We start from the raw sequence: 72,089 nt of genomic DNA, 5'->3' as shown, positions 1-72,089 counted from the left end.
GTATAAGGGTGTCTTCCGCAGGGTGTATCGGTTCGGTGTCTTATGTATTTCGTATTTGTCACTCAGAAATGTCTCTGTGCCAAAGGAGAAATGGGACAAATCATTTTTTAAAAATCGCTCCAGGAACGTTCCAAACTTCAACTAGCTATAAAAAATTAAATTTATTATTATATAATTATTGCATTTTTTCTCTTTTATTAAGAATTTTCTGATATTCCAAATTTTGTCATATGGCATTTTTAATATAAAATATAAAATATTTAATAATATTTAATATAAAATAATATTCGACGCTGACTGGCAAAAAAGATTTATTCGTATATCTGTATTGTTAATATTGTTATGCGATAGCTTTATGCTCACCAAAATAAGCAAGTATAAGAAAGAAAGAAGCGTCAGAGTCAGAGGATCACCACTACCCTGTTCGATCATCGATGTCAAGCGACAAGGCGCCGCCCGCCGGTATACTACTTGGATGGGTGACCGGTTGAGAGAGCGGATTTCTTCGGACAAAGCGTGACGGCTATACGCACATATACGGCTTAATATATTTTTTTGTTCCGGTAATAAAATATTTTATTTTTCACATATCAACAAATAGTTTTTGCGTCAGTAAGAAAATTTTGTTTGCTAATACGAAACATTTTTTTAGTGTAAAATGTATTTGAAACATCTCTAAAGTGTTTCCGCAATATTTCGTAGATATATTTGAGAAATACTTCATAACATTGCCGAAATCTTTCAGCATGGTCGCATTTGAAATAATTGCGGACATTGAAACATTGCCGAAATGATGTAGAAACGGTCGTGAAAAATTTCTGAAATATTAATGAAAGATGTAATATTTCAAATGGAATTTTGCAGAAATGCCTTTGAAATATTACATGCCGAGTGGGTATATATGAACATATATAATAATATTATATAATCATATAGGGTTATATATACTTCCATATGAATCTTATATGGATCCATATATGAGTGCATATATGAAATTTAATAATAGCTTCTCCAGAAGTATAAACGTTTTGTCTGGAGTGCCGCAGGGCTCACATCTTGGCCCTCTTTTATTTGTGTTATTTATTAATGACATAGCTGCTTTTATTAAATTCTGCTTCTTCTTATTGTATGCTGATGACCTTAAATTATACCGTCGGATTAATGGACCTGCTGATGCACTTTTATTACAACATGACTTATTTGAACTTGAGGCCTGGTGTAGGAGGAACTGTCTTCGACTTAACGTCTCTAAATGTTTTGTCATTCATTTTACTCATATATATATATATATATATATATATATATAGACGTAACTCATATTTATATAATTATACCCTTTGTTGTGCACTGGGGGTAGAAAATACCCCAGCGTATTTTCAAACGCGTTTTTCTAATACGTACAATGCGAATCGGGACCTGTGCTGCCATCTACCTGTAGTCTAGGGATAACACTTCAAGATCCTATACATAGTTTTGCCCGCCCGGCTTTAGTCTGCTCTTGGCAGTGGTGAGAAGTTGACGTTCCGAAATTCTGGGGTGGTAATAAATATACTTTTTTCAACTCCGCTATAAACTAATATTTTTCCTTGAAAGTGTAGCATTTCAAGAAAGTAATCCCGCAAAAATTATTAAAAAATATTAAAAATTAAATTTTTTATGCATTTTAGTGAAAAAAGTCCATTTTTCGGTTCTTTTAGTTAACATATCTTTTATAATTTTTTTATGTTGCAAAATATTAATGAAACCTATTAGACCTTATTTTGGAAGCTTTGAACTTTAATAGCCAGCAATTTTGTTTGAGTCAAAATAACGAATTGTACGTCTGTAATAAACGTTTTAAGTGACTGGGGTATGATATACCCCCTGTGCATAATACGTAATTTCGAAGAGGTGTGCACAACAAAGGATACTCTTGATGGTTTACCTCTTTCAGCAGTGCGCGAAGCTCGAGATCTCAGGGTCTTATTTAGTGCGGACTTATCATTTAATACACATATACAATCAATAGTTTCATCTGCTTATAGAACGCTTGGATTCATCCTCCGATGGAGTAGATTTTTTAAGAATATAACCACTTTAAAACTATTATACTGTACGTTAGTTCGCCCCAAGTTGGAGTACTGTTCCATAGTTTGGTCTCCGTATTTTAAATGCCATCAGCTATTGATTGAACGTGTGCAGCACAAATTCCTGCGTATGGCTGCTTATCGGCTAGGTAATCCCATGTCAATTACTTGCCATGACTACTGCACTATACTAGATAGATTAAATCTGCTATCGTTAGAAAGTAGGAGACTAACCTTTGACCTTACATTTATTTTTAAGCTTCTCAATCACTCTACTGATTGTCCGGATTTGTTGGAACGTATATATTTTAACATCCCGACTAGAGAATTAAGACAGTACTCCATCTTCCACATTGGGTACCACCGTACTTTGTATAGCGCAAATTCTTGTGTTAATAGGCTAATAATATCTGCACGTAATTTCTCCAATAGGGTTGACTTTTTCGGTGGCTCTGTATCAACTTTTAAACAAAAACTTTCTCGTCTACTCTTATAACCTGAATGTTCTCTATTTTATGTTGTAAAATTTTTAACTTTATTTTATTGTTTTTGTTTTTCTTTTCTCTTTGTACGCTAAAGGGTTTATTACCCGTTAATAAAGTTTATTATTATTATTATTATTATATGATCTATTGTTCATATCTAGTTATATTCCCGCGGAAAACAGTTAAATATGAACTTTATATGGACCTTAATAAAATCTCCATTTAAATTTTATTTGATTTAAATTAATGCTGAATAACTGCATTAATATGGCTCATATTTGTTCTATATATAAAACTTAATTAAGAATATAAGAAGAAATGCCGATATACATTTCGATTAAAAATCTCGAACATATGAATACATGTCGTATATTCTTAATCGACGTGTATACTCGTACGTATGTTTCGTAGTATACAAAGTATATATACGTACTTCTTACAATATCATTTCATCATCAAAATATTCGTATTTAATTTGGCTTAATAAGGATTTAATTAGCTAATATATTCAATTTAAATATTAATCTTATTGAAACCATATATGAAATTAATAACTTGTACATTTTATTCAAATTTCATTAAATTCAAATAAAACTTTTATATGTTCTTAATATGTTGAATTCAAATAAGATCTTTATATGTTCTTAATAAGTTCTAAATCTAATTTAAATTTAATTAAATTCAAATAAGACCTTTATACGTTCTTAATGAGGCTATTAAGGCACAGCGCGCGCGCACCTGGGGCTGGATCCTTGAATTTATTCGCAAGAAAAACGTATGCGGAAATTCTGCTCTTATAAAAAAGTTGCAAGTTGATTAACTAAAAGCCATGCAATCAACTTGCAACTTTTCTGTAAGAGTAGAATTTGCGCATACCTTTCTCTTGCGAATAAATTTAAAAATCCAGCCCCTGTTGTAGCTTGCCGAAATTTTGCGGTTTCAATCAACAGGCAATGTTTTTCAAACGTTTTGTAATATGTGTTTAAAACTGATTTTCAAATATTTTTCAAACGTTTAAAAAACATTGTCTGCTAATTAGGATAATAATGGGATTAGAGAATATGGTATCAACAGAGAATGAGTTATAAGATAAAAAAAACGTTTATAAATTACAATTATTGTGTTTATATTGGTTTGCTTTAAATCCAGTGGTACAAAAAGAAGATAAGTAAACTTCTGATAAAATTAACGAAATGCGCAACACTTGCGCAGTAATCGAATACATAAAAACAAATATTAATCGCTAGCAACAAAAAGATTGATGCAGTTGCACAAAATATTAATCACCATAAAAACCAAGAATACAATTTGCTAGCTCAAAAGAATAAAAATAGAGACATTTTTTATATACTTAATCAAACTGAACCCTTATGGAAAAATACACTCAACTTTTGGTGTTAACCGTCAAAAAAACACCATAGAAAAACTCTTAAAGTTGGGTGTGATTTCGGACCAATTGAAGGTTAACCATCATTTGAAGGTTAATCTTCAATTGGCGGTCCGAAATCACACCCAACTTTAAGAGTTTTTCTTCGGATGATGGTTAACCTTCAAGTGATAGTCAACCTTCAATTAATGATTAATCCTTAAAAAATGACGGTATAAACCCTAAAAATATAAACCCTCAAATGAAAGTAACAAATATGGCGTCCCAATGAGAATCTCTTAAGGAGGGTGGTTAGTCAAATCAATTTGATAAGAATTAGTTCAATGGAGAATATTCGTCTATGGGAATCTGTCGTCCATATATGCCAAAGTTGAAGATAATCGTCTGCATGGTTGTCGAGTAATTAATTATTGAAGTTATACTCTTGTCTCTCTCTTATACACGGGCGACACAGCAAAAATGTTACCGTTACCTGTAATGTAACTCTCGAAAGCATATTAAAAATGATAAGAATTTAGTGAAAATAGGTGCAAATAACTCTTTACATATTTAGGAAAAACTTTCTCGAAGACTGAAATGATTCGTCTTTATAGTTATCAAGAAATTGTAAAAATAAAAAAAACAGGACCACATTTATTATTTCCACATTTTAATGTGGATAATAACGTATTTGGGTTTCAATTGTACAAACAACTCTTTTTAAACCTTAAGAAACAGCAATTAAATGCATTCCACATATTTATTTGCTAAAATTCGTTTATTTCACGCGACGAAAATCTAACCTATATGCTTTCCCCCTGCCGCGCCGCCTGCCTCGCACCGAGAACTAACCAACCTCCTTAAGGACTCCGCTCGCTGAACCGGATTCCTCGCCTCGATCCTCCCTCTCGGACGCTAGCTGCCGCAGCTCTCCCTTTCCTGGCGGTGAGCTCTCCCTGGTGATCCGACTCTCGCTCGGTTAGTCTCCAGAACACGCGCCGCAACAATCAATCCGTCAAGAAAGAAATAACGGACTCGACACGTTCGAAGAAACGCAAGCAAGTGCGGCCATGACACCTAACGAGTGAGGAAGGAGGCGGGGGCTCTTTGAGAGTGGCGACTCGCGCGTCGCGCCATCTAATGTGAAACGATCGGGCGTTGTAAAACGCGAAAAGAATTCGAGCGCAATATCTGAACAAATTATTTAATTTTTAATAAGTCCAATTATTAATATTTATTTTCATAATTGAACTTATTTTTTATTTTGATAAATGTAAATACAAATATCTTATTGTATTAATATTTAATATTAATAATTTAATTAGTTGCTTAATTTAACTTCTTGTTTAATAAATGAGCGGATGTAGTACTGAAAATGTACCTATTATATAATATTTTAATTTTCAAAATTGTCAAATTACAAACAGGAATTTTGTTGTGACTTTTACAGTTATAAAGTAACTATTTAATGGAAATGGAAGCCTAAAAAAATTAATATTGTAACGCAATTATTATAATGCTCAAATTATAAAATATTTGCATTATCCATGTCTGCCAATACAATATAATTTTTATTCATATTGCATTCTATATAATGGCAATGTTATTATATATTTGACAGGCAAATCAAAATAGCTTTGAATCGATATCGAAATGATGAAATATCCATGTCTTAACAGAAAATACATAATTTGCCTGTTTTTCGATACATATATATTTAAAATGATTAAAAACCCACATAGCATGCATATCAAAAAGACGTCCCGAAGATATCCCGAGAAGATATCCTATCTCCTAAATATATCTTCGGGATATCTTCTGGACGTCTTTTTGATATGCATGCTATGTGGGAAGCCAATGACCTACATAACTAAAACTGAAATTATAAAATATATGTACGATGTAGACAGTATAAAATAATTAACATAATTAAACATGCAGATTTGTGGTTGATAATGACAAAATTCAATAATAAACCTATAACCTAACAGACTACAACGCAAGACTAACATAACTCGCAGGTTTATTAAAATCTTATGAATCACAATTTTTGATTAAATATGAATATATGATGGGTCAATGGGAACACTTTCAATTAAATAAAAATTTAATTTGGGTGTTAATTAAAATTTTATTTGTTTCAAATACAAATAAAATTTGAACTTAGGATGGTTAGATGCTTATTAAATATTAATATGATCCATATATGCGCCTGGACAAGTTAAATCCAATAGCAAGATCTTATTTAAATTTAATTTCGATCCAAATTTGGAACATATTTAAATTTAATTACTTTTATATTCAATATTTGGTTTTTATTTGAGATTAATTTCGTTCATATAAATGACTAATATAAACCATATTTAAAACATATTTAACTCTTTTCCGCGGGTTTGGAATTATATATGTCCATATATAATTTTATATATGGACCCATATGTACTTTCATATATAGAGACAAAATTCATATATAATCATATATAATTATATATATTTATATATAATTATATATAATTATATATAATTATATATAATCTTTTTTTCCCGGGTTACTATCGTAAGAAGTAACGCTCGCGTAAACGTAATAACAATAAATGTGTAAATGCATAATATTTTTAGGCTATATTTATATATTACATTGGCTGCATTCTGATATTCACTGTCAGTACTGAATATCTATATTTTTCTATATTTTATGTTACGTATACTATAGATTTTCAGTACTGACAGTTGCTGACAGTAAATATCGGGATGCAGCCTATATGTTGTCTATATAAGCATGTGCATTAACTAATAAGTGCGTATATGTAATAGTGAAAGCATAATTTTTCTGTTATATGTACTTATACGTATATTATATTATTAATAAATACATATTGTGTGACTAGTAAGTGTATGTGTCACAGTAAATGTGTGAATGCATAATTTTTCTGCTATACTTATATATTATATTATCAATATATATATGCACACATTGATTAGTAAGTATACATGTCACAGTAAATGTATCAATTCAGTAAATGTTTATACTTACTAGTTACTAGTCAATGTATGCACATACATATTGATAATATAATATATATGTATAGCAGAAAAATTATACATTTACATATTTACTGTAACATATACACTTACTAGTCAATGTGTGCACTTAAATATTGATAATACAATATATAAGTATAACCGAAAAATTGGGGAGACGGCTGGTCTAGTGAGTAGAGCGCCAGATTCGTAATCCGGAGAACCGGGTTCGAATCCCGGGGTAGGCCGATGAGAATTTTTCTCAGCAAAACGCTGCCCCCCCATCTGGCGGATAGATCCCAAATGGATACAGTATCCTTAGATGGAAAACTGGGCTCCGTCTTTCGGAAGAGACGTTAAACCGTTGGTCCAAAGGAGGAAATAGGAATGGAGGAATAGATAATAGGATGGAATAGTGAATAGGGTTGGGTACGTCCCTTCAAAACGCCCTTTAAGGCCCCTCGGGGTAAATAAAGTATATATCTTTATCCTTTATCCTTTAAGTATAACCGAAAAATTATGTATTTACATATTTACTGTTACATATACATTTACTAGTCAATGTATGCACATACATATTGGATGTGTTTTCTATTGCTGAACTGACTGCACTAGTTCAGAGTCTATCTTTTTTACTCCACATTGGAAGGAAAAAGATAAACTCTGAGCTAGTCCAGCCAGTTTAGCAATAGAAAACTGACCCATTTATAATATAATGTATATGTATAGCAGACAAATTATGCAGTCATACATTTACTGTAACATACATACTGATAATATATAATAATATGTATAATATATAGTAGACAAATTAGGCATTCACACATTTACTGTAACATATATAATGCATAATTTTTTTCCTCTACTTATATATTATGTTGTCAATATGTATGTGCATACATTGATTAGTAACTGTATGCATTTACGAAATTAATACATTTACTGTAACACATCTATCTATTTATCTGTCTATCCTCCCTTTCCTCACCCTCTACTGCATTCTCTGTTCTTCTAATCTCAACACACATTTCTTACCCCCCCCCCCCCCTCTCTCTCTCTCTCACTACTTACTTACATTTCATTATGAAGGATTGAAACATCCTTAGAATTTAATCGATTAAAATGATGATCGGTTGAAATGGATTTTGCATATCTCTATCCACACACACACACTCTCTGCTTTGCAAAATTAACGGGGAATAAAAAGTTATTAACAATATTATTAACAAAAAACGCGATTTTTTATATTTTTTCTCAAATATCTCGAAAACTAAGCAAGATAGGGTAACTAACTATACGTACCTTTTTTGTAGAGCTTAAATTATCTACAATAATGATCTGAACAACATTTATCGTCAAGTCAGTCGTTTAGCTTGCACGCGCTGTCAAACTCCGAGACTCGGATCCCGAAAACCCTCGATTTCGTCGTTTTTTTTAATGTTGTGCCGATGATTTTTTTTCCGTCATTTAAAATAGAATTAAAAATCCCCCAAAAATCACACATTATCTGAGAACTACAAAGAATACTTTTCATGGTGCAACCGATTTTTTAGACCATTTTTCTTTAGTTTGTAGCAAAAGTATGTAAGCAAAAAATTTTGACTTTTTGGAATAGTCTTAGTTTTTCGCTGTTTTCAGGCCTTAAAATTCATTTGAGACGAATTTTATCATATGCATCTTGTTGCGGACAAAATTTGCAATAAAAAAGGACCCTTGTATTTTTTTCGTACGACGAACGCTGATTTTTTTATTGACGCACAAAATTAAGCGTTATCCGACTTGTGAGCAATATTGGATAACTTTGCGCGTCACTTTGTAGTTCTCAGATAATGTGTGATTTTTTGGGGATTTTTAATTTTATTTTAAATGACGGGTAAAAATCACTGGCGCAACATAAAAAAATGACGAAATTGAAGGTTTTCGGGATCCGAGTCTCGGAGTTTGACAGCGCGTGCAAGCTAAACGACTGACTTGACGATAAATGTTGTTCAGATCATTATTGTAGATAATTTAAGCGGAGTTTGACGGCGCGTGCAAGCTAAACGACTGACTTGACGATAAATGTTGTTCAAATCATTATTGTAGACAATTTTATGCTCTACAAAAAAGGTATGTATAGTTAGTTACCCTATCTTACTTAGTTTTCGAGATATTTGAAATAAAAATCGCGTTTTTTGTTGATAATATTGTTAATAACTTTTTATTCCCCATTAATTTTGCGAAGCAAAATAAATCTCACTTATAGCACCTCAAATCAAAACGATTCATGATGGTTGCAACCTGGGAAAATTAATTGAAAGGTTTGATGTCTAATATGACTGGCCTAATCGTATTGTCTAAAATCCTAGTTAATAATATGCTATTATTTGATTCGGACGCGACTATCTTCAGATAGGAAAGCATTTATGACGCCATGCATATGTATATGTGTGTATGGACATACGTACGTATGTATGTGTGTGTACATATATGTGTATTACCGACAATACGAATTATTACTTACTTTGTTGATCCCGCCTTGCCGCCCTCGTACCGGCCCTTTATGCGCCGGTAGCGATGCAGTCGCTATCGCGTCTCACGACACGTAATAATGGGACGCTTTTTAAAATATGAATATCTTTTTATTGGCTTTGTAGATAGTTTTATAGATAGATAAGCGTTCTCAGCGTGGTATGATGGCACGCGTTAGGAAGCGCAGATAATGACACTCAGGAGCCTATTCTGTTAAAAAAAAATAGTAGAAATAACAAGGGTCTGCCTCGGGACATTTTAGCAGTCAGATGTCCTACCGCACTGCTCCACACAACTTCGATATCGAGTGTTACCTCACGGGTATATATGTCACGCTGAAATCTTTTTTTCGTTAATTACTTTTGAACGGCTGGCCAGTGCTAATATTTTACGTACATACTCAGAGGTTGCCCCCTAATAGAAATGAGAAGCCTATTCTGTAAATGATAACGATATCGTTACGTGCTTTGCGCAGCATTTCTATGGTATATTATATCTGCGCAAAGCACGTAATGATGTTAACGTTTACAGAATAGACCTCTCAGTTTATTAGGAGGCAATCTCTGAGTATGTACGTAAAATATTAGCACTGGCCAGCCGTTCAAAAGTAATTAACAAAAAAAAAAGATTTCAACGTGACATATATACCGTGAGATAACACTCAATATCGAAATTGTGTGTAGCAGTGCGGTAGGACATCTGACTGCTAAAATACTTCCCAGAGTCCGACCCTTGTTACTTCTACTATTTTTTTCTTTAAATTTTTTTTGCTTTTTACTAGGAAGTAATAATTATTTAATTATTTTCAGAAAAAAAGGGGCATGTACACAATAATTTTATTTATAAATAGTCGACGGGTCGGTTTGATTCTTTTTTCTTTTGATTCGTATCAACCAAAACACGCGTTCCTTTATTATGTCTTCAATTGTTATATAAAAAAATCAATAAATGTTGACTATTTACAAATTGAATCATTTTTTATATTTTATGAATTATTTTTGCCCTTTTATTCTGAAAATAATTAAATAATTATTATTTTATAATAAAAAACAAAAAACATACCTCATACACGCATGCATGCATGCACGCATGTCGCATACACGTACGTACACACGCATGCATGGATGCATGCATACACGCATACACGCACGCATATACACGCATACACGCAGTGAGTATAGGGGACGGCAATCGCTGCTCGTCAAGCGATCGAGCTCGAGCCTCGAGCCTTGCTATGTTTTTTTCTACTCCACTTACACACAGAGAGACGCTCCGTCTATCCGTGTGACGACGCGCCAAGCGAGAGGGAGCTTGTCATCTTCCCTTCTTCTCACTCACTCATGCGGCGATTCATATTTATAGTACTTATAGGATTCATACTTATAGTACTTTTACAACAAAGATATGTAAATTGATGCTGTAAACTGTTTGCAGCTATAATGTGTAAATGATTGAGCATTTGCACACACAGTATTACATGTTATTTGTGCAAACGCTCGTCACGAGTTTACGTATATATTTCAGTTTGCATAAATATGACAGGTTTTGCTATCTGGGATATTATAAAAGTGGCCTGGTTAATTTTAATTAAGTGCCAGAGGTGTCAATCGTGGGCTGGCTAGATTTAATTAGTTTCAGAGGCGTTAATCGTGGGCTGGCTAATTTTAATTCTGTTAAAATGTCAGAAGCGTCTATTCTGACGGTACTGACAAAATAAAATGCCAGAAGCATCAGTTCTGACGGTACTGACAAAATAGAATGTCACAAGCGTCAGTTCTAACGGTACTGACAAAATAAAATGTCACAAGCGTCAGTTCTGACGGTACTGACAAAATAAAATGTCACAAGCGTCTATTCTGATGATACTGACAAAATAAAATGCCAGAAGCGTTAGTTCTGACGGTACTGACAAAATAAAATACCAGAAGCGTCTATTCTGATGGTACTGACAAAATAAAATGCCAGAAGCGTCTATTCTAATGGTACTGACAAAATAAAATGTCAAAAGCGTCAATTCTGGCGGTACTGACATTCTATTTTCTCAATATTCAAAACATATGGTTTTATAACATTTCTTGAAAAAAAATGTACTGTAAATATATTTGTGGCGGTCAGCTGTCCGCCACGAGCGCGCGACGGTACGCATGCAACGCGGGCAGTACGACGAGAGGCGCGCGGCGCGGGCGGCAGCGCGGGCTCGCGCGGCGAGAGGGTTCGGATCGCGCCCGCTACGCGGAGCATCGCCGGTATCCTCTCGCGTAAAGAAGATTCGACATCGACCCCTATATCTAGGGCAACTCAGCGGGGCTTCTCCAGCATTCAAGCTCACCAGTCAGGGCGTGCTTACTACCAGGGCCCCTGACATAACTCTTTTTGATACGGAGTGTGCTCCTCATCCGGGGCCTTCGTTTATACCTGCTTCGCAGGGCATTAACTTTCTGCGGTAAGAGTCGACAGACACCCTGCCGCGGAAAGGCGAGTCCAATCTCGGTCCTGATTCCTGCACCCGAGGCCAAGACGGAGGGTCCGTTCCCGATCTCCAAGGTGTAGACTTTCCTGCCGTGGAAGCTATACCTTATCGACCTGCCGACCCGAGTACTACGCATCCGGCTCCTACCTAATCCGAGCACTCCTAGGATATCTGTGGCGACGCAGACTGGCCATGTCTTCAAGACTCCTCCTCGAATCCGACCGTTTGTGGACGACTAATTAACAACACTTATACTCTACACATTAATCCTACACAATTACATACGTCCACATATTCGTACACGATAAAGGATAATAATTCGATTCATTACATTGTAAGATAGAGCATGAATAAATAGAGCGAGATTATACCTAACTAAAAGATATCGTTATTGTGGGAACTTCGACGCACCTTCGCCTGATATTTTACCCCCACAATATTTGTCATTTTGTATTATAAATATATAAACAGTACATATATATATATATATATATATATAATATATATTGTCACGTCTTTTTCACTCCCGGCCGTACCCGGGGCGTGCAACGGATCAAAAGGGGGAAGGAGAGAAGGGTGGTGGGCCTCTCCGACGATTCCTCGCACAGTCCGGCAACTCGACACGAAAATTCTTAATGTTGGGCGCCAGACGCGTAGACACGCGTCCACTAAGTACGCTAAACCCGAAAGAAACGCAAAACGCAAGGAAGTGTGCGAGAGATCGGCCAGCTCGACCTAACGGTTATGGGCGGGGTTGATGAAGGACAGCGCGGTATTCGGCGGGGTGACGCCTAAATCACTAACTCAGGCAATTAACAAATGAATAACAACGTTTATTCGGAGGAATTTCTCCGGTGAGAGAGTCACTGCCAATTCGGCTTTCCTTGTTACCATAATCAAATAAGCAATTGATCACGCGGATGTCAGAAATGAAACAAACAATAATCGTCACGCGGAGGTAAGAAATGAACGGAATATTACGTTAATTTACAGTAGACGCGCGGAATGCGCCGTTATCAAATCAGAGGATAATAGTTGAAAATTAAACTTACAACTAACATAGAATATCGGCAAAACGACACAGCCGAATACGCAATAATTGAAGTAAACGCGAAATAATATCAATAGAAAGTACGGTTGAGCGCGAAAGATCGCGAAATCAGGGTGTGTCACGCTCGGAGCGCGTGAACGCCACGTCCAAAGCTACGCAGGGATTCTGTCGCCAAATTCTTAATCCAGCGCAAGTAATAATCGCAGCGCAAACATCGTCCAAACGCAACACGCTATTGCCAGCGATATTTTAACGCGAAGAATGATGGGCAGAGGCCCCCGACATAACGCAAAATACTATAACTAACGCGAAAATACGAAGGTACCGCGAGTAACAATGAAATACAGTAATAAACGCGAATGCTATTCTAACGCGAATCGTATCCTAACGCAAGTACTATCTGAACGCAATTATTCTCACGCGAGAATCAACCGAACGCAAGAAATCCAACGCGAGTCATACTCTAACGCAATTATCCCAACGCAAGGAGCAACCGAACGCGAGTAATAGTCCACCCCAATTAATAACGCGAGTAATGCCGCGTGCGGAATCTAAGTCCCGACCGTACGAATTACGACGCACAATGAAACACGCGGTCGCGAACGCGAAGGTCGCGAGACATGGCGAATTCGCGATCTCGACATCCGTTTTGGACACGTCTACCGCGATCTCCAGGGGTTTGCAAGTTTGGTCGCGATCCCATGGCCACGAAACCAGTCCGGCGCCCCTCGCTTTCGCTATCGATCGCCATATCAACGCCTTATCGGCAAATACGCTAATTACCGAAGTTATTCTTGAGCGAAAGCGCGGCCCGGAGGGCGGTGTCGTGGCTTTACATACGGAATATTACGCGAGGCAACCTCACCAGTGATCTGCCTCCTCCCGAGGGTATGTTGCCGCCAAAGGTCGGGCCGATCGTCGTCGTCAGAACAAGGGCTCGAAAGGCCGGGCGTACTGTGCCACGTTAAACGACTTATCTCGCTGGAGGACGATCCGAGAGTGCTCCCGAAAATTCGCTCGATGGCGGAATCGATAGCGCCCCCACTCCGGGCGTACGCGGCCCTGCGACGCTATAGCGCGGACCAATTAGGGGTGAGCTCGCAGGCTCACGACGTATCCTTGTGCAGGGCCGTCAATCACGGCTCCCGCAGGACGCTTAATAGTTCCTCGCTCGCGCGGTGATTTCGCCGGGATTTTTCCCGGCAGTGGACGGGACGCTAATGTCTCCGTGCTCCCTCCGTTTCGGTCCGGGAATGGTGGCCACCCATCCCGGAGTCCGGTCTGCAGATGAGGAAGACAGGTGAAGTTCATTCTGCCCCGGCGTCCCGGGGCCCCGCTTCTACGGGTCCGTCCGCCGCTGTGTCACGCGCCGCGCGCGTGTCCTCCTGCGCTCCCTTGTACTCGTCGGCCCGCGAGTCTCGCCGCGGTCCGCCCTCGTCGATCGATCTATCGTTTCGATCCTCTCGGTCGACTCCGTATTTCGCGATCCGCTGCATGTCCTCAGGAACTCCGGTCTCAGCTCGGTGAGGCGCCACGCAATAGTACAAAGAAAATAAAAAGGATCAGAACATGCAAACGCGCTTAATTATGCCCCTGGAGATCTCGCATCGACTCTTGGGACCGTCTTCGGGCGCGAAGCGAATAATTATTTACCGAAAACCCGCGCCTTGTGACGGCGGCGGGGCGCTGCCACAATGCAGCGAAACTGCAACGTCACAATATATATAATAAAAGTTTGTGTATTTTACATTATTCACTTTCGGTGAAATAAAAATACTAATAACACCCAGAACCTATGTTCATAATCCATAATGCGCATATACATGCAATGTATATATACTCTTATACATATAATTGCGTAGGCGCTATAATTGCGTATATGTATATATGTGTATGTGTATACATCATAATACGCATTATATATATGCCTTACACTTCCGACATTGCATATATATATATATATATATCCAGTACATGATATACATACGTGTATATATACTAGAAAAATATCCAATGCAATATTACGGAATAATAGAAACGGGCCTCGGTTGTACGCGGTGCTCTCAGCGCACACGTGCACGGCACGCACTTGTGTGCGGCACGAGAGTCATCTGTCACACACATGCTACCGAGGCCGTCGACACATTGCATGTGTGCAACGTATCATGTATTTCCAACACATGTTCTGAGATAGCCCGGTAATGTAGAAAACACAGATTAGAAGTGTCAATAATTATTATCGACGTCTTTAGTTCCGCTTAGATGATGGCGCTATCCCGTCGGAGTTCGGCCGTCACTCCAGCATCCCCTTAAAAATTTGACAAAATCCCAAGTCGTGTAAAATGTGTCTTTCGCGTTTATGTTTTGTTATTTATGTAACAAAAATTTTTTGTCAGTATATTCCATATATTTACTCGTGCATGACAAATGTTGAGGTTTTATTCAATTTTTTTTTGCAAAATTTTTCCACAATGGCAAAGTGCTGCCTCTTATCGCAATTACTCTTCAAATCCCTTATGTCACATAATTTTCTGGAAATATGCCACATTCATAACATAAAGCCAAATCGAACTGAGAAACAACTGCAGCAACTCATTCTGTTTGGTACTGCTTTGTAAATATAGTTAGTAATCATTAGTTGATAAGTTTGTCTTGTACATTTATTATCTCGCGAAACGTCGGCGGATCGCGATCGATAGCTTCGAATGATATGCCTACGCGTGACTCACCAATCGGTGCTGCCATCGCTCATCCGCCGACGGTAGCGATAACGAGGAACCGATTACTCGCTCGCGACCACGCTTGCAGGATCGCTCCGGAAATCAGTCCTGATAGACGAGTCCTCGGGATCACAAGTCCGAGACTTACTTTTTTGACCAAGTTAGAAACGACGAGTCCTCGGAGTCACAAGTCCGAAACTCATCTTTTGAGAACATAATTGAGACGGCACTCGCACGCTACGACCCGGTGCTAGCACGAAAGGCCTGCCTGCTTGCTGTATGGTTTTGCCTGCCTGTTTGAGTCTGCTTGCTTGTCTGCCTGCATTATTGCTTTACTGCCTATTGACTGCCTGTTTGCTGGCCAATATCGCGGACGCAGGAGATTACCAGGCCTGGCCGAGCGGAATACGTGCCGGGCGGTGAGTCGCCTTTTAATTTGTTCGCTTCACTTTTCGCTTTTTCGCGCCTCTAAAGGTAAGGGAGAACTCCGATACCCTTCCTCTGGTCCTTCGAGTCATTTCATAGTTTTCTCGCAAACGAGGGGACATATGACAACCCCTTCTACATTCTTTTTTGTAAACTTATATTATCTTTGTAAGCAAAGATATTAGCTAATCGGGAATGACTTGTTCAATTTAATTAACAACATTATAGTAACACCTCTCTTCCTTTTTTTATGTTTCTTATTAATTCTATCTGATAGAAAATTACATTTGCTACAAAATAATCACTTGAGATCAGTAACTAATCATACTGTATATATAATCAAGGTATTACTGTAACTATTATTGTTACAGTATATTAATTGTAAATTTTTCCATTTCCTAATATGCATGAATTAAGTTTAAAAACAATTTGATCTTGTGTAAAACATATAGCAAAATAATTAATCAAATTATTTCATAATTTTTGTATGCAAACTATTACTTTAATCGAATGAGCTTTTAATGAGGAATACTGTATGTAGCCTAGTGGTTTAATCCACTTGAAAATACATATAGATCGGAAAGGTATACAGATGTTTCACTCAAACATATATCGTGCTTTCTACTTCTGCCCTCAAGATGTCTTGAGATTTTGGCTCGACAAAGGGGTGGACGGCTTTCGGGTGGACGCGATACGAGTTTTGTGCGAGGACGTCAGATTATTGGACGAACCACTTACAGGTAATCCAAATCCTAAAGACCCCGGCTACACGTATAAAATATACACCCAGCATCAGCTGCGCACCTACGAAATGGTCAAAGGATGGCGAGAAGTGATAGATGAATATTCGGAAAAAGTTATGATGATGAAGGCTTATGCAAACATGACGATGACGATGAAGTATCAAGAGACACGGTAGTGTCTCGTGCCAAGTACACGCGGAGCGAGACCGACCGTGACTCTTTTACGCGACGCGACGGGTTGCGAGTACCCAAGATGTTGAGATCTCGATAACGAGTGAACGGATCAAGTTCTAAGTAGGCTTGATCGATAGCTTGGGGTCGACTTTGGGGGGGTATCTCCTATAATATTTTCCGCTACGTGCCCTACGAGCGGAGATATTGTGACGCAAAGTCCAAATGTGAAAATTTTTTATTAAGATACGTCTACGTCAACGCTCTCAATTCAATATATTATAACATACATGTAACAAACAGATAACAGAGAAATGTCGCTTTCACTTTTTCGACACTGGCGGCGCAGGTATCGCCAGTTTCGATATCGCGCGCGTATTTCGATCGATCTAGTAGGTAAATTAAATTAGGTCGATAGACTTATCGGTCAGGAGAAATATTTCTATTTAGGTAAATTAGGTATATATATATATAATACATATTGAGTCAATTGCTTCATGTTTATCTGGAGAGATTTCGTATCCTTACATCGTATTACCACCGCTGCCGGAAAAGAAGGAACCCTACGCTTGGCAGAAAGTGCCGCTAGGGAATTTTTAAGTCGATTCTTATGAATCAAGCTTGAATTCGATGTCTAGGTATCCTAGGTTGCCGATGACGAGGTCCAGATAGTGCGCTTCATAGTTTTCGGTGTCCAGGTGTAATAATACGTTGAATTCGATGTCTACGTGTCCCAGGTTGCCGATGACGAGGTCCACATAGTGCGCTCCGTAGTATTCGGTGTTTACGTGTATTAATACTTTGAATTTGATGTCCACGTGTCCCAGGTTGCCGATTGCGGGATCCAGATAGTGCGTTTCATAGTTTTCGGTGTCCAGGTGTAATCGTACGTTGAATTCGATGTCTAGGTGTTCCAGGTTGCCGATGACGAGGTCCACATAGTGCGCTCCGTAGTTTTCGGTGTCTACGTGTATTAATACCTTGAATTCGATGTCCACGTGTCCCAGGTTGCCGATGACGGGATCCAGATAGTGCGCTCCGTAGTTTTCGGGGTCTACGTGTATTAATACCTTGAATTCGATGTCTAGGTGTCCCAGGTTGCCGATGACGAGGTCCACATAGTGCGCTCCGTAGTTTTCGGTGTCTACGTGTATTAATACCTTGAAATTGATGTCTAGGTGTCCCAGGTTGCTGATGACGAGGTCCAGATAGCGCGCTCCGTAGTTTTCGGTGTCTAGGTGTAATAATACCTCGAATTCGATGTCTACGTGTCTCAGGTTGCCGATGACGAGGTTCACATAGTGCGCTTTGTAGTTTTTGGTGTCTAGGTGTATTAATAACTTTAAATCTGAATGTAGGACACGTAGATATCGAATTCAAGGTATTAATACACGTAGACACCGAAAACTACGGAGCGCACTATGTGGACCTCGTCATCGGCAACGTGGGGCACCTAGACATCGAATTCAACGTATTATTACACCTGGACACCGAAAACTATGGAGCGCACTATCTGGAACCCGTCATCGGCAACCTGAAACACGTGGACATCGAATTCAAGGTATTAATACACCTGGACACCGAAAACTATGGAGCGCACTATGTGGACCTCGTTATCGGCAACCTGGGACACCTAGACATCAAATTCAAGCTTGATTCATAAGAATCGACTTAAAAATTCCCTAGCGGCAGAATTAAAATTATGTCATGACATAATAAAAATCCGCTGAATTAAAATTATGTCTAGACATAATAAAAATTGGACGAATAATAGTAACCTTTCGAAAGTAGAGGTTTTAAGCTTGAAATTTAAATTTTATTCATTTTTAACAAAGTTACCGCTGCTCGAGTTTTGCCTATTTTTTAAGATAAATTTAGTGTTCCTTCAATTTTTGTGAGAAATGTATAATTTACTTTTACTTAAATATTATTAATTTTTATGTATTTGTTGTTATTGCTAATTTTGTGAATAATTAAAAAATAAAAAATAAAAATGTTTTGCAGATCCTTGCTTAACACTACAAAATAGGTGATATCAGTACAAAATTACCTTTTTCAAAAAAGGTAAAAAAAAGTGCCAAGTACACGCAATGTATTTTGTAAATTCAATCGAAAAATTATCTCACAAAATTGTCTCACAAAAATTGTCTCACAAAATTATTAAATTACAAAATTGTTATTTTATTCAATCCAAGTGATATCTACCTCGAAAAAACCTAAATAACAAGTGGTATCTATTAAAAAAAAATACGTGAAATCATTTAATACTGCGCCAATTACAAAGAGAGAATATATATATATATATATATATACCTTAACAAAATTATTATTATATCACGAAATTGCGTTACCAAACTCAATCCAAGTGATATATACCTTAACAAAATTATATCACAAAATTGTTTTACCTAACTCAACCTAAGTGATGTTATTTCAAAAAAATATATGAAATCTTTAAATTACGCCAACTACAAAGAGAATATATATATTGCTTTGAAAAATAATTGTAGTGCAACTACTCTTAAAAAATAAAACAAAATTGTGTTACCTAACTCAACCCAAGTGGTATGTATCTTTGTATTCCTGAGGATCTTTCTATCAACCCAAGTGGTAGTAGTTTTAATTCTCCTTGATAAAATTATAATATTACAAAGAATCATTTAATCATTTTAATCACAAAGAATTAAAGAGGTAACATTATAAAATAAAAATATTTAATTAAAATAAAATAAATAAATTTTTCTTGTAAAAAACTTGGCGCTGCTTTTTTAAAGTCTATCCAGACAAATTTGCATCGCGCATAAACATAAGCGTAAGAAATTGATTGGTTCAGATATATGTGCAAAAGGAAATAGACCAATCCATCTCTTTATGCATATGCTTATGCACCTATGCAAGTTTGTCTAGATTAATCTTAAAAAAGCAGCGCCAAGTTTTTTACAAGAAAAATTTATTTATTTTATTTTAATTAAATATTTTTATTTTATAATGTTACCTCTTTAATTCTTTGTGATTAAAATGATTAAATGATTCTTTGTAATATTATAATTTTATCAAGGAGAATTAAAACTACTACCACTTGGGTTGATAGAAAGATCCTCAGGAATACAAAGATACATACCACTTGGGTTGAGTTAGGTAACACAATTTTGTTTTATTTTTTAAGAGTAGTTGCACTACAATTATTTTTCAAAGCAATATATATATTCTCTTTGTAGTTGGCGTAATTTAAAGATTTCATATATTTTTTTGAAATAACATATCACTTAGGTTGAGTTAGGTAAAACAATTTTGTGATATAATTTTGTTAAGGTATATATCACTTGGATTGAGTTTGGTAACGCAATTTCGTGATATAATAATAATTTTGTTAAGGTATATATATATATATATATATTCTCTCTTTGTAATTGGCGCAGTATTAAATGATTTCACGTATTTTTTTTTTAATAGATACCACATGTTATTTAGGTTTTTTCGAGGTAGATATTACTTGGATTGAATAAAATAACAATTTTGTAATTTAATAATTTTGTGAGACAATTTTTGTGAGACAATTTTGTGAGATAATTTTTCGATTGATATATAATAACAAAATAAAATTCCAATTGCACACACATTTCGGGCTTGACTCCTGAATTCATTCGCAAGAAAAACATACGCAAATTCCGTTCTTACGAAAAATCTACAAGTTAATTGGTTAAAAACCATAAAGCCAATCAACAACTCTTGCAACAGAGCAGAATTTGCGCATCTTTCTCTTGCGAATGAATTCAGCCCAATATTTGTAAATAAAGTAACAAATAAAAGTCTCTTATATGTACTATATGCAAAGTGATTCAGGACCTCTGTAACAAACTCTGAGGAACGATAGGTCTCGTAGAAAGGATCATCTTTTGTCAAGCAACCCATGTTCTCTGATGCGTCGTTCAGGAGCTACGCGACCGCGCAGACAGGTCTTAGGTGACATTTATTACAATTAGTTCCTAAACGACGCATCAGAAAACATGGGTTGCTTGACAAAAGATGATCCTTTCTACGAGACCTATCGTTCCTCAGTTTGTTGCAGAAATCCTGAATCACCCTGTATAGTGACAAAATAAAATTCCAGTGCGTGCATTTTTAAAAATTTTAATTAATGAATAATTTTGCTTCTAAAAAAACAAGTAAAACTTGCAGAAATAATAATAATCCCGAATCAGTATAGTCTTCTTATTTTTTTGTCCCTTTTCCCATGTTTGTTTATACAGGTTTAATCTTTACAAAATTAAATAAAAATATAATAAATAGTATGATAAACAGTAATACACTGCCTAATACAAGTTTGTTTATCGAATAATTTCCTTGGAAATATCATGTGGTATCAAGTATCTTATATGTGTGTATACTGTGACGTTGCGGCCCGCCGCATCGTGGCAGCGCCCCGCCGCCGTCACAAGGCGCGTAATTTCACGCTCAGGGACAGACCAGGGAGGCCACGGCGAGATCTCCAGGGGCCGAATTCGATCGCGTTTCCGCAATTTGATTATTTTTCTTTTATTTTTATGAATTTGTAATACGCGCGGCGCCTCACCCACACTACGGTGAATCTCCGAAGGAGTATCAGTAAAGAGAGGTCCGGGAGGACCAAGGACCGAGGAGGGGTGGCGAACGCGGAAGCAACAGGGATCACGGGTCGGCGAGGGCAACGCGGCAGGCGTGCGGCACGCCTGAGACAGCGACGGACGAGGCCGCAGATAGCGGGGCCTCAGGCGCCCGGGTAAACCCGGCCTCAGCAATCCACCTCCACGGGACACCGGCCCACGGGGTGGCTGGCCAGCACCCCAGGGTCAAACCGGAGGCACACCGGCAGGGACGAAGTCCCGTCCGTCGCCTAGGACAAAATTTAAGGAGTCGCTGCGTCGCCGAGGGACCGTTGCACGCCCCCGAAGGATCCCCTTACGACGATCCTGCGCCGGGATACCGCGAGCTTGCAAGCTCGCTCCCGATTGGTCGGCACGCCCCGCAGAAAGGGGGTGCCACATCGATTCCGCAATCGAGCGGATTTAGCGCGACACTCTCTGGTCGTCCGTCGGCGCGTACGAACACGAAAAGTTGAGATCCGCGATAACCGCCCTGACTCGAGAATCCGTTCAACGTTGCGACTTGCGTCGGCAGGAGGTGACGACGAGAAGCCCCAGGAGGAGGCATTGCAACGGTGAGGTTGCCCGCAACTAATACCGTAAATGTCGAGCCACGACGCCGCCCTCCGGTTTGCGCTCTCGCTCGGGAAAACGTGCGTAATATTACGGGATATACGGTTCCTCGCGAACCGAGCGTAATTTTGCGATCGACAGCAAGAGCGAGGGGCCTCGGGATGGTATCGTGGCCGCGGGATCGCGATGGAGACGTTGTGACGAGCCTTTGGAGATCGCGATAGATTCGTTGGCGAAATCCGGTATTGCGAGCCCGTTTCGCGTAATGTCCGCGCTTGTAATTGCGTCTCGCGCGTACGGTGTTCGCGGCGTATCGAATTCATCCTTGCGTTACCAAGAATTACTTGCGTCGGAATGTTGCCTGCGTCGACACATAAATTGCGTTGTTGTTCGTATCGACTATTTGCGTTAGGATATCCCTTACGAAAAAGTAGTACTAGCAATCAGTACTCAGTACTGAGTGATCCGTACTCGTAGTATTGAGAGTATTAGTATGTTAATACTCATGAATACTGCAGAATGGTCAGTACTGTGTCTGTCAGTGCTTACAGTACTGGCAGTACTACAAGCAATAATACTCATTAGTACTTCAAAGTATTGAAGTGGTCAGTACTTTATCAGATTAATATTCGGAGTACTATCATGATAGTACTGCCAGTATTGTAAGAAACTAATAGGCACAGTACTGACCATTCTGCAATATTCATGAGTATTAACATACTAATACTGTCAATACTACGAGTACTGATCACTCAGTACTGAGTACTGATTGCTAGTACTACTTTTTCGTAACGTATCTTGGAAATACTAAATTAATAAAATACTAAATTAACACACTAAACTATCAATATGACGTTATTTTGATATCATCTTGACTTTTTGTTCTACTTGGATAGTACTGCGTAAGTAGGGGAGAGTGGGCTTTTTTGAGCCACGGGGTCCAATGTGACAGTGCGAGTTTTCTGTATTAACGTTTTGCAAAATAGTGACGGTGGGTATGAAAACTTTCGTTTTCAGAACATATAACTTCCATCAAAAAATTATGCCGAAATAAGCATATATACTTTAGTTAAACCCTTACGAAAAAGTAGTACTAGCAATCAGTACTCAGTACTGAGTGAACAGTACTCGTAGTATTGAGAGTATTAGTATGTTAATACTCATGAATACTGCAGAATGGTCGGTACTGTGTCTGTCAGTGCTTACAGTACTGGCAGTACTACAAGCAATAATACTCATTAGTACTCCAAAGTATTGAAGTGGTCAGTACTTTATCAGATTAATATTCGGAGTACTATCATGATAATACTGCCAGTACTGTAAGAAACTAATAGGCACAGATTATTGATAAATTGGTTATCTAGCACAGTCTTGGTTTTTCAATTGACCAAAGATTTGTAATAAACAGGATTTAAACAGATCTCTTCTACGTGTCACAGGGTACCCTACCTTTTACATTACATTTCACAGTGTACCCTACGCTATGGCTCAATCGACCCCACGCGTGGGGTCCACTGTGACAAACGCAGCATTTCGAAATATCATTATTTTTGCAAAATATTTCTGAAAATTTACTTCTTAAATCATTTACAAACAAAGTTTATTATATTAAACATCGAATAGTCTCATTTATATTATAATGAAGTTATTAAAATTTTTAAATTCACATTTTTAATGTGATTTGAAAAAACGTGGTTCAAGGGTGCCCACTCTCCCCTACTGCGCCTGTACCATACGTTAGTATCTCACGATTATTTGATAAGTACTAAAAGAGTACTGGAGGGAGTACTGGAGGGAGTACTGGTGGGAGTACTGGGGGAGTACTGGAGGGAGTACTGAATGAGTATTGGATGAGTACTGGGAAGGAGTACTGACGAAGTCGGTATGGTCGAATTTAGTAGTACTTTGAGTACTTATGTCTCCAGTACTTTCACCAATACTTTTTCCAGTATTAAAACCAGTACTACTTTTTCATAAGGGTATGTTTCGCGTTAGGATAATTACGTTCGAATAGTAACTGCGTGAGAGTATTCTTCGTGTTGGTTGGAGAAGGTTACTTCGCGTCGGCTTAATTAACTTACGTTGGAATATCATTAGAATGTCGTTCGCATCGGCTATTGTAGCGTGTCGATCGTAACGACTTATTCATTGCGTTGTATATTAGCTGCGTGAGCTCATTATTGCGTCCCATTATCGTTCGCGGTAACTCCGTCATCTTCCTCGCGTTAATTCGAGTCTTTCGCGTTATACAGAGTGCCTCGGCGCATTATTTTTCGCGTTGGACTATCGCTGACGAGCGCGCGTGTTGCGTTCGATCAGAATTACTTGTGTTAGTCTCAGTTTCCTGCGTTAGAATAAATCCGTAATTTCGCGTTAATTATAGCATTTCTCGCGGTAATTCCGCATATTCCCTCGCGTTAATTTAGTATTTCGCGTTATGTCGAGCGCCTCGGCGCCTTATTCTTCGCGTTAGGATATCTTTGGCGATATCACATGTTGCGTTCGTTCCTTTTTGCGTTGGGACGTTACTCGCGTCACGTTCATTCTCCGCGCGGCGTTAGATTAAGATTACTACTTGCGTTAGATTAAGATTATTTGGCGACAGAATCCCTGCACGGGTTGGGACCTTGCGATCAAGCGCGCCGAGCGTGGCGCGCTATCATTTTGCGGCATTTTATGCTATTATTTCGCGTTTATTTCAGTTACGTCGTATTCGGTCGTAACTTTTACCGATACTCTATATTATTTGTCCGCGTAATATTCTACTATTAGTATCGGCGGAAATTCTATGATCTCGATGATTTTGCAAGTTTAGTTTTCTTCTCGCGTTATCTTGCTTGCTAACGGCGCCTTCCGCGCGTTACTGAGTTAACGTAATTCTTCGTTTATTTTTGGCGTTATCTTATTTGGTTATTCTAAAATTGGACGCCCGCGTTAGCAACCACCTATTCGTTTTTTTTTTGTTATTATTAAAGGAAGCCGAATTGGCATTTACTGTCCCACCCGAGGATTACTAAAGAATAAAAGTTATCTTTATTTGTTAATTGCTTGAGTTCACGGCATTCTTTATTATGCGTCACCCCGCCGAATATCGCGCTGCCCTTCATCAACCCCGCCCTGCTATTAGGTCGAGCTAGCCATTCCCTCACACATCGACTTATTTCGTTTTGCGTCTCTTTTGATTTCTCGCGATTTCGCGGACGCGAATTTACGCGTCTGGCGCCCAACAGAAAAATTCGATTCGTGTAGCGTCGGAGGTGCGAGAGAATCGCCGGAGAGGCCTCTCATCCTTCTCTCCTTTCCCCTTTTGATCCGGCACACGCCCCGGACCGCTCCGGGAGTGAAAAAGTCGTGACAATACATACAGGGTGTCAACTAAAATATAATAAATAGTATGATAAACAGTAATACACTGCCTAATACAAGTTTGTTTATCGAATCATTTCCTTGGAAATACCATATGTATCAAGTATCTTATATGTGTGTATACATACAGGGTGTCAAGTAATAAGCGGGTCACTGCTCGTGGGCAGCTAGAGCGGGTAAAACTGAATCGAAAAGTTTTTTACTCCCGCGGAAAAGAGTTAAATATGTTTTAAATATGGTTTATATTAGTCATTTATATGAACGAAATTAAACTCAAATAAAAACCAAATATTGAATATAAAAGTAATTAAATTTAAATATGTTCCAAATTTGGATCGAAATTAAATTTAAATAAGATCTTGCTATTGGATTTAACTTGTCCAGGCGCATATATGGATCATATTAATATTTAATAAGCATCTAACCATCCTGAGTTCAAATTTTATTTGTATTTGAAACAAATAAAATTTTAATTAACACCTAAATTAAATTTTTATTTAATTGAAAGTGTTCCCATTGACCCATCATATATTCATATTTAATCAAAAATTGTGATTCATAAGATTTTAATAAACCTGCGAGTTATGTTAGTCTTGCGTTGTAGTCTGTTAGGTTATAGGTTTATTATTGAATTTTGTCATTATCAACCACAAATCTGCATGTTTAATTATGTTAATTATTTTATACTGTCTACATCGTACATATATTTTATAATTTCAGTTTTAGTTATGTAGGTCATTGGCTTCCCACATAGCATGCATATCAAAAAGACGTCCAGAAGATATCCCGAAGATATATTTAGGAGATAGGATATCTTCTCGGGATATCTTCGGGACGTCTTTTTGATATGCATGCTATGTGGGTTTTTAATCATTTTAAATATATATGTATCGAAAAACAGGCAAATTATGTATTTTCTGTTAAGACATGGATATTTCATCATTTCGATATCGATTCAAAGCTATTTTGATTTGCCTGTCAAATATATAATAACATTGCCATTATATAGAATGCAATATGAATAAAAAATGATATTGTATTGGCAGACATGGATAATGTAAATATTTTATAATTTGAGCATTATAATAATTGCGTTACAATATTAATTTTTTTAGGCTTCCATTTTCATTAAATAGTTACTTTATAACTGTAAAAGTCACAACAAAATTCCTGTTTGTAATTTGACAATTTTGAAAATTAAAATATTATATAATAGGTACATTTTCAGTACTACATCCGCTCATTTATTAAACAAGAAGTTAAATTAAGCAACTAATTAAATTATTAATATTAAATATTAATACAATAAGATATTTGTATTTACATTTATCAAAATAAAAAATAAGTTCAATTATGAAAATAAATATTAATAATTGGACTTATTAAAAATTAAATAATTTGTTCAGATATTGCGCTCGAATTCTTTTCGCGTTTTACAACGCCCGATCGTTTCACATTAGATGGCGCGACGCGCGAGTCGCCACTCTCAAAGAGCCCCCGCCTCCTTCCTCACTCGTTAGGTGTCATGGCCGCACTTGCTTGCGTTTCTTCAAACGTGTCGAGTCCGTTATTTCTTTCTTGACGGATTGATCGTTGCGGCGCGTGTTCTGGAGACTAACCGAGCGAGAGTCGGATCACCAGGGAGAGCTCACCGCCAGGAAAGGGAGAGCTGCGGCCGCTAGCGTCCGAGAGGGAGGATCGAGGCGAGGAATCCGGTTCAGCGAGCGGAGTCCTTAAGGAGGTTGGTTAGTTCTCGGTGCGAGGCAGGCGGCACGGCAGGGGGAAAGCATATAGGTTAGATTTTCGTCGCGTGAAATAAACGAATTTTAGCAAATAAATATGTGGAATGCATTTAATTGCTGTTTCTTAAGGTTTAAAAAGAGTTGTTTGTACAATTGAAACCCAAATACGTTATTATCCACATTGAAATGTGGAAATAATAAATGTGGTCCTGTTTTTTTATTTTTACAATTTCTTGATAACTATAAATACGAATCATTTCAGTCTTCGAGAAAGTTTTTCCTAAATATGTAAAGAGTTATTTGCACCTATTTTCACTAAATTATTATCATTTTTAATGTGCTTTCGAGAGTTACATTACAGGTTAGGTAACATTTTTGCTGTGTCGCCCGTGTATAAGAGAGAGACAAGAGTATAACTTCAATAATTAATTACTCGACAACCATGCAGACGATTATCTTCAACTTTGGCATATATGGACGACAGATTCCCATATACGAATATTCTCCATTGAACTAATTCTTATCAAATTGATTTGACTAACCACCCTCCTTAAGAGATTCTCATTGGAACGCCATATTTGTTACTTTCATTTGAGGGTTCATATTTTTAGGGTTTATACCGTCATTTTTTAAGGATTAATCATTAATTGAAGGTTAACTATCACTTGAAGGTTAACCATCATCCGAAGAAAAACTCTTAAAGTTGGGTGTGATTTCGGACCGCCAATTGAAGATTAACCTTCAAATGATGGTTAACCTTCAAATGGTCCGAAATCACACCCAACTTTAAGAGTTTTTCTATGGTGTTTTTTTAACGGTTAACACCAAAAGTTGAGTGTATTTTTCCATAAGGGTTCAGTTTGATTAAGTATATAAAAAATGTCTCTATTTTTATTCTTTTGAGCTAGCAAATTGTATTCTTGGTTTTTATGGTGATTAATATTTTGTGCAACTGCATCAATCTTTTTGTTGCTAGCGATTAATATTTGTTTTTATGTATTCGATTACTGCGCAAGTGTTGCGCATTTCGTTAATTTTATCAGAAGTTTACTTATCTTCTTTTTGTACCACTGGATTTAAAGCAAACCAATATAAACACAATAATTGTAATTTATAAACGTTTTTTTATCTTATAACTCATTCTCTGTTGATACCATATTCTCTAATCCCATTATTATCCTAATTAGCAGACAATGTTTTTTAAACGTTTGAAAAATATTTGAAAATCAGTTTTAAACACATATTACAAAACGTTTGAAAAACATTGCCTGTTGATTGAAACCGCAAAATTTCGGCAAGCTACAACAGGGGCTGGATTTTTGAATTTATTCGCAAGAGAAAGGTATGCGCAAATTCTACTCTTACAGAAAAGTTGCAAGTTGATCGCATGGCTTTTAGTTAATCAACTTGCAACTTTTTTATAAGAGCAGAATTTCCGCATACGTTTTTCTTGCGAATAAATTCAAGGATCCAGCCCCAGGTGCGCGCGCGCTGTGCCTTAAAAGCCTCATTAAGAACGTATAAAGGTCTTATTTGAATTTAATTAAATTTAAATTAGATTTAGAACTTATTAAGAACATATAAAGGTCTTATTTGAATTCAACATATTAAGAACATATAAAAGTTTTATTTGAATTTAATGAAATTTGAATAAAATGTACAACTTATTAATTTCATATATGGTTTCAATAAGATTAATATTTAAATTGAATATATTAGCTAATTAAATCCTTATTAAGCCAAATTAAATACGAATATTTTGATGATGAAATGATACTGTAAGAAGTACGTATATATACTTTGTATACTACGAAACATACGTACGAGTATACACGTCGATTAAGAATATACGACATGTATTCATATGTTCGAGATTTTTAATCGAAATGTATATCGGCATTTCTTCTTATATTCTTAATTAAGTTTTATATATAGAACAAATATGAGCCATATTAATGCAGTTATTCAGCATTAATTTAAATCAAATAAAATTTAAATGGAGATTTTATTAAGGTCCATATAAAGTTCATATTTAACTGTTTTCCGCGGGCTGTTTTGTAAGTATTTCAATAATTAATGAGAAAATAATTAATAAAGATACGCGAATCAGGATGCGTTCGTGCGATTCGACGAGAAGGAGCAGCCCAATGTTTACGTTGCTAGGCCGCGGCGAGACATTGGGAGAAACGCTATGTTTATAACAAAAATTATCAAGAGACACGGGAGTGTTTCGCGCCAAGTACACGCGGAGCGAGACCGACCGTGACTCTTTTACGCGACGCGACGATTTGCGAGTACTCGAAATGTTGAGATCTCGATAACGAGTGAACGGATCAAGTTCTAATTAACTATACATGAGTGACACTCATTGCCATTATTATTTATAAAGCACTCCTCTCATAATATTTCGCTATGCACATAGTAACATAATCGTTTGGCTGCTCCTTCTCGTCAAATCGTGCGGATGCACACTGATTAATTCTCTTATCTTTATTAATTAATTTCTCATTAATTATTGAGAAACTTACAGTACGATAAAGGACGTTTTCATTCAGTTTAATTCGCTCTTCCTGTCCACGAGAAGTGGTCTGCTTATTACCTAACACCCTGTATATACATGTTTATATAATTATAAATTTAAATTTATTATATATAAATAAAAATCATTAAAAATGCCAAAAAGATAGAGAAAATTACTTGTCATAATTGATCTCATATACTCCCAGATAGCACAGTGACGTCAAATGACGTATTAATTCCGTCATTTGACGTCACTGTGCTATCTGGGCTATTGTATATAAGATTTAGATTATGCCTAGTACATTTTCAACTATTTATATATTATAAAATATGCTTCTGCATAGCATAGAAATATATAAATATTGCTTTTAAAAGTATGAAATAAATTAAAATCTCGCAACTGCAGCAAAAAGATTAAGTAAACAAAAATATAATAAAAAATAAAAATTTAAAAATTAATTAGTAAAAAACAGGTTAACAAAACTAATAATTAAAAACTTAAAGAATTTAATAAAAACAAAAATTATAATAATAAAAAACATAAAACAAGAACTTAAAAATTAATTGGTAAAAAAAATTTAATAAAAACAAAAATAATAATAATAATAAACCAAAATACAAAAAACAAGAACTTTAAAATTAATTGGTAAAAAAGTTAGTTTAAAAAGAAAAAAAGACTCCCGACTGCTGCCTAAAGCAAGTTAAATAATAATAAAAAAACAAAAAACTAAAAAAATTAAACGGTAAAAAAGACAGGTTTAAAAACTTCGAAATAATAATAAATAAAAAACAGTTTTAAAAAGTTTAAAATAATAAAAAATACAAAAAAGTAAAATTTTCTAAAAATTTAATACATATATAATAAAAAATACTTTATTTTTACGCTATAATTAATTGCACATTTAACAAGAGCTGTCAGGAGACGTCACGCCAAATTTTATACTTATTTGGCACATATATTGTACTTTATGTATATTCGTACATATAGGGGAGACCGGGGCTAAACCGTCCGTTTTTTTTCGGTGCCGAACAAAATAAATAATTGTAGTTAAATGTGGTATACCACTGTAAAGAGTGAACCTTTAGCTACAAAATTTATATAGAAATTTTTGTCTACGTCGCTTTGTTTAACCGGTATAGAGCAAAAACGACAACGGTGGAAAAATTGAAATCTCAAAAATGCCGGGGTTAAACCGTCTCTCCCCCGGGGCTAATCCGTCACACTGCATTTTCAATACATATATTATAGTCAAAGCCCGAAACGCGGGCATTCCTAGGATTGACTAGTCAATCCTGGGGAACGACCAAGCGTCTTGGTCAAAGCCCGAAATAAGTTTTGCTTTTCGGCTTTTGACTAGTCAATCCTAGGAATAACTAATACGGCTGGTCAAAGTTAGAAACTAAAGAAAAATCACTTCGGACTTTGACTAGTCAATCCTAGGTGTGGCTTAATTCGGACTGTGTGACTGTTTTTACTCTTGTACATAGTTTTTTTCTCCTTAAGTTTAAAAATGTAGCTTTGGTAAAATATTGGTAAATGTCTACAAGGGCCCCAACGAGAAATCAATTAAAAAGAGGTAAATTCTATGTATTTTTGCCCCCCGAATCCAAAACTGTTGATAAAATTTGGGGGTCGTTTGTATTTTTTAAGATATCGTTAAGAAAATGAAAAAAAACACTAAACTTGGATGTTTGGTTTTTTTATTTATCAAATACGGATTAATTATTACTCATTGTCGGTTGTATTCTCTTCAGGTGGAAAAAATTTTCCGATGACTTAGAAAAAAGCAACTATTCTGTCGCTAAACTTGTATCGCCGTTTAAACAAAAATTCTGCCATGTATCCGATGAAATGTTTTTCTCGCGTTCCGTATCGTGGAATGTTGATAGGTTAGATGACGCGCTTTAAACACTTAAATACTTTTAAAGCGCGTCACTAACCTACATAGGTTAGTGACGCGGACATATAATTTCTGTTTTAATTACGCCACATTTTCGCAAAAACTCTATTAATTCATTTTGCCTTTCACACATGGATAGAAACTGAAATAATTTCATTGTTCTATTAATTGTTATAACACAGGACTACTGACGATAGACTTCATTGCTCGATTGTCGGTCGAACACTGTGACGTTATAATTTTTGTGAGAACACGATATTTATGTTTACTGTGCAATGTGAAGCAAGGTCTACCCCACAAAGTCATTAACTTTTGAAAATAATGATTTTATGTCAATATTTACCACAATATCTTAGTAAATACAAGCGACCCCCAAATTTTATCAACAGTTTTGGATTCGGGGGGCAAAAATACATAGAATTTACCTCTTTTTAATTGATTTCTCGTTGGGGCCCTAATTGTAGACATTTACCAATATTTTACCAAAGCTACATTTTTAAACTTAAGGAGAAAAAAACTATGTACAAGAGTAAAAAAGTAAATAAAAAGCTACATTATGTTAACAATAAGAACTTAATTTAGTAAAAAAAATCTTGATATTATTTGTTAACAGTCACACAGTCCGAATTAAGCCACACCTAGGATTGACTGGTCAAAGTCCGAAGTGATTTTTCTTAGTTTCTAACTTTGACCAGCCGTATTAGTTATTCCTAGGATTGACTAGTCAAAAGCCGAAACGCAAAACTTATTTCGGGCTTTGACCAAGACGCTTGGTCGTTCCCCAGGATTGACTAGTCAATCCTAGGAATGCCCGCGTTTCGGGCTTTGACTATAACACATATACGTACATCTAATCCTGAAAAATGATAGGATACATTTTAATAATTGTTTTTTAAGAAAGAAATATAAAAATGTATTTAAAATTTTTATGCGAAACATTATTAAAAAATAATTGTTTTACCTATTCCATAAAACAATTTAGGCACGTGAATACAGATCCTGACAAGCGCACGCATGTGTTGTGTGTCCTACGCTCGCACGCAATGCACTGTTTCCCATATGCTCTGTTTATTGTCAACTTCTCTGAGCACACGCAGCACGTATTATCCAAGTCTTCGTCAGCTCACGGCGATTTCAGGTTAGGTTTCCCTCGAGCGTGATTCTGTCTTCCCTTGCACGTGCGTCAGTTTGTATAGAAGGGAAATGGTACGCACGTATCGTCGCAAAACGACCGCTGCTGCTTCCTTGATTTCGATTTACGCCCACTGCTCGGTTTTCTATCTCATCATTGTTCTTCTTCAACCAGTCGGTCAACGTGGTTTTCCGGACATCGAATTGTTTTGCGGCTGCGTAAGCGCTCATTTTATCTTTTCTCACCGCAAGAACTGCCTTCTTGAGTTGCTGCTTGTCGACGGGAATCATTTTGCGACGATACGTGCGTACCATTTCCCTCCTATATACAAACTGACGCACGTGCAAGGGAAGACAGAATCACGCTCGAGGGAAACCTAACCTGAAATCGCCGTGAGCTGAAGTCGTGCGCCCGGCGCGCCACTGCCGGATTAGCCCCGGATGCTTACTGACGGATTAGCCCCAAACAGAAATTCAGGTTTGATCGCCCACGAAATATTATACATCAACGATAATGAAAAAACTACACTAGATTCGTGTTCAGCATGCATTACTCTTTATAATCACGTTAGAAATAAATATGATTGAGAAATATTAGATTTGGCGTGACGTCTCCCGACACCTTTTTTTAAATGTGCAATTACTTGTAGCGTAAAAATAAAGTATTTTTTATTATATATGTATTAAATTTTTAGAAAATTTTACCTTTTCGTATTTTTTATTATTTGAAACTTTTTAAAATTGTTTTTTATTTATTATTATTTCGAACTTTTTAAACCTGTCTTTTTTACCGTTTAATTTTTTTAGTTTTTTTTTTAAACTAACTTTTTTACCCATTAATTTTAAAGTTCTTGTTTTTTGTATTTTGTTTCTAATTAATCTCTTTTTCGGTAAGTTTTTCAATATTACATTAAGGTAAATGTCCCAGTGGCCGGACACATCCCAGTGTCCGACCTATTGGAGAAAAATATTTACTATTTATTTAAACAATTAAAAATGAAAATAATAATTATTGTAAAAAAAACTTTAATATTTAACGATTAATTTGAAAAAAGAAGTAAACCTAATTAAACATTTTTGTATTTTAAAAAATTGATTAAATGAGCATGTATCTGTTGTTTGTCAAAATAATGGCCAATCGTTAACAGATTCGTTAAGCGCAAGCATATACTAGTATGATATTATCACCAGTATCAATAAATCTCTTTCACCGAAAATATAAATCTACAATCTATATCATTATATCTCTACGCCAGTGTTTCTCAAACAGTGTTTCGTCAAATTCCTCCAAAAATAAAGAGAACAATATTTCTGTAGGGGAGACTATTTATTAGTCTCCCCTACAATATTCTGTAGGGGAGGCAAACTCGACACGATTTTTTTAAAGGCAATTGACAACAATTAATTAAAATTTTCAAGCATTTGAGTGATGGCAAAAAGATCTGTTTTTTTCGCCATTTTTTGGACCTCGAATTTTAAACTTTTTTTTATGCCAAATAGTACTATATGATGGGACATTAATCCCAGAGAATTTTTAAGATGAGCATAGGCACGGTTCCGGAGATATGAAGGGGTGAAAGTGATGGTTTCTCATAATCCATGAAAGTACACGAAACTCTTCAAGTGTCCATACTAAAGAATAAAAAATATATAACGAAGTGAAACATATCGTTTCTTATGGATTTTTTTACGCCGGATTCAAATATGACCTTAGTTTTCGTCTAGCATGAAAATTCCCCGAGATAGATGGAGTTGAAATGAAAATTGACACCGCCTCTCACGGATCGGGCTGCTTATCTTTCAATTTGAGTATTTCCTCGGTAATTGAATTGCTTCAAAGACTTGGTCAATGATTAATAGGGAATGTATTTTCAGGGTGCTTTATAAAGTATCCCCCCCCCCATAAATGAAATAGCGATGAATAGTAGATCGTTCATTCTCTGAACAATGAATCGTAGATGATCCATTCGACAGAAAATACCCTCAATAATACGTGAACTTCAGCCACGCATTCTTCCTTATGCAATACACCCTGACTGGAAATCATCACTTTCACCCCCTTGTATCTCCGGAACCGTGCCTATGCTCATCTTTAAATTTTACTGGGATTAATGTTTCATCTAATAGTACTATTTGCCATGAAAAAAGTTTGAAATTTGAGGTCCAAAAAATGGGCGAAAGCCACCACTCTTTAATGGTACACGTTTAAAGAGTGTTCCTTTAGGTACAAAATTGCTTAAGGAAATTTTGCTGTACGTCGTTTAGTTTTGCCCCCAGGAAAGGAAAAGTGACGCGAAGACAAATTTTCAAATTGAAAAATGCCGGGACAAACTCGTCACTTTGTCTGATCGACACAATTTGATCTGGAACTTATTTTTTATTGTCTGAAACTAAACATACATTGTTTATCGTGTATTTAGAAAGTACAAAAATTCGGAATTAAATAAAACAATCATTGGAAATAATGAGAACAAAAATTGTTGAACATTCAATTATTTTCATCTAAACTCATGTCTGAAAAACAATTTATGCAAGTAAATTCGCGATTAGACGTGCGCACACATTTGTCATGGACCATATATAGCTGCATGACAAGCATCGTTTGTTATTGAGAGCCAATAAAATGGCGTGGTGTCGACTTTGCCCCGAACGTCGTTTTTCACTTTTGTTATTAAAAATATAAAAATTTTGAAAATATGCAAAAACTATTATCGGATTTGTATAAAGCATCGAATTTCTCATCAAAATCACTTACCGGTAGATTCGCAAGAGTAAAGCTCGATGAAAGAGTAGAAATTTTCGAAAGATCAGAAAAATTACTTTTCACCATCAAAAACGCTTATATCGCGCTAAAAATTACACCATAACTCAAAATGTCACCAAATTCCGTTGATAATACTGGCACATAAAGACGCATTTACAGTAGGAAAGGCAAGTTTCTACGATAGATTTAAATTGACAAAAAGCCTAGTGTCAAGTTTGCCCCAGTCTCCCCTACATACTATTTGAATTTATTTCATTATTTATATATATATATATATATATATATATATGTCTGTTTTTTTATATTAAAAAACACAGATGTACACAAAAATATATAATAATTAAATTTTATGTATATATATATATATATATATATATATGTATATTTATGTATAATAAATAATAAATAAATATATAGATATATAGAGGAAAGTCCCCTATTATGAGATAGGATCCTAATATGAGATGGCGGAGTTTTTTCATGGTGGGATCAACAGATGGGGCCTATATAAAGCCTTTTAGCTTAACATATCTCATATTAGGATCCTGTCTCATAATAGGGAACTTTCCTCTATTATATATCTACGTACGCAAGGTTTCCTACTTCAAATCCATTAATTTTCCATGAAAGATTTTTTTGGTCAATTCAGAGTAACTGTTTTTTAATAAAGTCAATTTTTTGAAATATACGTTGAAGAATCCGTCATCTCTCAAAATTTAAAGCACAGATTTTTTGTTCATAAAAATTTAATTATTATATATTTTTGTGTACATCTGTGTTTTTTAATATAAAAAAACAGACATATACTATATATATATATATATATATATACACATTTTTTTTTATATTTCTTACTGTTAGTCGATTAATTTTTGCGCTCTATTATTTTGAGAGACACTGCTTTAGTTGTTGTTTAGTTGCATTGATGACTTTTTATCTTGAAGGAGTTAGATAAAAAATTTCACTAAAGAGAGAGAGAGAGAGGTATATATCTTGCGATTAGATATATATTAATGTATTCCGCGCAGAATTCATCGCGTTGTGTGCATGAAACTCTACTCGACCGTAATTACATAATGCAGCTATAAAAGAGGAAAGATTCGTTTACTTTACAACAGTAGATCTTACAGTAAGTGTTTGAGAAATCTCTATTAGTCTAAACGTAAGCATTTGTGCCGATGAATTACTAGTAAGTAGTAAGTACGCAAATTTGTAGAAATAATTTTATTGCTACTTACCATTTTACAAACTTTATAATAATACAGTAACAAAAATTAAGTTGCTGTTACATCGAGATGTTTCAAGATACCTTTTTATATACAATACTCTATATACAATACGAATCGATGTTAAAACGATAATAAAAGACACGTGATGTACTCTAATATTAGAGCGATAAATTATATAATTTATTTTACTTTTAGAAAATTAGAAAAAATATATTTAAAACATTGTTACGTATCGTAATAATTTTGTGTAATTTAATTTGATTTTGATAAATAAATTATCACAATTTATAATTTTGAGATTGTTATTGACTGTGATGTTAAGATATAACGAACAACTGTTTATACAGATGTCTCGCAGCTTACATAATACATCGCAAGGTTCTTTGCAATTTCAGTCCAACTTGAGTTAATAGATAATGCTTGTAAATAGATTAGAAAAAGTATATCTGAATCAAAAAGGTTTCAGGTTTTATTTACGTTTTTTGATAAAATGTTTCTAAAATAAATCTGCAGATTATATTTTGTTTTGTAATATTGCAATACAAGTTTAAAGAGTTTTATCAGACATTATAATCGACAACAAAGCTCAAGAGCTATTAATATTTAAAGACATGTGATTCGTTATTAAAGATATTATATTTTTTGTAGCACTAAAAGAACAATTTAAATCAATATGTCCAACAAATAAAGTTTCAGTCATTAATCAAGCCATTGGTTACTTTTAAAATTAACAATTATCTTAAATTTGTTTTATTTCCGATAAGTCTAATGTTAAACTTCCATCTTTTGTCTCTTACGGTTTTTAAAATAAACTACGATTAACTAAATACTATTAGATACATATTTATTGACGTTACCGCGCATAAATAACACAGGCACACAAAAAAATTGTTATGTTTGATCCGGAGATTAGACCATAATATTCTTATGTATTTTGACACTCTGAAACCGAATTTGATGTCCAAATTGTTCCACCACGTCACAATTTTTTTCCGACGGAAAATAGCTTGATTTATCAGTATTTTTGTGTGCCTGTGTAATTATTTATAATTCATTTTTAAGATCTAACAAGGATGAACAAGAACGGTGTAATAACGCTTTGTACGATACTACTATCGTCCAATCTCGCATATAGTGAATCTAGTCCAAAATGGTGGCAGTCAATGTCTCTTTATCAAGTTTATCCCAGAAGCTTCAAGGATAGTGATGGTGATGGTGTCGGGGATCTTAAGGGTATGTTTTTTCATTTGCAATAAAATCCTAGAAAAATGTATTGTAATTTCCATAATATAGAGATAATATGGAGCAATACAATTATATGTCAAATAAAAATATATCATTCTAAATAGTAAGACAATGTAGCATTTAAAAAAGACTAGACTTCCGTATGCGACCCCCCTTCCCTCCAATTTTGTTCTACTTTCGTAGGCATGGCACGTAGTACATACTGAAAGAAGTCGAAAGCCCCAGTGCTAACTTGCAGAAATGACTATTTTTTTAATATTCAAATTTTTATTATTTAGCTAGATTTTGGATTTTTGGACTGCGAATGCGAAAGATCGGTTTTTTGGATAACTAAGTAGGTCAGTGCGTACGTTAGAACGTAGTTTAGCTTTATAAAAGTGGAATTTGAAATGTAAGTTATATTTTTGTGGCAGCTGGATTAGTTATCTATCACATCGTGCGTCATTGGAGCGCTGGATTAGCTATCTACTACGGGTGCTTTCCATTTATTAACACAAGTCGGCACAAATATCGTTCTATCTTTCTTTGCATTCAATGAGTAACGAAGACAGAAGAACACTTGTGTCGACTTGTTTCAGTAAATAGAGAGCAACCTATATCACGTGCTTTTGAAGTGTGTGCATGCACCTGTTACAAAGTGCAAATAATTTTCGCTAGAGGGCCGTACGATGGTAAACTTTCGTATAAATAAGAATTAATTGGGGTTATATATCTGAACGCTTCCGAATAATAAGACTCAACAATTTTCTTTTTAGTGTTGGTTTTATAACTGTATCACTATGAGAAGATTTTGCGTAATTATCAAGTGAGTTTGAATGCTAACTTGTGTTTATTTCCAGCTTTTGATCAACCAAATTTTAATTTCAAGTTTTTAGAAATATAGATTTAGAGTTGGATTAGTTTTTTTATGTGAGAGAGGGGCGACGCTTACAAGGGACGGAACCTACACTGCATTCACGCATACACTTTTCCATCCACACAATTGCAATGGGGGGTGGACCTCGCTTCCTTTGCTTACAGAGCGAAATGAGGTCTATTATTGTAATTTTACGTGGGTTTTCAACTTTCCACGCGAAGAGAAGATATTGTGCATAAGCAGTCAAAAAATCCAAAAATTAGCAAAATAATAAAAATAATTTAAATGTTTAAGAAAATAGTCATTTCCGCAAGTTGGTACTGGGGCTTTCGACTTCTTTTAGTACGTACTACGTGCCTGCCAAAGTAGATAAAAATTGGAGGGGAGTCGCATACGGAAGTCTTACCCAACAACAAATTTTTTATCAAATATGGAATCGATAAAATTTTTGACTCAATGAATAAAGTTTCCCCCTCCCCTTCTGATATTTCGAAACATATTAATTATATGTTGTAAATTTTTTATATTTTATATTAATTTATACCTTGACAATTTAAATCGATTACAAAACACATGTAAGAAAATGTTAAGTACGTTTGAAAAAGAAATTAAACGTTTATTTATTTATTTAATCATCAATCTATTTATTTAATCGCACATTAAAAGATTTACAGAGAAATATTTCGTAAATATAATAAGATTCAAAAACTTTTGTACACAGGTATTATAAGCAAATTGGAACATCTCGCCGAGTCAAATGTCGATGCTTTCTGGTTATCTCCGATTTATCCGAGCCCGATGGTTGATTTTGGCTATGATATTTCCGATTTTCGCAACATCGACAAGAGGTTTGGTACTATGAAGGATTTCGAGACTCTCTCAAAGGCCGCGCATGACGCGTCGATGAAAATTATCATGGATCTTGTTCCCAATCACTCGTCGGACAAACACGAATGGTTCCAAAAAAGTTTGCAAAGCATAGAACCTTACACCGATTATTACATATGGCATAAAGGCAAGGTGCTGCCTAATGGAACAGTTACGGTGCCGAATAATTGGGTAAGTAATTAAGGTAACCCGAAGCTTACGTCCGTAACATGACTATAAGGACAACGGAGACTGACGACGCGAGAGTTGTGCTTTGTGAATGGACGACGTTGTTAAAGTCGATAAATTAATCCAAGTCCGAATACGCGAGTTTATTATACAGTATTATGTATAATACACATGCACACGTAAGCACATTTACTTGCAATGTGAAATAACTCATCCAAACTGAGCAATGCTACTAATACCCCGGCTAGTATAAACGCAACGTTTTTTCGAATATCCTTGGTATACTTGACGTTTTATAAATGTAGTTTTAAATGCATAATCGGATATAAAACGGAATGATTAAACGATTATCTGCACGTATAGGTGAGCGTGTTCGGTGGATTAGCATGGACCTGGCGTGACGAACGACAAGCATATTATCTCCATCAATTTGCACCGGAGCAGCCCGATCTCAACTATGAAAACGAGAACATAGTGAACGAAATGAAGGTATATAGCACGAAATAACTATCGTAATTAAGTTTGGCTCAATGTTTTTCATCCTATTCCTTATTTTGATAAACAAATTAGTTTTTATATAAAGTTATAATTTTATATTAATATAATATATGTTGCAAAATTACAATTGTATTCTCATGGGTCTCATAGTACGAATCACATAAACGCTAGAGATCGCGGTAAATTTCCAATTATTTATACTTATTGTTAAAACATGGCTTGTCAACCGAACAATTTTCATATTTAATAATTTTGAGGCAAAATTCCCCCGATAAGTGGCCCACGTGCACCTCAATATGAAAAGAAAGTATCAGTAATAAAATATCTAATTCTCTCGATTAGAATCAGAACTTGAATCAAAACTGATATCGGATTATCTTGTTATCTCTTGTTGTCTTGGGTAATCAGTGATTGCTAACAGCACAACAGCAAAGCAGCGTGCAACGTCGCATTTGTTTTTTTTACACCAAGGGTAATTAACTCGCGGATGACATATCAACGCCTGTTGAAATATATGTAAAATGGACGGACAAGTGTAATTAGCTGATGCTCGAACGCAATGAGCGTAAAATTATGATCGCGGAATAAATCAGGAAGCGGAGGTACAATTTGCCAATTTTTCAAAAGTGTGGACACTTAAAATATCGCGCGTCCAATGCACATTAATGCGATTTTATGAGGAAGATGATGATCGATAATAATCGTCCGACTGTACGGTGACAAATGTCCAGCGGGCATAAAGCGAGACAATTACAATCAATTTAACAAACAAAAGTTTGCCGGGCTGAAATAACAACTTTTAAACAAATTATTTGCACATCGTACTTAATTAAAGGCTGTGGAAATTATCGTGCAGTGAATAGCGCGGTAAGCTCGCGTGACGCAATCTGCAATCATTTTTAAATGGCCTTAAAAATTTGATGAAATTCCAAGTCGTGTAAAATGTGTCTTTCATTTGTTTTGTTATGTACGTAACAAAAATTTTTTGTCAGTATCCTATTCCGTATATTTGCTCGTGCATGACAGATGTCGAGGTTTTATTCAATTTCTTTCTTTTTGCAAAATTGTTCACTAACGGCAAGATGCTTCCTCTTATCGCAGCCTCAAATACCCTTCAAATCCCTTATGTCACAAAATTTTCTCGGAACATGCCATTCATAATATAAAGCCAAATGGAACTGAGAAGCAACTACAGTAACTCATTTATTCTTTTTTTTAAACGTATTATCTTTGATATTAGCTAATCGGGAATGACTTTTGTTCAATTTAATTAACAACATTATAGCAACACTTATCTTTCTTTTTTCATGTTTTTTATTAAATAAATCTAATAGAAAATTACATTTGATACAAAATAATCACTTGAGCTAAGTAATTAATCATACAATATATATACATGATTAATGCATTACTGTAACTATATTACAGTATATTAATTGTAAATTTTTCCATTTCCTAATATGCATGAATTAATTTTGCAAACGATTTGATTTTGTAAAACATAACAAAATAATTAATCAAATTATTTTATAATTTTTATATGCAAACCATCGAATGTGCTTTTAATGGAGAATACTGTATGTAGCTTAGTGGCTTAATCCACTTGAAGATACATATAGATCGGAAAGGTATATAGATGTTTCACTCAAGCATATATCGTGCTCTCTACTTCTGCCCTCAGGATATCATGAGATTTTGGCTCGATAAGGGGGTGGACGGCTTTCGGGTGGACGCGATACCATTTTTGTGCGAGGACGTCAGATTATTGGACGAACCACTTACGGGTAATCCAAATCCTAAAGACCCCGGCTACACGTATAAAACATACACCCAGCATCAGCCGCGCACCTACGAAATAGTCAGAGGATGGCGAGAAGTGATGGATGAATATTCGGAAAGAGTTATGATGATGGAGGCTTATGCAAACATGACGATGACGATGAAGTATTATGTGTACGGCGCACATTTTCCCTTTAATTTTGGTTTTATTACCGATACGAATAAAGATTCCAAAGCAACTGATTTCAAGAGATTGATCGATGGATGGATGGTAAACATGCCTGTTTTGAGAGGAACTGCTAACTGGGTGGTAAGTCGAGAGAAACGTGTATTTCGAATCTAGAAAGAATCAATTCCAAATATCGCTTGTGATTAAAGGCTGGACATTTTTTTTTAGCATATTATGCAATATGCTTTCTTTTGGAAGTACATTACCATTCGAGAGAGAGATGCGCATATCTATTATACATAAATATATTTAAGAAGCGTATAGAGGAGTCAATAGAACAACTTTTGATTAGAAACTTATGTTCTCCTGAGTCAGTACAGACCTTTGAATGTATGGAACTCGGATAATATACCAATGAAAAAATTGTAATTTGCTACTCTTGCATTAGCTTGTTTTCATTAAGGTTTTGTTAAGGATTACACTAGAACAAACTAAATTTACAAAAGGTGTTCAAATTGGCGACCTCCACATTCAATACAAGCATTCCATCGTCGAACAAACTCTGACGCACTCTCTCAAATATCCCAGGTATTTTACGTAATCCTTAACAAAACCTTAATAAAAACAAAATAAAGCTAGTGGAAGAGTAGCAAATTATGATTATTTTATTGGTATATATTATCCGAGTTCCATATACATTCGAAGGCCTGTGGTACTGACTCAGGATTACTTCGAAGAACATAGGTTCCTAATCGAAAGTTGTTCTATTTTGACCCCTCTATACGCTCCTTAAGTTTGGCAGTAACCTTTTGAATTACTCTGTATATACATATACGCATCTTGTGACCTCTACTTTTAAGATTAATAATAAAGTCGATAATGTAGTTTCACAAAATTATATTCTTTCCACAGGTTGGAAATCATGACAAATCGCGATTGGTCACGCGTTATGGACGGCAACGAGCGGAAGCTTTAACTATGATAACTCTATTGCTTCCGGGAGTGGGTGTAACTTATAATGGCGAAGAAATCGGCATGGAGGACACGTGGATCTCATGGGAAGACACCAAAGATCCGCAAGGTTGCAATGCCGGCAGAGATGGTTTCGAGAAAGCATCTCGAGATCCCGCAAGAACACCGTTCCAATGGGACGACACCACTTCGGCTGGTACGAGTTTATTTTTCCCCCACCCTCACACTCCCGTCCAGCACCTTCTAAAATCGCTATGTTAATCTATCAGTTAGGTCCACTGAAACACAATTTAAGCTGATTATTATCTGTCAAAACTAATCACAAAAATTCACAGAAGTTCAGAAGTTGAAACTAAGCCGATTGCAAAATTTTAAGCTATCTTTTGTTGGTCCAATTAATAGAATATTTGAATTATTGATAAAACAATATGTAGCTTGTTATTTTGTTTATTAATATAATAAACAAGTTTATTAATAATTTTAAAGCAGAGGAATATTATCGACTTTTTTAAACATCGACCAAGTTAAGTATTACTTCACTATAACGTTATTTGCAAAACAAATATATTTCTTCTCAAAAAAATCGATTCAAACTATCTGACTGATTTGACTTTTTAATAAATAGCAAGTCTTTTTAGTACACTGAAAAAAAATTTGTTAATCCCAAAAAATATTTAGTCCGATACGTGCAACTAAACATTTTAGTAAATTTAACTAAATATTATTTGAATTAATTAATTTTTGTTTAAAACATTTTAAAGGTCGACATGAATGCACTATACCTTTTTTAGTGCGACTTAATAATTGTTGAAACAACTAATGTTTAGTTAACTAACATGTTTAGTTGCTCGTATCGGACTAAATATTTTTTGGATTAACAAATTTTTTTTCTCAGTGTATAACTAGTAACACTATAAAAACTGATTCACATCGAACATAGTACGCCGTTTCAATGTCAGTCTCGTGTCATGGCCCACATATTAAGAATCAACACGACGTGTTTATCAGGTCAGGCGTCACATTTTGAGATTACGAAAAAAAGTGGGTGAAAAACTACGTAGATGAAACAGGTTGCTCATCGATCGTATTACAATATTCTGTCGCTGTCAGTTTAGATTTGTCATTTGTAGTATTGAAAAGGCATTATGTTTTATTGAAACTATAATATCGGACCATCATATACCGTAATATTGGAAGTATAATTATGTGAAAGCAATATTATATAATTATAAGACTTGTTTGATAAGAAATCTTAAATTTATTTTAATTATAATTTTAGGATTTTCTACAAATCCAAAAACGTGGCTACCAGTTAACAAAAACTACGTGACACTTAATTTAGCCGCGCAAAAGAAACAGAACAACTCCTACTACGCTCTATATAAAGCGGTTTCTGCTCTGCGAAAATGGCCTGCGGTTAAACGTGGAACCTTAACCACGAAATTATTGAACGATGATGTTCTCGCTTTTACCAGGTAGGATATATACCTACATATATATTATTATAGCCTCGACATTTTTGTATTAAAATTTTTGTCTTGAAATGTTCCAAGAAATCTGCCATTAAGAGAAAGTGCGGTAGTTTTTAGACACCCTATATATTGTATATAGAATATAACAAAAATGCATGCAGTTATTCTTTAGTAATATTATTGAAGCGCGTTTTATCATATGTATATTTAAAAATATAGGTATTTGATCTTTTTATTATTGCTAGTATCTATATATTCTTAATATTTAATTTTCCTGACGAGATAACGTAGCGCTTGAAAGTGATCAACGTCAATAATAAAATCATAATGTGCTTGTTATTACAGGAAAGCTAATGGGCAACAATCGGTTTACGTAGTGGTAAACTTTGCAGATAAAGAGAAAACTGTTGATTTATCAACGCTTGTTCACGCATCAAATCAATTAAACGTTTATTATGCCACTACGAATGCTCATCATCTTATTGGGTAAGCATTTTTTTTTCTTCGCATATTGCACGCTAAGGTAAAACTTCACAATTAGGGTCTATACGAGAAATCAATTGGGAAGAGGTAAATTTTATGTATTCCTGCCCCCTGAATCCAAAACTGTTGATAAAATTTGAAGGTTGCTTATATTTTCTAAGATAACGTCATGGAAATGAGAAAAAATGCGGTAAATATTTAGTATTAGAAAGCCACCCTCAATTTTCATAATTGTGAAATATATATGTCATCAAGGGGCGATAGCCCCTTTCCCGCTTATATGTGTACTGTCTATACACTCATATATATATTAGCAAATTATTTCCCTTAGTATTGACACAAATTCGTATTTTTTAAACTTTTTTTGTTTATAACTTTTAAATAAGCAATAACCGTCGATTAAGTTATAAGGAAAAGTTAGAGTCATATCTTTGGTAACATATTTCAAAATAATCATATTATGGGAATTGAAAGTAGCTCCTAATACTAAATATTTACCGTGTGATCCACCCACACAACAATTGGGTTGGGTTAGGTTAGTTTTTTTGGAGGTGGAGCCGCCCGCAGGGGGGGCGGAACCCCGGTCGTGTATACGGTATCATAGAATTACATACTATTATTCATTATATTTTCTTTGTTAATAAAACTTTGTAATATGCAATGACCCACAACTTTAATCAACAGTTGTGGATTCAGGGGGCAAGAATACATAATAAAAATTTACCTCCTCCCAATTGATTTCTCGTATAGGTCCTAATTGTGGAGTTGTACCCACGCTAATTACGCGCGTTATAAAATAAAATACATGTTATGGTATTGAAGCGCAAGAGGCGTATTATATGTCATTATCTCCTTATCTCAAATGTGTGTGTGCTCATGTTTCAATTTTTTCTTTATAGGAATATTATCAAAGATGTTCGTGCCTTAAAAATTCCTGCATCAGGAGCTGTGATATATACTAGTACTACGTAAAACTATGTAAAAAATCATAGAAATGAATATTCAAACGAGGCGTTATTTTTCTCAATGTAATTTCTATAGTACTTCAGATAAAAAGACGGAATTACCCTTTATGGTCATTTCTTACATCCGTGTAACGCTGCTGTTTTATTTATCTTATTAAGTTCTTATTAAGATGCTCTATATTTATCTTATTAATTGGATTCATCTGCGAGAAAAATAATGTTACGCTTATAGGTATAACAGCATAGATAATTGCCTCAAATAACAATAAATTATATTATTAAAGGAGGAATGATTACGTTAGAAAAACAAGACATGCTAACGTTAAATGTTTCAAATATAAATTGCGATTATCATATTTCTATGCACATGTATAATACTATAACTTCTATGTATACATATAATACAATATACGTAATAAATTTTTCGATTATGTTACATGCGTAAAGTCTCTAAATAAAATAAAATTAAAGTTTCAAAAAGTAATCATTATCAAGAGACACACGGTAGTGTCTCGCGTCAAGCCGTCAAGTACACGCGCAACGCGAGACCGCCCCGTGTATATTTTACGACGAGTTGCGTGTATACTTAGCGCCTTTTTTTACCTTCTTTTCTTGTACGGGAAACCGTGTACTTGGCGCTTTCTTTTACCTTTTAAACTGAACTAGAACACTAAAGGCGCGCGCTACGTGCGCGCCATTTACCTTTTTTACTATTTTATTACACAAAACAACATTTACAACAATATATTTAATATTGCTATTTTTTTAGTAATACCACATTAAAAAAAATTTAACGATATATATAACAACATGACTTTTAAATGACTTTATACAAACAAATCCTTTTATTTAAATTAGGGCTCCTAAGTATTCAAATAAATGACTATCCGGGTATCCGAGATCGATTGCGATACGGATCTCAAAACCGCAATATTCTGGTTATTCGCGGATCCGCAGATACCCGAACATTTGAAGCGTCGGATCCGGATCCGCGGATCCGAATCTACGTTCGCGGCGAAGTCGACCGAAGTCGCCTAGCAACTTAGATCCGTCTAGAAAATTTTACAATCAACAAATTGATATCTTTTATCTGCTATCACGACATAATCTGAGACGATTGCCGGGAATCGTAAATTATTTCTGCTAAGAATTTGTGTCTGAAATTATCGTTTTATTTTATTACGTTTACACTATACACACTTGGTTACATTTCACAAAGGTTCTCTCCGTATTTTTCTTTCACTCGCATTTATATAAACTAAATAAAATATTCACATATATTCACATATTCGTTAATTCCTACCAATTATTCGAGGGTCTCCGGCTGTCATACAATCTCGAAAACAGTTACTATATATTCGTAACACTTTCTTACATTTATCGACTTTAAGAAACAAGGGCCAACAATCGAGCAAAAACAAAGATGTCAATATAAAGTTAATTTAATAAACATACCTATATACAACGGAACGTTTCAACCGCACAGGGTCTTCTTCAGCATATACACCACAGCAAATTCGCTTGGCTAAAAAAGCAATCTCAACTTAAACAAGCTTACTCTTCTAAACCGATTGCATACTATTGGGCCATCGATAACAACAACCCAAGTCACATACATTATGCACAAAAATTACCGGAGGGAAACAGTAATAGAACATTTGTAAAAACTTTTATTGATCCCGTAAAGTTTATAAATAATACATCTGATCCTTTGAGCCATACGAACGACAAATGGTTTATAAATCTTTCAGATACGGTTATCCCTCCAGAGGTCACAAACCTTTTACAATTAGGTGGGAACTTTTGCCTACCAGTCAGCTTGAATAAAAAGAAAGCCATTCACGAATTTATTAAAGATGTGGAAGGAAATTCGAAACGGTGTAGCATTAGTAATCTCATAAAGATACGAAATAATTTTATCCCACAGTTCCATCGTTTCCTACACACCACTCCACCAAAAAATATCACCAACGATAAAATTCTAGCAATGCACAAACATTCTCAACACTTTGTTCGTGAGAACCCGAACATTATTTGTACACGAGCGGATAAGGGGAATGTCACGGTTGCCATGAATAAAAATGTATATATACAGAAGATGGAAAACGCGTTGCAAGATCTTAGTACGTACTCCGTTGTAAAAAAAGACCCTTCTAAAATTATTGAAAACAAGTTAAATAACCTATTAAAAACATGGGTAAGGAGAGGATACATTCCCCAAAAGGAGGTTTATTCTCTCCGCTCGAGCGATTCAATCCTACCTAAAGCCTATGGTCTTCCGAAAATCCATAAAGAAAACTATCCTTTCAGAATTATTGTCTCTTCCGTTAATACTGCACTGTATAGGTTTGCTAACTATTTACACCAAATTATCTCTGAAAGCATACCTAAGACTGACAGTCACGTTAACAACAGTTTTGACTTGTATAGCGAACTCTCCGACAAAAAGATTTTAAGCGACGAAGTGTTGGTGTCGTTGGACGTAGTTTCGCTTTTCACGAATGTCCCCATGAGTTTGGCACTTGAGGGCATCAGCAATAGATGGGATCACATAAAAAAAAGAACGAAGATATCCAAAAAAGAATTTATCATGGCGATAGAATTTGTTCTTTCGTCAACTTTCTTCACATTTAATAACGTTATATACAAGCAAACCCATGGATCACCAATGGGATCACCCCTTTCCCCGATAATTGCTGATGTGGTCATGCAAGACTTGGAACAAAAAACGTTAAATTCTTTAAATGTACGTTTGTCTATTTATCGCAGATATGTTGATGACATATTTATGTCCGCGCCGTTGAACATGATTGATCGTATCCTGGATACTTTTAACAGCTATCATGAGCGCCTAAAATTCACTATAGAATATGAGAATAATCGTTGTCTTAGTTTCTTAGATTTGTCTCTGCATGTAGTGGATAATGCCATACAAATCGATTGGTTTCACAAGAAAACGTTCTCGGGTAGATACTTGTCATATTTTTCAAATCATCCGATTTGCCATAAAATAGGCTCTATCTACAGTTTAGTGGACAGAGCAATTTTGTTATCTCACCCTATATATCATAAGAATAATTTAGAAATGATTATCGAAATATTACTGGACAACGGTTATCCCCTCAAATTAATCTTTAAAAAAATAAACACCAGGCTTGACAATCTGATTAATGGTAAACTTAGAAATAATGTAAATAACTCGATAGATTCGAGCGACGTTAATAGGAAATTTATAGTGATCCCATTTGTCAACAACATATCTGAAAAAGCAACATTATTATTCAATAAAAAGGAACACATAATTGGCTATAGATGCCTTAACAAATTAAGTAACATAATCAAAGCACAAAAAGACAAGAACTCAATTGCCACTAATAGTAATGTTGTATATAAGATTGCATGTAAAGATTGTGAGGCTTCCTATGTGGGACAGACAAAGCGGCAATTAAAAACTAGAATTAACGAACATAAAAATAATATAAAAATGGACCCATCCAGACACTCGGTCATTTCAGAACATACTAAGGAATTTAACCATTCTTTTGATTGGGACAACGTCAAAATAATGGATACGGAACCTAACTATTATAAAAGACTCGTCTCGGAAATGCTACATATTAAAGAACAAAAAAGTGGCATTAATTTGAACAAGGACACAGAGTATCTGGATGAGTCATATAACGGTATTCTTAGCGAACTCACCGACATCTAACTATTTCTTATTATTGCGAAGACTAACCTTCGCGGTTAACCTAATGTGAATGCGCGTCATTATTGTTTGAGACGTATAGGAGTGAACATCGATCACGAGAGCACTTAGTTTCGGACCACGATTCAATTCTGTAATATGTAAGTCCTTACGGAGATTATTTTTAACAACCACATAGACGTCCTCCCACTATCGAGATATCGAATTTCAGAACGTTTATTATACGGGACTACAACGTGGATGGACATAAGATTCTTTGCCTTTTTAACTGCTGACTTGGTTCGTTTTCGCCAACCAACGAATAATAGATCATGGACTTATCACTGACTGCATACTTGCGAATTGACTCTAGACATTCTCATATTTATAATTTTACAATTTACAATAGATTTACAGATATTGATTTATATACAATTTTATTACTTATATACAATTTTACTTTTAATACTTAATGCTCTCATGTTAGATGTGACTCCAGATGGCTTGGTCATTTGCTTTCGAGAAACGGCTACTTTTATTTATTTTTTACTGTATTACTTTTTAACATGTTAAATTTTCACTTTGCGCGACTCTATGTATTTTTGTAATTTATAACGGCTGAAGAAGACCCTGTGCGGTTGAAACGTTCCGTTGTATATAGGTATGTTTATTAAATTAACTTTATATTGACATCTTTGTTTTTGCTCGATTGTTGGCCCTTGTTTCTTATTTATTTGACATACGAGCGTTACTTTATTTATTTATCGACTTTACACGGCATTGCTAAGTCCTGAGCAGAATATAATATAAAATATCCTTTCCTTCTATAAAGTATTGCAAAGTTGTGAGGGCAAGATCAACATGTTAAGCAGTTGGGTGTGGAGGCATTGCAAATGTTCGGCGGATGGTTTGGAAGCAACCTGCAAAATCTGCGATATAGTGCTTCGTACAAAAGGCTCAACATCGTCTAGTAATAAACATTTACGAGTTGTTCATGGAATGATCGAAGACAGTGCAGAAAGCAGAAAACGCAGGTTCGGAAAGCATTCTACTATAAAATATTATTTACAGTAATGTAGATATTTTTATATTCGAAATGGATATTTGGTAGCAATTTATGCAATTTTCTTTATCTGAAGTGGCATAAACTAACGTAGGAAGTCTCTTATAGAAAAAGCAACTGCGGTTGCAAAAAAATCACAAAACTACAAGAATTATTGTAATATTTATTATAGTTTCGTATACTTTTTTTGCAATTATAGTAGTCTTTTCTGTAGCATTTATCCGTAAGGGATTTTTTGCATGGTCCTCTTTTCTTTCTAAGAATAATAATTCCTTTATAATAATCCTCTCCTCTCCTTTCCTTTCCTTTCAGTCGTGACAACACAATTCAAGATCCTATATCCAAGAAGACAATCCCTATATTGCGAGCTCGTCATCAAATGAATGTACCCTGAATAATCAAACATCCGAAAATACTTCATCTAACGATTGCGTACCCAGAACCTCCGTACGGTCGCAACAGAAACGTCGGTTACTCCATCGAAGTTCTTACGGACAGGTTAACGCTAGCTCACGGCCATGTAGTTTAGAAAGAGCTGAGCTCCTTGACAGAGCTTGAATTAAAATGGTAGTGTCGAATCAACTACCGCTTTCATTCATCGGTAGTACCTGATTTTGCGATTTTATGAAATTAGTCGAGCCAAATTACAAAGTGCCATGTGAAGCAACATTTAAAAATAGGTTAATGCTTATTGTTTACGACGATGTAAGCTTGCAAATTAAAGCAGAATTAAATGCTGCATTATCGGTGTCGTTCTCAACCGATGGCTGGACCTCTAGATCTAAAGACTTCTATATCACTGTAAATGCTCATTTTATAAATGACAATGGGAAGGAAAGTCCTACAATTTAATCACGACGGCAATGGACGAAGCACATACACGTGCAAACATAGCTAGTAAAATTAACTCCATCATAAGTGACTGGAAATTGACGGATAAAGCAATGGCGATTGTCACCGATAATGCAGCAAATATGCTCGGAGGTCTCAAAAATAAAGACGCTGAAGTGAAATCAGGCACATCTTGTGCAGCTCATACTCTACAATTAAGCATAAAAGAAGGTCTAAATGATTCTACGATACATCGAATTTGTTGTACTGTCAAAAAAATTGTATCTCTGTTCCATCATTCGTATAAAGCAAACAATGCACCTTCAACCACAACAAAAAATACTTGGATTAGCTGTTTTAAAATTAATTCAAAGTTGCCCTACGCGATGGAACTCAATATACTTCATGCTTGATTGCTTGCTTCAGAACAGGGTTCCTGTTGAAAATGTTCTAGCGAATAGGAAAATAGTTTCCCGTTTTACTGCTAAATAGCTCGAGGTAATTATGCATATTAAGACCCCACTAGCCAATGACCTTGACCTTGACATATGTTGTCAAGGTCATGACTCTGAATAACCTTGACCTTGAAAAAAGTGGCGGTCACGATCCGTTCAAAAGTAACGAAGCATTAAATTTTTTGCTTTACAAAATTAGTTGTATATCGCCACAAATATTCACACAGATGATCGACTAACTATCTTGTAAATGACTAATATATATGTGAAAATAGTACATGTACGAACAAAGGAAAGTTTTTTAAAGCAGTAAATGGAAATTTTAAAGAAGTGGAAAACCAACGCATGTACTTTGAAGGCACACTATGTGTCTAGTTTAATAATAGTGGAGCCCCCCGCAGGAGGGCGGAACCTACTGCCTCCACGCATATACTTTCCACGCGAAACGAGTTGTCACATGGGTTCGTGGCGTGCTGCGGGGGGCTCCACTATTGTTAAACTGGACACATAGTGTGCCTTCAAAGTACATGCGTTGGTTTTCCACTTTTTTAAAATTTCCATTTACTGCTTTAAAAGACTTTCCTTTGTTCGTACATGTACTATTCCCACATATATATATTAGTCATTTACAAGATAGTTAGTCGATCATCTGTGTGAATATTTGTGGCGATATACAACTAATTTTGCAAAGCAAAAAAATGCTTCGTAACTTTTGAACGGATCGTGACCGCCACTTTTTTCAAGGTCAAGGTTACTCAGGGTCATGACCTTGACAACATATGTCAAGGTCAAGGTCATTGGCGAGTGGGGTCTTAATATGCATAATTACCCAGCTCGAAATAACACAGAACGCGAATGGACATTTATAAGCAAACTGATTTCCGTTTTAAAACCATTGCAAGTAGCTACTACTGTTCTTTGCGGTAATTCTCACACACCAATTTCGATGGTAAATCCTGTAATTCGTAGTTTCATTGACATTCATTTTCATGTACTGACTCAGATTGTGAAAGCGTGTGCAAATTAAAAGATATAATATCAGCTGATCTGCGAAGACGGTTTGTACTTGATCGCGAAAATATGAATTTTGCTGAAATTGCAGCTCCTCGACAGATTGCTCAGTTTTTAGATCCTCGTTATAAAAATCTGGAAAATGAGTCTGCCGAAGCAAGGCAGATTACTCATACATAGGGGAGACCGGGGCTAAACCGCCAACGGGGTTGAACCGCCAAATCAAATATCTCGGAACCTGTATATTGTGCGAACTCGCTATTAACATTGTAAACGCTGCTTATGGTACCCATGTGACCAACGGAGTTTCGGCAGGTTACCTGCCGTGTTATGATTTTTACGGAGGCAAACGTGTTTTCGTGGTGAAAAGTGAAATTTTCTGCGCGTGGAAATTTTGTAATATCTGCAATAATATTTGCTCTCCAAATCTCGAGGTACGTGATTATAAATGCATGCTGATTATAAAGAGTAATGCATGCTGAACACGAATCCAGTGTAGATATCTAATATTTCATGGGCGATCAAACCTGAAACTGATTTATCCCGGGGGGGTGGCGGTTCAACCCCGGCATTTTTTAGATTTCAATTTTTCCACCGTTGTCGTTTTTGCTCTATACCGGTTAAACAAAGCAACATAGATAAAAATTTCCTATATAAATTTTGTAGCTAAAGGTTCACTCTTTACAGTGGTATACCACATTTAACTAAAATTATTTATTTTGTTGTTAAAAATCGGCACTGAAAAAAAACCGGCGGTTTAGCCCCGGTCTCCCTTATATAAAAAATTTATGTGTTCAACAAGTTACAAATAATAATAATAATAATAATAGTAATACTTTACCCGTATCAAGCAGTGCCCTCGATTTTCTTTTCGGAATGCAGCCAAACAACCGCGACACAAACACGCAGTTTGAACTGTATATAACCGAACCGTAAATTAGCCATAATTCTGATATATTTAAGTGGTGGAAATCAAACAAAGAACGCTTTCCCGCTATAGCATCGTTTGCAAAAAAGTTTTTAGATATTCCGTCCACCTCTGCCGGCGCTGAACGCGTATTTTCAACAGCAGGAAACATTGTTACCGCTAAACGTAGTTTGTTACTGCCTGAAAACGTAGATGTACTTGTATTTCTTTTTCAAAACCGACATTTTTTACAATTGCAGAAAGATCTTGAGAATGAAACTGTATAAAATGAAAATAAATAAATTTCGTAATTTCTATGTGCAAATTTAATTAATGAATGTGTCTTTATTTTTTTACTCTAGAGTGTTCTTTAGTCTGTATTTTATATTTGTCACAGTTTGACCACACACATACGTACATGCACACAAACAAGCAAAAAACAATGATTATGAAAATGAAGGTCTTCATTAACAGGTGTGCGAGAGTGCGCGGATGCGCGATTGATAGCGCGAGGAAGACAAGCACGAGGAAAGTAGTTCACATAAAACGGAATAAGTTCATGAAACTTAATGTATTCCAAAATAAAAGTGTCTATATTTACAATATGTACAGTGTTCGTTTATTTCCAGAAAAGGAAAGAAGCCGTGAAAGCGCGCACAGAAGCTAGTACGGCATGCAAAGCAGCGAAAGCGTGTTCGCGAACGATAGCGAAGAGCAAACGCAGAGCGGTGTACAAAGGCGGGTTTAACTAGCGGTGATTCTAAGCGGTGTACGAAATAAGCGGTTTCAACTAAACTTGCGGGTGATCTGCGAGCGAGAGAGGGTCTCCGACGAAGCAAGCTCTTATATAAGGGAGCTTCTTCTCCGCAATCACCAATTACGTTTACGTGTTGTAGGTGACCTCAGGTCGAAGCGTGCGATTGGCGGCCAAAAGGCCCGACACGCGTTGACTCGCACCTGACATGCGTGAAACGCAGATTATGACAGGTGATTGGCAATCGGCTGCCTACGTCACCGCATCGCGTCGACGCGAGACGAAACATTGTTAACCGGTCGTTAGCAATTGTTATTGGTTTTTTGATGTTTGTTACACCGATGATTGTTTATAACGTGGGGTTTTCTATCGCACAAAAACATAAAAACAGCGTTGGGGAAACGTCTAGAAAGTTATCGATTAGGAATGTTCTTGGAAAAGCCCATGTTATAACGCAAAACACAAGAAAATGACATATAGGAATAATCATGCATCCGCCAGCTGCGATCTCAGAGGCGCCAGCAACACAGAGGCCGGGACCGGTAATCACAGAGAACCTGCTGCTGCCAAAGCCACTGCTGAATCCAAGGAAGCTGCACGAAGGACGTAAGCGCGAACTTCGAGCGATCCAGGAGGAGGGTGGCGAATCCACGGAGCCGACAGAGGCCGACGGCGTGCGAAAAGGCGGAGAAAGGCGCGTTTGTAAATAAAAAGAGAAAAGTTAATTATAAGAATTGTTCCTAAATCGTGTATGTTTTATTTTCCGCGAGTGCGATAGCAATAATTCATTTTCGATAATGTTAAGCGCGTTAAGTTCAATAATATCTGCGATAGTATATAATTAAGCGTGAGTGTTTATTAAGTATCATAGTTTAAACAAACCTTGCTAATTGACTTTTTCTTTTATTCCGCGAGGTGAAGTTTAAACAATTTAAGGATTTTTTTTATTGACAAAGTGTTAAAGGTTCAAAGTTTTGTTCAATGGTACGGCGAATTGAATATTAAGTTTACGCGATGGAAATTGCGGTGTAAAACGGACTTTAAGTTACCTCTGCGTAGGCCTGAGAGGCCTGTTCACAACGGTATGTTGGTAGCGGTGGAGACGACTTGCGAGGCGTTGTCAAACGGACCTTAGGACATGTCTGCGTGCGGATTAAAGACCGTTTCACAACGGACATTAAATATGAGTAACAGAATTCGAGATAATGCGTTATTCTCCTTTCCTTTTTCCCCCGACCCGAGCGATGCTCTCGTTTACTTTGTTAATCGCGACGATTAATTGTAACATTTGCTATCCGGAATCGTGACGCATGGATTAAGAGCAATTTCGGGTGTACGGCAGGCGAATGAGGGCGGAGTGTAGCGTAAGAGGTAAATTGATGCCCGATATCGTTGGCAATACGGATATACCGGGTGTCGCAAAGGTTACATTCCAAACAAACACGTGGACGCAGATATCATAAACGGCGAATACGAGCGAGTCAGTAACGCGACTACGACGCACGGTGGAGTGCGATATGGGCGGTGACGCACCTAATTACGAAATTAATTAGCCGGTGCGAATTAACGAAGTCCAAAGGATGTCGAGATGATTTATCGATGGAGATGCGTGCATGGGGCCACTGTAAAGCTGAGTCATCAAGCACCGGGGTAATCGGACCACCGGGTTGCGAAATCGAGAACCGTGACTCCGCGGCGAGAAGCGAGGGTCGAAAGGGGTTGAGCCGTGTCCGGAGAGCACAGCGGTGCCATCCGCGACGTCATCCGATCACCGGGTCTCGTAATCCCGAACCAAGAGGAATCTACGAGATGTCGCGGTATATTTAGACTCAGTGGGTCACGAAGCTGCCCACCATGTAGATCCCGTCATTGTCCGACGAGCGGATCGCTAGAACGCAAACCGGAAGTACGAACCGGTCGCGAGCGACCCAGGTGTGCGGACGGCGTCGGGAGATCGTAATCCCAGTATGTGACAAAGAGCTTCATACTTGTAAACGCGAAGTTCCGTTTCCAGAATGTAATGAGGTTTGCATTGACTTTAAATAAATTAATGTAACGTAAGACTAACCTAAAGGAAACGAAACGTCGGGTAGAAGCGAATCGTAAGTTCGCGAGGGTGAAAGCGAGCGGCGATGCGAGAACGTTCTCGAACAACATTGTAAAGATAAGCAATATTACTATTATTTCAAGCGTACGTGCTCAAAGCCAAATGTCAAGAACCGAAAAACATGCAAAAACTGCGAAATGCATGAATAGCCCATTGTACTCATTATTCGCGAACGAAACAGCCGTGAACAATTATCGAAGAACGCGGAAGCGAGCGACAGCCAGTACCAGAGAGGACAAAGGCCCACATCCAGCAGGTGCGTGATAATGGGCGTGCCAATAGAGAGGTGGGGAGCTAGCCCGACTACCGGGAGGCCCAGCGAGACTAGAGGATCGTGGAGTCCACTGGGAGTTCTCGACGAGTGCGGTCGATCGGAAATATTAGGAGAAACTCATTACCAGAACCAGTGGGACTTACCCGCGTGCGGCGCGATAGTCCGTAACACACGTTTGGAACAACGCGGAATTATGATTATAATACGCGAAACGTAGAATACAACTAGACCGTTAATCGATAGTCGCGATCATTTGTAGCATAGCGCAAAGACGCGAACGATACCTGTACAAATTCGCGGGAGAATCTTGATCGTTGTACCTGAAACATAAAAGGGTAAAATAAATTATTATTTCCCTACTCAATCACAGAGTCACGATTATTTGAACAATTCCCGTCTAACGATCCGTAACGCGTAAGAGATTTACCCGTTCCCGAGAAATACTCACCTGTCGGTGTTCCGAAACGGCGACGAGAGATCCAAAGGCGGTCCAGCGGAGGTCCAGAGGGGCGAGAGTCCAGCGGTGCACAGCTGCGGCCCCGACGACGGTCCAGAGATGCGGTGTCCAGCGGCGGTCCAGAGTCCCGGCGATGAGAACCTGAAGTATAAAGCTGAGTGAGGGGAATTAACGGAGGTCCAGCGAAGGGTCGGTATAACACAATAATATCTTTCTCGGTTTTCTTAGATTAAAATCGAGTGGCGACCGTTAAACAATTGGAATTTGCGTGTGGTATGGTGGTGACAAACCTTCGTTCGGTCACAATCATTTTATTGAAACGATGAACTTATGATATAGCGATGGCACACGCATTGTGCTTTTTCGTACGATGCAATCGATGCAATCTACGAATGCAATCGCGATCTCAAACATTTCCGCCCGCCTCGTCCTTTATGTGACGAAACGGACAGGAAACGGAAGCTTATCAGGTGTCGCGGCAGCGGCATCGATTATCGATGGGCGCGATAGATCGCGGCGCGCGCGATCGACGGCGCGACGCCGATGAGTGACGCCGCGCGGAGCACGCGGTGATCACGTGTTTCGACGCGAGCGTGATTTCGTGCGTAAGTCGCGAGAATGCGAGTAAAGTACGCGAGTGAATTACTGTGTTAAACGTGAGTGCAGTAATCGGTGAAGTAAACGTTACAGTGCATCGTGATCGCAGGAAGTGGTGGCAGAAGGCCATGAATAATTGCTTGTCGCCTACGCAAACGACAAGTGTGACCGGTAAATGTGAACAGTGAAAATCGACAAGTGCGAATTGACATAAAGTGAAACGCGATGAGTGACAATATCGCGAAAAGACGGACAGAAATATACGTGAGAAGACGAACAGAGGTAAACACGCGAGAAAGCGGACAGTAATAAACGCGAGAAAATATACGCGAGAGACCGGGTGGTTTTCTGTGGCTCACGTATCCTCAACGGTGGTGGTGGTGTCGGTGGTCCCAGGAAGCCGCACAGGTAGTGGATGGATTGCACTACCCGAAGCCATCGGAAAAGTGCCGGGTCTTGTTCTGCCGGTGTGAGTGTCCGCGCCTGATCGTCCGGACAGTGATCGTCGGTGCGGGAGGTGGTGCGTCGCCCTCGCAGACACCGCGCTGTGACTCGCGGAAGTCGGTGCAGCGAGGAGATTCGAGAGAGAGTGTCGGGCTCCGGTTCGATCCCCCGGGAAGCGCAGTCGGCCGGGTTGTCTCGTCCGGGACCGGGCCGCCACTGAGCCTCGGGAGGAGTCCGCAGGAGGAGAGACACCCGGTTGGCCACGGACGACTTCCACCGGGGGGCTGGACCCTTGACCCTGTGAATTGTCACGCGGGCGTCGGCCCAAAGGAAGATTGGAGCTGTGGACAGATTCGAAGTGTCGCGAGCGTGTCGCGTTAACATGGTGAGCAGTGCGCGGACAAATCGAGAACGAACACTGATCTTCCGTAGGGTGCCAGCGGAGACCGAGTGTAGAGTGACCGTCATTCTCCCACATGTGTAGTGCGCGGTGAAGACGGGATTCCTGAGGGATCTCGACGAGAATGTCCTCTGCGTTCGCGGCCCACTTACGCAACGGGAGCCCGCCCGCCGTGCAGAGTTCGCGCACTTCGGTGTGCACGGCGGTCGCGTCGTCGACGGGCTTGCGGGTTTCGGTGAGGTTCTTCGGCGGCGATGAGACCGGCAGTCGGACGACGTACCGGCCAGCGGATGTGCGCTCGTGGGTGCGCACGGAGTGTCGCTCGCACTCCCCTTCCTCGGGAGTGAGCTTGACGAAAGCGGAGTGAGCTTGGAGTGAGCTACGGTGGCCAAGTAGAGAGGTCGCACCGCAGCCCCCTGACAGAATCCATCCCAGGATGGTTTTCTGCGCGATCGGTGTTTGCGGTTTTCCTTTGCGGAGACCATCCTCCAGGATGGTCGAGCACACCTCGGCGCCCAGGAGCAGCTCGACTGGGTCGTTGGCGGCGAAACGCGGATCGGCTAGCGGAAGCCCCTGTAGATGCGGCCACGTGGTGCTGCACTTGAACGCGGAGCCCTGGTACAGCGACAGACGCGGAAGCACGAATGCGACATTGCGGTGAGCGTGGCTCCGGTGGTCGGCGACGTGAGGCTCATCGACACTTTGCCCCGAGTGGATCCAGATTGTGAGCCGCCGATACCGAATATCGACATTCGGGTGCGCGATCGCGGCAGGCGCAGCCGCTGCACCAGGGACTCCGATACGATCGACACTTCGGAGCCTTGGTTGATGAGAGCTCGAACCTCGTGTGGATTCCCGTGACGGTCGGCAACAATCACGCGCGCGGTCGCGAGGAGGATCGCTTTGCGGTCGTTGGCCTTTCCAACGGCGGAAAGCGCGCTGACTTCAGCGGCGGGTTTCGGCTCGGAAACGTACGCGTCGTGAAGCATCGAGTGGTGACGCGAATTACACGTCATGCAGTTCCGGGTGGACTGACACCTTGCCACCGGATGGTTGCCGAGACAGTTAAAGCACAGCTTGTTGGTCTCGGCCACTGACTGTCGTTCACTGGCCGACTTGGCCTTGAATTCGGGGCACCCCATGAGTGAGTGCTTTTCTGTGCAGAGTGGACACTGTGACGGCTCTGTGCGGTGCACGACGTGCGTTTTCGCGGAACGTGATGGCTCACTTGAAGTGACGGTGTTCTTCGGATTCGCGGCGTTCAAGGTGAGAATGCGTTTCGCGAAGTTCATCAGAGTGTCGTGACTCGGCGGTTCGAAGGAGTCTCCCGAGGAGGATTCCCACTCCAGACGCGTTTGCGAGTCAAACAGTTCAACGACGAGGTGATTGAACAGATCCATGCCGTGCGAGTTGATGGGTCTTCCGATGCTCTCTTGAGCGTTGACGGCGGATATGACAGCGTTATGGACGCAGCTGAGCTCATCGGCGGTAGCGGCTTTCATCTTCGCCACGGCGGTAAACGTGGCGAAGTTGGAGCGTATCAGCTCCCTCTTGTTTTCGTAGTGCTTGCACAGTATCGTCCACGCGCGATCGTAATTTTCGCCAGTAATTTTTAACGACCGTATCAAATTTTTAGCTGACCCTTGGAGGCACGAGCGAAGGTAGTGCAGCCGTTCAACGTGCGAGATGGATGTGTTGTCGCCGATGACCGACCGAAAGAGATCACGGAAAGACGGCCAATCTTCGTAGACACCCGAAAATTGCGGCAATTTGATACGGGGCAGCGAAGTTTTCGACGCGCGGTCGCCCCCCCTGCTCTGGCGGCGTGGAAGACGTGGAAGCTGACGCGGTTTTGTAGCGATTCGCCTGTTCGGACAGGACGCTACGCTGAAGCACGTAAGCACTCTCGGCTTCGTCGAGTAACTCAGATTTAGCGTACTCACTCTCAGCGTAGCGGTCCTTGTAGCAGGCTCGAATCAGGTCATGCTGACTTTCGAACTTTGCCCACAAGTCGTCGAGGATGCGAATGCGAGTCTCGATGGCAGAGAGGGTGATGTTCTCCTGACCCATCTTCTTGAGATTGTCGACGGCTCTGGAGATGCGTCCGAAGATTTCTCGTTGGCTGTTCAGCATGGCGCTCTGGTCAAGATTCATGGTTGTCTTCTTTTTCAGGCACTCCCGTTCGCGGTTGCCGGCGATGATCCGGCTCGAAGGACCAGAAAATGTGCGAGAGTGCGCTGATGCGCAATTGATAGCGCGAGGAAGACAAGCACGAGGAAAGCAGTTCACACAAAACGGAATAAGTTCATGAAACTTAATGTATTCCAAAATAAAAGTGTCTATATTTACAATATGTACAGTGTTAGTTTATTTCTAGAAAAGGAAAGAAGCCGTGAAAGCGCGCACAGAAGCTAGTACGGCATGCAAAGCAGCGAAAGCGTGTTCGCGAACGATAGCGAAGAGCAAACGCAGAGCGGTGTACAAAGGTGGATTTAACTAGCGGTGATTCTAAGCGGTGTACGAAATAAGCGGTTTCAACTAAACTTGCGGGTGATCTGCGAGCGAGAGAGGGTCTCCGACGAAGCAAGCTCTTATATAACCCGCGGAAAAGAGTTAAATATGTTTTAAATATGGTTTATATTAGTTATTTATATGAACGAAATTAAACTCAAATAAAAACCAAATATTGAATATAAAAGTAATTAAATTTAAATATGTTCCAAATATGGATCGAAATTAAATTTAAATAAGATCTTGCTATTGGATTTAACTTGTCCAGGCGCATATATGGATCATATTAATATTTAATAAGCATCTAACCAACCTGAGTTCAAATTTTATTTGTATTTGAAACAAATAAAAATTTAATTAACACCCAAATTAAAGTTTTATTTAATTGAAAGTGTTCCCATTGACCAATCATATATTCATATTTAATCAAAAATTGTGATTCATAAGATTTTAATAAACCTGCGAGTTATGTTAGTCTTGCGTTGTAGTCTGTTAGGTTATAGGTATTATTGAATCTATTTTTGTCATTATCAACCACAAATCTGCATGTTTAATTATGTTAATTATTTTATACTGTCTACATCGTACATATATTTTATAATTTCAGTTTTAGTTATGTAGGTCATTGGCTTTTTAATCATTTTAAATATATATGTGTCGAAAAACATTAATATAATAAAAGAATATATAGATACCGCTTCGTTTATTTAACAAATTGTAATAATTGTATTTAACAATTGTAAGTATGACTAAAAGATACAAGCAAAGAAAAGGTGTTTATCATTTAAAACTTATCTACAATTATTTATTAAAGACAATATAAATACACAATGACTCGTGAACGTTAATGTTTAATTAGTCCTCAACGCATAAGGAGCAAAGATAAAATTAATGTATTAAGAATAATTTAATTGCAAATGCATGTGTATGAAAAAAATAAATAAAAACAAAATTATTAAAAAGTCAATGTATATAATCAACAAGATTTAAATAAGATCTATAAGAGGCTATGACAACCGTCAAGATATTGTCATTTGTGTAAAAGTAAATTAAAATTATTTATTTAATCAGTAATAACATAAAAAAAGAAGGATTCTTTCCTAGGTCTATAGATATAAGAAGTGTCAATAACATTAATAGGTACAAAGATTTGCAGGAAGAAAAATGACTGATCGTCTTGTTTAATGAGACAAGGCTCTTTATTAATTGTGTGTATATATATATATATATATATATATATATATATATATATATATATATATATACTGTATATATAAATAATAATAAAATTGTCTGTTATTGTAGCAGTATTATATCTATTATTTAGTAGAATAAATACTATATAAAAAAATAATACAAATATAAAATACAAACAAAAAAAGTTTACATTAATTTAGAACTCAGATTTTATTAGCACAATAAACATCCATAATTGTATTATTATAGATTCTTTTCATAATGATTTGGATGGTGGCAGACATAGTCTGTCACCCTAATTACTTTACACAGTATATTATTCATTCTAATGAGTACTAATTCTTCTGAATTGTTGACTGGAATAATATGCGAAACCTTAATCCTGTTTGGGTGATGGAAAATAATATTTCTCTGATTTACATTTAGTACCTTTATAACAACATATGAATCATTGTCACGAGTTGATTCTGACAAAAAACATTTTATTTCTCCATAGCCACAGACAAATGGTGGTTTGTTGGTGATAAATTGCACAGTGTAATTATTCCGCTTCTTTTCAGCTGTGTACAGAAGAGATGTAAAAATTTCTCTATTTATATTGGCACGAGAAAATATACGGATATTCTGGTGAAGTAAGCCATTCCCTTATGAAAAAACACTGTTGCACCCGCGCTGTGAACGTCGCCCGGTATCTTTCGTCGCGGAGCGTCTTTAGCAACGGGCGTTGCTATGTGTTGTTGATTCGACCCGGCTGTCAGATTTCCTTCGCACTGAAACTCGAGCGGACGTTTCGGTTCTCGTTCTGCGATTGTAACTTACGCAATAAACCATCCTTACGTTTCTTAAACCTGTGTTCCCTTATTCAGCGGATCGCGAGTGAACGCGCGACCGAGTGCGGGAGTGCTTAGAGAGCACGAAAGCCGCCGGAGTGCAACATTTTGGGGGCTCGTCCGGGATCGGACGAACGTTGACGAACGTGATGAGCGGCGAGGAAACGGGCGGAATAGCCACAACGGCGGCCCCTTCGAGGAAGAGGACTCGGGCCGCGACTCCTGCAGTGAGTGCTCCGCAGCCCACGTCGCAGGCGGAGACTCTTCAGGCGGTTCTCCTGGAGATGCGAGCGATGCGAGAGGAGCAGGCGCAGAGGGAGGCGATCTTTACGGCGGAGCTACTACGTCGGGACGAGGAGTTTCTGCTCCTCCGACAACAGCTAAGTCCCACCAATAATAGAGCGTCCGGGGATACGGGGACGCGTTTCGCGCTATCGGAGACGAGTGATGTGCGCGCGGACCCCACGGCTTATGCCGCGAATTCGGGAGTGAGCGACGCGCGAGAGAATACGGGGGCGCGGGGCGCGTTTGCGGGCGTAAGTGGCGTGCGCGCGGAGCTCGGATTTAAGCTCAAGCCCGACGTTTATGACAGACCGGTCCCGTTGCGAGAATTTTTCTCCCAGTTCGAAATTATCGCTCGCGCAAATCAGTGGAGCGACTCGTCAAGGACTATCGCATTAGCTTCCTGTTTGAGGGGAGAAGCGCGTTCGATTCTGGACTCTGTCGAAGACGTAGAAAATCTCGAATACGCGGAGCTAAAATCGAAGCTTGAATTGCGTTTCGGGGAGGGGCACCTCTCTCAAAATTATTACTCTCTCTTTACAAACCGGAAACAGAAATTCGGAGAGGATTTTGCGTCTCTCGGTTCCGAGTTGGAGAGATTTGCCCGGTTGGCGTACCCCGAGTGCCCCTTCGCTGATCGGGATAAGATTGCGTGCTCGCAATTTATCTCTGCTTTAACGGATGGCTTTGTGAGAAGGACTCTCCAGTTGGAGGGAGTTACTTCATTAAAATTAGCGATAGAGAGGACGAAGGCCGTTAAGGCCATACAGGGGGAGAATTTCGGAGCCCGGGAAAGGGAAGGAGATTGTGAATTAAAATTGGAATAGAGAAACTAAATTTGATTTTTCTTTTGTATTTTATTGTTTTGTTTCTGGATTTAATTAATCTGTTCTTTTGTTTCTGCGTATAATGTTTGTTTTTCCGCAGAAAGAAGTTTGTCTGTGATTTTTTTGGAGGAAGAGAGAGAAACACTGAGCGGAGTTTCCACGGCGTCGTCACCAACAACGACGGCCGAAAACTTCGTAAAGAAGACCGCCTGCCCACGGTTTTTGACCCGTGGTTTTCCCGTGGGCCGTAGGGCAAATGCCGGGCGGGGACCTGGGGAGCCCTGCGGGGCGCAGGGTCCACGGGAAGTTTCCCCCCCCCCCTTTTGTCCGAAGATTCTCGGGGAAGGCGGCGAACTGAGGAGAAGGAAGACGGTTTCAGCGGGCGGAGGAAGAAAACTTGTAGCAGCAGCTCAGGTAGGGGCAGGAAGCTGTTCTGGGTTCCGGAAGTTCTTTCCCGGAAAAGCCGATTGGGGACCTGCCCTAGAACCCTCTAGGAAGAGGACTGAGTCCTGGACTTCCTGGTGTCCCTGTTCGAGCGAGTTGGACAAAAGGAAGCGAAGCCTGAAAACCCGTAGCAATAGCTCGGGAATGAGCGAGGATCGTTTCGGAGTCCTGAGACTTGCAGAGAAAGGGGAATCGCTTGGAGACTGCCCTCCCTGATTGTCGGGACGACAATCAAGAAGAAAGGGGGGGCAGTGTTGCACCCGCGCTGTGAACGTCGCCCGGTATCTTTCGTCGCGGAGCGTCTTTAGCAACGGGCGTTGCTATGTGTTGTTGATTCGACCCGGCTGTCAGATTTCCTTCGCACTGAAACTCGAGCGGACGTTTCGGTTCTCGTTCTGCGATTGTAACTTACGCAATAAACCATCCTTACGTTTCTTAAACCTGTGTTCCCTTATTCCGCGGATCGCGAGTGAACGCGCGACCGAGTGCGGGAGTGCTTAGAGAGCGTGCGAAAGCCGCCGGAGTGCAACAATACACTCAACTTTGATGGTTAACACTCAAATTTGAGTGTTAACACTAAACTTACGCCCAAATTTGAGAGTTAACATTCAAATTTGGGCGTAAGTTTAGTGTTTGTCATCAAAGTTAAGTGTCAACACTTAAATTTAGGTGTAGATTGAGTGTTGACCATTAAGGTTTAGGTAAATTGTGGGTTTAATCCTCAATGATGAGTGTATATTGGGAGTTTATTCTCAATGATAAGTGTAGGTTGGGGATTAAGCCTCAATGTTTAGTGTAGGTTGGAGATTGATCCTCATCGTTGGATGTTGGTTTGGTGTTAACAGAGTGTTAACCTTTAATGTTCTATGTTGATTTAATCAGTGTCGCCATGATCCCTTTATCGTTGGGTGTCGTTTAAATGTTATTGTGTTAATTTTCGTAAGTTTATTTTAATTGTCAATTGACGGCTTGGTTTATTGGAAAAGTGTTTCAGATAAAAGTTGAAAGGTTTGAAGGGGGCCAATAGACGATCTTATTGGATTTTGGATCCAGGGCCTGTATTGAGCCCAATAGGGCCTAAGTCAAATTTTTAAAATAAAAACCCCTATTTTTTATTGTACCATCTTTTTATATAATACTTTTATATAATATATTTTATATAATACTTTTTGAGATATTCAAGGAAAACTTGGTAACTTTTTCAATATATATTTAGCTTGTGATATCTTGATGATTGTTTGCCAAAGAAAAAAGTGGTACAGAGGACTTTTTAACTTAATTTTATTTCAAAAATGTGCTGTTGCAATAGTATACTCCAATTTTTTTTTAATATTTGTGTATGCATCTTCTTGGAGTGTTTACAAATATTTAAAAAAATTGGAGTGCTATTGCAAGAGCATATTCTTAAGACAAAATCAAGTCTTTTCTCTGGCAAACAATTATCAAGATATCATAAGCTAAATATTGAAAAAGTTACCAAGTTTTCCTTGAATATCTCAAAAAGTATTAGGCAAATAAAAGAATTTTTCAAACAAAAGTTTTTTAAATTAATTAATAGAGAAAAATGGTACAATAAAAAATAGGGGTTTTCATTTAAAAAATTTGACTTAGGCCCTACCCAGCGAGAAATGACCCATCGAATCGACGTCTAATTGACGTCGAAATCATCGATATTACATCATATCGAAATAATGCTCAAAATTTGAAGCTTATTTCGATGTTTGTGCTATACGACATTTTTTAAAAGAAGAGATTATTTGTGACATACATTCATCGCGCCAGACTATAAACAGGCAAATTATGTATTTTCTGTTAAGACATCGATATTTCATCATTTCGATATCGATTCGAAACTATTTTGATTTGCCTGTCAAATATATAATAACATTGCCATTATATAGAATGCAATATGAATAAAAAATTATATTGTATTGGCAGACATGGATAATGTAAATATTTTATGATTTGAGCATTATAATAATTGCGTTACAATATTAATTTTTTTAGGCTTCCATTTCCATTAAATAGTTACTTTATAACTGTAAAAGTCACAACAAAATTCCTGTTTGTAATTTGACAATTTTGAAAATTAAAATATTATATAATAGGTACATTTTCAGTACTACATCCGCTCATTTATTAATCAAGAAGTTAAATGAAGCAACTAATTAAATTATTAATATTAAATATTAATACAATAAGATATTTCTATTTACATTTATCAAAATAAAAAATAAGTTTAATTATGAAAATAAATATTAATAATTGGACTTATTAAAAATTAAATAATTTGTTCAGATATTGCGCTCGAATTCTTTTCGCGTTTTACAACGCCCGATCGTTTCACATTAGATGGCGCGACGCGCGAGTCGCCACTCCCAAAGAGTCCCCGCCTCCTTCCTCACTCGTTAGGTGTCATGGCCGCACTTGCTTGCGTTTCATCGAACGTGTCGAGTCCGTTACCTCTTTCTTGACGGATTGATCGTTGCGGCGCGTGTTCTGGAGACCAACCGAGCGAGAGTCGGATCATCAGGGAGAGCTCACCGCCAGGAAAGGGAGAGCTGCGGCAGCTAGCGTCCGAGAGGAAGGATCGAGGCGAGGAGTCCGGTTCAGCGAGCGGAGCCCTTAAGAGATTCTCATTGGGACGCCATATTTGTTACTTTCATTTGAGAGTTCATATTTTTAGGGTTTATACCGTCATTTTTAAGGATTAACCATTAATTGAAGGTTAACCATCATCCAAAGAAAAACCCTTAAAGTTGGGTGTGATTTCGGACCGCCAATTGAAGATTAACCTTCAAATGATGGTTAACCTTCAACTGGCGGTCCGAAATCACACCCAACTTTAAGGGTTTTTCTATGGTGTTTTTTTAACGGTTAATACCAAAAGTTGAGTGTATTTTTCCATAAGGGTTCAGTTTGATTAAGTATATAAAAAATTTCTCCATTTTTATTCTTTTGAGCTAGCGAATTGTATTCTTGGTTTTTATGATTGTAATTAATATTTTGTGCAACTGCATCAATCTTTTTAGTCAAATCTTTTTGTCGCTAGCGATTAATATTTGTTTTTATGTATTCGATTACTGCGCAAGTGTTGCGCATTTCGTTAATTTTATCAGAAGTTTACTTATCTTCTTTTTGTACCACTGGATTTAAAGCAAACCAATATAAACACAATAATTGTAATTTATAAACGTTTTTTTTTATCTTATAACTCATTCTCTGTTGATACCATATTCTCTAATCCCATTATTATCCTAATTAGCAGACAATGTTTTTTAAACGTTTGAAAAATATTTGAAAATCAGTTTCAAACACATATTAAAAAACGTTTGAAAAACATTGCCTGTTGATTGAGACCGCAACATTTCGGCAAGCTACAACAAGGGCTGGATTCTTGAATTTATTTGCAAGAGAAAGGTATGCGCAAATTCTACTCTTACAGAAAAGTTGTAAGTTTATCGTATGGCTTTTAGTTAATCAACTTGCAACTTTTCTATAAGAGCAGAATTTCCGCATACGTTTTTCTTGCGAATAAATTCAAGGATCCAGCCCCAGGTGCGCGCGCGCTGTGCCTTAAAAGCCTCATTAAGAACGTATAAAGGTCTTATTTGAATTTAATTAAATTTAAATTAGATTTAGAACTTATTAAGAACATATAAAGGTCTTATTTGAATTCAACATATTAAGAACATATAAAAGTCCTATTTGAATTTAATGAAATTTGAATAAGATTCACTGTGAGAGAAATTTCTGGTAACGCTATCCAGAATTCAGAATCGGTTTACCAAACAGTATAGTAAATAATCGTGTAACAAGACATCTAGTTAATAATACCAAACTATCTGGTAAGCGCATTGTCTGGTTAGAATTACAGCAATGTTTAGATATGTTTACCAAACTGTCTAGTAAAAAACCATATTCACCTGACATAAAAAAAATTATTTATTTTGAAATTTTATTACTATTTTTTAACTAAATTTGTTTCTTAAGATGCAGTCTATGATTATAAATATTTCTCTATTTTTCTGTATTTGAAAAAAACACTTACCTTGGTGGGATTCGAACTCGGGACCTCTGGATCGTGAGCCAACTGCCTTACGTGGTAGACCACTTCTTAATTTAATGTAAGTGTTATATATAGTCTACATATGTCATAACCAGCGCAAATATATAATTTTTCAAAAATCATCTTAAGAAACAAATTCAGTTTAAAAAGAGTAATAAAATTTTGAATTTGATATATGATATAATATTTCTTAATGTCGGGTGAATGTCAGAAACCAGTGCCGGTTCATTACGAAATTTTGTGTTCGTAAATATACGATTCATTTGATGAGCGTTACGAATAGAAATGACTCGCGGTACCACACGTCTAGAGAAGATTACCAAACTCCCGCGGAAAACAGTTAAATATGAACTTTATATGGACCTTAATAAAATCTCCATTTAAATTTTATTTGATTTAAATTAATGCTGAATAACTGCATTAATATGGCTCATATTTGTTCTATATATAAAAAACTTAATTAAGAATATAAGAAGAAATGCCGATATACATTTCGATTAAAAATCTCGAACATATGAATACATGTCGTATATTCTTAATCGACGTGTATACTCGTACGTATGTTTCGTAGTATACAAAGTATATATACGTACTTCTTACAGTATCATTTCATCATCAAAATATTCGTATTTAATTTGGCTTAATAAGGATTTAATTAGCTAATATATTCAATTTAAATATTAATCTTATTGAAACCATATATGAAATTAATAAGTTGTACATTTTATTCAAATTTCATTAAATTCAAATAAAACTTTTATATGTTCTTAATATGTTGAATTTAAATAAGATCTTTATATGTTCTTAATAAGTTCTAAATCTAATTTAAATTTAATTAAATTCAAATAAGACCTTTATACGTTCTTAATGAGGCTTTTAAGGCACAGCGCGCGCGCACCTGGGGCTGGATCCTTGAATTTATTCGCAAGAAAAACGTATGCGGAAATTCTGCTCTTATAAAAAAGTTGCAAGTTGATTAACTAAAAGCCATGCGATCAACTTGCAACTTTTCTGTAAGAGTAGAATTTGCGCATACCTTTCTCTTGCGAATAAATTCAAAAATCCAGCCCCTGTTGTAGCTTGCCGAAATTTTGCGGTTTCAATCAACAGGCAATGTTTTTCAAACGTTTTGTAATATGTGTTTAAAACTGATTTTCAAATATTTTTCAAACGTTTAAAAAACATTGTCTGCTAATTAGGATAATAATGGGATTAGAGAATATGGTATCAACAGAGAATGAGTTATAAGATAAAAAAAACGTTTATAAATTACAATTATTGTGTTTATATTGGTTTGCTTTAAATCCAGTGGTACAAAAAGAAGATAAGTAAACTTCTGATAAAATTAACGAAATGCGCAACACTTGCGCAGTAATCGAATACATAAAAACAAATATTAATCGCTAGCAACAAAAAGATTGATGCAGTTGCACAAAATATTAATCACCATAAAAACCAAGAATACAATTTGCTAGCTCAAAAGAATAAAAATAGAGACATTTTTTATATACTTAATCAAACTGAACCCTTATGGAAAAATACACTCAACTTTTGGTGTTAACCGTCAAAAAAACACCATAGAAAAACTCTTAAAGTTGGGTGTGATTTCGGACCAATTGAAGGTTAACCATCATTTGAAGGTTAATCTTCAATTGGCGGTCCGAAATCACACCCAACTTTAAGAGTTTTTCTTCGGATGATGGTTAACCTTCAAGTGATAGTTAACCTTCAATTAATGATTAATCCTTAAAAAATGACGGTATAAACCCTAAAAATATAAACCCTCAAATGAAAGTAACAAATATGGCGTCCCAATGAGAATCTCTTAAGGAGGGTGGTTAGTCAAATCAATTTGATAAGAATTAGTTCAATGGAGAATATTCGTCTATGGGAATCTGTCGTCCATATATGCCAAAGTTGAAGATAATCGTCTGCATGGTTGTCGAGTAATTAATTATTGAAGTTATACTCTTGTCTCTCTCTTATACACGGGCGACACAGCAAAAATGTTACCGTTACCTGTAATGTAACTCTCGAAAGCATATTAAAAATGATAAGAATTTAGTGAAAATAGGTGCAAATAGCTCTTTACATATTTAGGAAAAACTTTCTCGAAGACTGAAATGATTCGTCTTTATAGTTATCAAGAAATTGTAAAAATAAAAAAAACAGGACCACATTTATTATTTCCACATTTTAATGTGGATAATAACGTATTTGGGTTTCAATTGTACAAACAACTCTTTTTAAACCTTAAGAAACAGCAATTAAATGCATTCCACATATTTATTTGCTAAAATTCGTTTATTTCACGCGACGAAAATCTAACCTATATGCTTTCCCCCTGCCGCGCCGCCTGCCTCGCACCGAGAACTAACCAACCTCCTTAAGGACTCCGCTCGCTGAACCGGATTCCTCGCCTCGATCCTCCCTCTCGGACGCTAGCTGCCGCAGCTCTCCCTTTCCTGGCGGTGAGCTCTCCCTGGTGATCCGACTCTCGCTCGGTTAGTCTCCAGAACACGCGCCGCAACAATCAATCCGTCAAGAAAGAAATAACGGACTCGACAC

General features: G+C 37.2%; 1 protein-coding gene and 1 long non-coding RNA gene across 4 annotated transcripts; both read left to right on the top strand.

The window, feature by feature from the left end:
• The first annotated feature begins 22,203 nt into the window (after nt 1-22,203).
• Nucleotides 22,204-46,809, top strand: LOC139784032 (alpha-glucosidase-like). Of its 2 annotated transcripts, none has more exons than XM_071723199.1 (9): nt 22,204-22,227; nt 37,941-38,111; nt 39,701-40,038; nt 40,399-40,524; nt 42,215-42,622; nt 43,394-43,649; nt 44,733-44,928; nt 45,271-45,411; nt 46,308-46,809. In XM_071723199.1, exons 2-9 carry the CDS (start codon nt 37,952-37,954, stop codon nt 46,378-46,380), a joined length of 1,698 nt encoding a protein of 565 aa, XP_071579300.1. In that variant the 5' UTR covers nt 22,204-22,227; nt 37,941-37,951; the 3' UTR covers nt 46,381-46,809. The 2 variants fall into 2 exon arrangements, with proteins under 2 accessions (XP_071579300.1, XP_071579298.1); XM_071723197.1 differs by lacking the exon at nt 22,204-22,227 and adding an exon at nt 36,666-36,778.
• A 639-nt stretch (nt 46,810-47,448) lies between these two features.
• On the top strand, nt 47,449-51,253 carry LOC139784033 (uncharacterized). 2 transcript variants are annotated; one of them, XR_011721462.1, is made up of 3 exons: nt 47,449-50,222; nt 50,294-50,722; nt 50,894-51,253. It is a non-coding gene; the product is annotated as an uncharacterized lncRNA (long non-coding RNA). The 2 variants fall into 2 exon arrangements; XR_011721461.1 differs by lacking the exon at nt 50,894-51,253 and having other exon boundaries at nt 50,294-50,751.
• Nucleotides 51,254-72,089: the final 20,836 nt, after the last annotated feature.

This window comes from Temnothorax nylanderi, unplaced genomic scaffold (genome assembly GCF_030848795.1).
Source record: "Temnothorax nylanderi isolate EJ_2023f unplaced genomic scaffold, tnyl_v1.0 TNYL_tig0574_pilon, whole genome shotgun sequence".
Classification (NCBI taxonomy): domain Eukaryota; kingdom Metazoa; phylum Arthropoda; class Insecta; order Hymenoptera; family Formicidae; genus Temnothorax; species Temnothorax nylanderi.
The sequence above is the reverse complement of the archived record's forward strand: the minus strand, read 5'-3'. Positions and strand labels throughout refer to the sequence as shown.

Bases quoted from the DNA above. Each gene is read 5' to 3' on its own strand.
- LOC139784032 (XM_071723199.1), top strand. From the start codon at position 37,952: ATGAACAAGAACGGTGTAATAACGCTTTGTACGATACTACTATCGTCC. The intron at 40,039-40,398 runs GTAAGTAATTAA...CTGCACGTATAG, and splicing joins TTACGGTGCCGAATAATTGG to GTGAGCGTGTTCGGTGGATT. The intron at 40,525-42,214 runs GTATATAGCACG...TTCTGCCCTCAG, and splicing joins ACATAGTGAACGAAATGAAG to GATATCATGAGATTTTGGCT.